The sequence below is a fragment of the Nannobrachium achirus genome (genome assembly GCF_963921795.1).
Source record: "Nannobrachium achirus genome assembly, chromosome: 8".
Classification (NCBI taxonomy): domain Eukaryota; kingdom Metazoa; phylum Chordata; class Actinopteri; order Myctophiformes; family Myctophidae; genus Nannobrachium; species Nannobrachium achirus.
In genome coordinates this window covers 5,397,195-5,466,673 of record NC_137817.1, presented here as the reverse complement: position 1 = coordinate 5,466,673, position 69,479 = coordinate 5,397,195, and the positions used below count along the sequence as shown (strand labels likewise).

General features: G+C 42.8%; 2 protein-coding genes across 2 annotated transcripts; both read right to left on the bottom strand.

Annotated features, from left to right (window-relative positions):
• Positions 1–21,106: 21,106 nt before the first annotated feature.
• On the bottom strand, positions 21,107–56,147 carry alkbh8 (alkB homolog 8, tRNA methyltransferase; the record flags this gene model as incomplete). The annotated part of the gene is made up of 13 exons (XM_080731353.1): positions 21,107–21,526; positions 23,624–23,869; positions 24,761–24,910; positions 26,716–26,981; positions 30,243–30,403; positions 31,886–31,992; positions 36,808–36,878; positions 38,792–38,896; positions 39,968–40,063; positions 40,578–40,709; positions 42,009–42,109; positions 45,626–45,759; positions 56,010–56,147. The coding sequence occupies 13 exons, from the start codon at positions 56,145–56,147 to the stop codon at positions 21,107–21,109; spliced, it is 2,127 nt and encodes a 708-aa protein (XP_080587479.1).
• A 7,673-nt stretch (positions 56,148–63,820) lies between these two features.
• On the bottom strand, positions 63,821–68,885 carry p2ry6 (pyrimidinergic receptor P2Y6; the record flags this gene model as incomplete). The annotated part of the gene is made up of 3 exons (XM_080731156.1): positions 63,821–64,496; positions 65,221–65,508; positions 68,758–68,885. 3 exons carry the CDS (start codon positions 68,883–68,885, stop codon positions 63,821–63,823), a joined length of 1,092 nt encoding a protein of 363 aa, XP_080587282.1.
• Positions 68,886–69,479: the final 594 nt, after the last annotated feature.

Below are 69,479 nucleotides of genomic sequence, written 5' to 3'. Positions count from 1 at the left end.
CTCTTTGAAAGGAACGGATCCCAGAGATCCGGTTCACTTCAAAGAACCATAAATCACATCTCTAGGAGTCAAAGAAGTACACGCCCATCCTGATCTACAAGCTTACAACGTGGCACGGGACAGACACAGTTTGGTCTTAGGAGATCTTGTTCTGGGTGCGCTACACAGTCATACGACTAATCATAAATCAGGCACCATGAGAAGGACTGAGCGGCACTTTAGCGCAGGAGAGTTAATGTCAGAGCTGGATGTAGGCCTACATGAAACGTGTCAAAGTGAACTCATATCGTCAAAATAGGACACAACTTCCATATTGAAGCTTTTTTTTTTTCGTTGCGTGAGGCGGTGTTGTGTGTTGAGTCAGTGGATAATAACGTCATGTGTTTGTATGTGCGTGTGCGTGCGTGTTGCAAAGCACAGCTCTCAGAACAGCCCGTGGCATCTTGTATTCATTATATTATGTAGGCCTATTATTGCTGTGTTCGAGCCCGACTCAATCGGGATAGAATCCTGTAGCGTGCGGCGCGCCCGACTGTTCAAAACGGCTAGTCTGAGCCCGTTTAGATTATCTGGTAAAATAATCTGAAAAATTATCCTGTAGTGTTTAATTCTACCCGATTCAGTCGGGCCCGATTATCTTGTAGTGTATTGCCAGTTTAAGAGAATATAATGTATTCAGCCCCTAACTTGTATTCCTTATAATGAATAATACATCCTTATCTGATGTACTCACCTGTCTTTAGGTTCTCAGTATTTCAGTATAAGTCCTGTTGACTGAAGGTTTTGTCAAGACAAGACCGTGTAGGCCTGTGCTGCTACCAAACAACTAGTTATTGACTTTCACTTTCGATTTACAGAGAAACTTCTCCAAGCAAGCCGTTAACCCTTCACAGCCTCCACTCTTCGATGTCCATCTCTTTCTCATTCCTTTCCTCTCTATGAGGATGCAGGAGCAGGACGAAGCACACAATGGGCTTACAGTGTACTTCTCTTAAGGCCTCTCCACACCAAAAAGTCTGCAAAGAACTTGCAAAGGACTGCAAAGAACTGCAAAGAACTTGCAAAGGACTGCAAAGAACTGCACAGAACTTTGTCTGCCGACTGTATGCCGACTGTACTTACTGTACGCAATTGTGCGCATGCGCGGGGAGATCGCATGAAATACCATTCCAAACCAGGAGGTGGCAGTAGTCTGAAAGGCTATTTTCACTCCATAGTTGATCGTCCCTGCATGCCGTCGCTGTCGGAAAATGCTGTTATTAAGCCTATTATTTATATTATTATTTGGATAAAGTAGTACAACCTTTAAAACCAATCATAATCCTTTAAAATTGTATCATGATCTGACACTTTCACAACAGCTTGTTGCTGCTTCAGCGTTCTGCCTCCGCTGCTGTGTGCAGTTGTATTATTTTGTCATACGATACGATGGTGTGACGTCGCGCATTGAAAATATCAGAGCTACAAGCTCACAACATGTCGGAACTTGAAGCGTTGTGAGCTTGTATGTCTGCTATGCTCGACACGCACCGTCATACGCTGAAGCACACATCCAGCCTTTCACAGCTGAAAGAGGAGGTAATCTAACCACTAGTAGGCACGGAGGCACTCTGTACGTGACTGTTCTCCGTGCAGAGGAGAAGAAAAAAAACAACAACACGGGCAGCTGCTGCACTATTACTAGCCCACTTTATTCTGCTGTGTTTAGTGTGTTGTCTCGGTGTCCTCTGTGACTGTGTGGAAACAGTATGTATGCCAACTGTAACCAAACTGGACCCAGTTGAAACGTGGACGTGGATATTATACAATCAAGCACCTTTCTCGCAGTTCACTCGCGCCCACTTTATTCAGTTCAGTTGTGTGTAGTGTGTTGTCTCGGTGTCCTCTGTGACTGTGTGGAAACAGTATGTATGCCAAACAGATAGCTACCAGCGGATTGTGTGTTGTCTTTTATCCGCTCTCGTTGGCTCATTTCACTGCCGACGGCCAAGGGACCGACTCAACAAAACCGAGCAAGTCCAGTTTCCCAGTTCTCGGTCGATAACGCTCCCGACCCGCTGCCGAAAACCTGACGATGAGCTCCCGTTCGGCAACCGACGCTATCCGCAGCCTTCCGCCGCCAAATCGTCGACGAATCTGTGCGGTTAAGAGTGGCCTTTACTCTGCCTCTGAATTTAACTGCTGTGCTGCCTCTGGTGACTGAATTTACTGGCAGTTTGGTCTCTCAGCTAATTTCAATTTCAATATGAACTGCAGAAAAAAAACAGGACATTGAATGCATACTATGTATTAAACCATGACAGCATTATAAGGAATGGTAAGATTCAGAGCCTTTATGTAATGTTTTTGTTTTGTTTGTTTCTTCTATGTAAAGTAAAGGCGCAAAAGTTATTGTAATGGCACAACATTAAACAGGGTATCATAATCCGTCTTTTAACAAAATAACTTGAGAACCGATGCCCAGACGTTCATAAAACCTAACACACAGAATAGGGACGCTAGGTTATATCATATTCTCTCCCCCTGTATGGATACCCCCACCCCTAGACAAATGCAAACAGTAAATGAAATATTTACAACCCCCAAGCTTTAGGATCGACATTTGGCAGCACAATTCATCAGGGTATATAGCGATACATTACGGAAATGGTTCCAATAACATGTGTTGACACTTGCGGGCTGAACATTTGAATTGCATCGGCAGTCAACCTGATCAGACAATAGCATTTGCCTGGAAGGAGCAACATCTTGAACCCTTTAATTATTAGTCGGGGACCCACATGGCCAAAAGCTCAAAGAAAAGAGGGGTACCTGTGATTTTCTGCCGTACTTTTTATTTCTGTTTTATCTATTAGTTTGGTCATTAAGGTCCACAGAATGAGAGGCCTGCTCTGCCGGAAAGTTCGCGAAAAAAAGTTAGAGGCATTTTTGTGTAATAAAGCCTTCATTTTTTGACCCTGTGATATGAACTAGGTTTCCTTTCTTAAAGTGCTCATTAAGTTGTGTAGAATGTCAATAAATCATTCCTAGATACACAGAACACGTGTGAACAACAAGTCAAGAATCTCCCAAAGCCTTTCCAAATGATTTATAGCCAATTTATGTACAAAAATGTACCCGTTTCTTGCATTTTTCCCAATAATTATATCTTTACTTCAATAGTAGTCTCGCGTAGCCAGACAACTATTCCACAATCTCTGAATGCTATATAGAGTCTGGAACAACAGCTCCCGAACGGCGAGTATCGAAAACGGGCATTAACGTTCAAAAAAATATATTTTAAAATGTCATTTCTGCTAAGCAGCAAGCTAAACATGCTTATATGATTTTTATTTATATAATGATAAATATGTGTGATGTGAGACTGAAACGGAAGTGACGTGGGGGCTTCACTTCCGCTTCATCTCGCACTCACCGTTTCTATTTCCGTCTGCCAGACTGTATGCTGGGAGCATTTGACCAAATCGCGGAGGCAACAGTCTGGCCACGCGAGACTACTTCAATAGTAATCAACTTTGCCATGGCTTATGACATCAGGCAATGTTTCATCCTTTTCAGCAATCTTTATAGTTATTTTTATTACAATATTATTAAAATCAACCCTAAATTAAAGGAACTGTGGTGATTTTATTACCCTTATGCTCCAAATTCATATAGCCTTTTTCTGGCAGAAAAAACCTGTACCCCCTCAAAAAACAAAACAAACATGTAACACAACACATTCAAGTATTGTTTTATCATAAACAGCTGTTATCTTATACAGTATATGAATTGATAAAACAGGAAATTAAACATTTAGCTGAATAAAATCAAGATTATGATATCTAATATCACGAAAATGAAAATACCTAACGATTAACTCATTCACTGTCACTGTTCTCAAGTATGAGTTCAACTTGTGAACATTTGTTGGGGTCCCCAGTGCAGAGACATGCAATTACACAGCTCTTGCACATGAGCATCCTCTGGTACACTTGCTCTTCTTGCAGCGGCAGTATTTGGTGCATTTATATTCTGCAGGTTTGGCATCCTTCAGCATCATGGTTGCCACTAGCTTACCACTGACAAGCTCTCCCAAAGTTGGTTGCAACAGGGTAAGTTGGCTGAGACATGTGTGCTCGTTTACATACAGCCAACTGATGCAGGGCTCTGTAAAGGTGTAATTGGAAGGCATCTTCAGGTGGAAGACAACGCATGTCTCCTTTGATGTTGCCAAAAAGATGAGCTCGCAGTGCATCCAGATTACCACTGAAATCACTCCTCTCATACAGTGAAACCATGTATCGTCTAGCCGCCGTCACAACATCTTCTGTAACTTCCAGACTTTCCCCAGAGTCTCCATATCGGCACAGAGGCAGAAGGACTTTTGGGTGCTCAACAGCAGTTTTGTAGGCACGCCTTTTTCCTCTTCTGTAAAGATAGCTAGCTCACTGTGTCACATCCAGTCAGTATGTAGCTGCTGAGGAGTATGCATGAAAGATCTAAAGCTTCAACATCATACTTCACTGCCAGGGCATCCACAATTGCATGAGCAGGTAGGTAAGTGTCCATCTTCTTTACCCATAACTCATGTAGGCCATCCATGTGTGTGATGTAGTATATGCACATCATGATCACATCTGTGTCAGTAGCCACAACTACAGACCGTTCGTGGTGCAGATGTTGTACTGCGAGCACTGTGAGCTCATCTTTTTGGCAACATCAAAGGAGACATGCGTTGTCTTCCACCTACTGAAGATGCCTTCCAATTACACCTTTACAGAGCCCTGCATCAGTTGGCTGTATGTAAACGAGCACACATGTCTCAGCCAACTTACCCTGTTGCAACCAACTTTGGGAGTGAGCTTGTCAGTGGTAAGCTAGTGGCAACCATGATGCTGAAGGATGCCAAACCTGCAGAATATAAATGCACCAAATACTGCCACTGCAAGAAGAGCAAGTGTACCAGAGGATGCTCATGTGCAAGAGCCGGGGCCAAGTGTGTAATTGCATGTCTCTGCACTGGGGACCCCAACAAATGTTCACGAGTTGAACTCATACTTGAGGACAGTGACAGTGAATGAGTTAATCGTTAGTTATTTTCATTTTTGTGATATTAGATATAATCTTGATTTTATTCAGCTACATTTTTAATTTCCTGTTCTATCAATTCATATACTGTATAAGATAACAGCTGTTTATGATAAAACAATACTTGAATTTGTTGTGTTACATGTTTGTTTTGTTTTTTGAGGAGGTACAGGTTTTTTTCTGCCAGAAAAAGGCTATATGAATTTGGAGCATAAGGGTAATAAAATCACCACAGTTCCTTTAATTTAGGGTTGATTTTAATAATATTTTGTGTGGAATAACTATAAAGATTGCTGAAAAGGATGAAACATTGCCTGATGTCATAAGCCATGGCAAAGTTGATTACTATTGAAGTAAAGATAAAATTATTGGGAAAAATGCAAGAAACGGGTACATTTTTGTACATAAAATGGCTATAAATCATTTGGAAAGGCTTTGGGAGATTATTTCTTGACTTGTGTTGTGTGTTGGTCACACATGTGTTCTGTGTATCTGGGAATGATTTATTGACATTCTACACAACGTAATTAGCACTTTAAGAAAGGAAACCTAGTTCATATCACAGGGTCAAAAAATGAAGGCTTTATTACACAAAAATGCCTCAAACTTTTTTTCGCGAACTTTCCGGCAGAGCAGGCCTCTCATTCTGTGGACCTTAATGACCAAACTAATAGATAAAACAGAAATAAAAAGTACGGCAGAACATCACAGGTCCTCTCCAATTTTGGGGACTGGGTCCCCGACTATATGTTTCCAAATCCAAATGTCAAGCGGTTATACCTGCTGCTGCTGCTCACAACAGCTGCCTGCTATCACACAAACATGCGGGCGTGCAGGCGCACACACACACACACACACACACACACACACACACACACACACACACACACACACACACACACACACCAGGGGCGTCACAATGGGGGGGGGGACTGAGTTACTAAGACAGATAGATAGAACACAATACTTTGCACAGGGAAATGTCAGTAACAAAGAGGACAACATAAAAAAGCAGTCTTAAAAAATAAGGAAAATGGGAGGTATGGGGTTAGTTTATTAAGATACACTGCACTGCACACCTGTCCGATATTAAAAGCTTTTATAATAGTTGATAAAGGAAAAAGGAGAAAATAAGAACAGATTTATTACAGACAAGTGCTATGAGTTCACTTGTCATATTAGTGCAGTGTCAATTTATTCCACAGGATGGCAGTCTAAGCACAAGTTAACACAGCTGAGTGAGTCTACTGCTGATAATTACACTAGCAGGTGTGTCTTATTAGCTCTCATTAACCAGATCTGCGCATCCCTGCTGACAAGACAGCCATGAGCCTGGTATAGTTTGGATTTTCCAACAGTTTGTCTACCTCGAAGGTGTTGTTCAAGGTGCAGCAGAGCAGAGTAGACTAGCAATAATTTATCAAGACATTACCTTGCTGTACTCGATAAAATGTTAAGCAGATTCAGAGCCCAGCTGGTAACACCATGCTTCAAATATAAACTATCCAAATGGACGGAAGAGGAACTGTTTGTACTTTTTCAAAGAAAGGCGAAGGCCTCCAAAACTCTTTCATCATTGTCAGAGGAGGGACAGATCGACCATGGACACAGACTGTTTGAAACAATTCTGAAGCCCGAATTGAAGTTACAGAGAACAGGTAGGCTATGTGATGTTTGTTTTGTAGGTCCATTTAGGTCCTGTTCCAACAGGAGAGAGAAACGGAATGAACAATAAAGGGAGTTGGCCTATTAGTATTATTAGCATAGGCGATTTTAGCCTGGACAGATTTAGTCACATTACTACACTATGGAAATAATAATAGCAGTCAGAGAATCCTTTATACCAGAGAGTTGCATATTAAAGGAACAGTCCAGCATACAGTAGACCAGTGTTTCTCAATCTTTTTTGGCTTGAGCACCCCCTTTCCCAGATCTTTGAATCCAAGTACCCCCTTTTCCCGCCCCCCAAAAAAAAAAGTTTCCTTATAACTGCATAAAATCATCACAAAATAAGAAAGGGAGTGAGAGTTTCAAACAGTGCCTCGTGACTCCTGAACAGATGTTCATGTCAATAACTTACGGTCATTCAAACATCATTCAAACACATCCCAGTTGCCTGGTACCATAATTTGGGTTAGCAACTATCAAGCTCACAACAGTTTCTCCAAGTGTCATCATTAAACATAACAGTGCTTTAGGCCTACTTCTATTTTCCTCTTTTTGGGGCATTTTCTCTGAGTACCCCCTGCAGTACCTCCGCGTACCCCTAGGGGTACACGTACCCCCATTTGAGAAACACTGCAGTAGACTACAGGCCATGTAGCAGTTGTATAGGCCTGTGTAAATAGCAGGTGGGCTACAGAACAACACATTGACAACAGACAACACTATTGCCATACTGGTAATTGTAGATTTTATACAGTGCAAATACACCATCCTATATGAACATATGATTAAATAAAAACGGTACTCAATCTTTAAAGTAGCCTACCATAAGCCAATAAAACAATTAAACTAGGAGACAGTTGCAAAGTAAGCAAAACAACTGCTTGCTTATCTGTTCTCTCATTCACACACGTCAGGGTGATGGATAGACAGTTTTTTTTTTTTTTTTTTTTTTTTTTTTTTCAATTTGGTCAATTTTCAGGGTTTCAATTATCTACTTATAGCTATTATTATGAATATTTAGAGCTCACATAAAAACCTAAGCTGAGCTATAGATCTGTCCTATCCACACACGGTTAGCAGACTGAACTCCACAGCAATACATGCTCTGCACTATGTGTGTAGGCCTATAGGCCTATACTCACCCAATAATGAATTCCTCAGATATTGTCCTCTATAGACTATAGTTTCATATCCATTTGAAAGTAGAAAACCTGTGTTTAGTCAAATATCTCCACCATCTCCTCTCTGGATCACTGTAATGTCATGGGAACCCCTCTAACAGAATGGGTTTGCCGCTCTGACATCACGCTCTGGCTTCACTGTGATGTCACACTAACAGAATCCCTTTTATGCCCATATATGGAGTTCCCTGATGCAATCAATATTAAGCCCATATTTAACAGGACTTAATATGGGAATGCCCATATATGGAGGCCACATCGGCACCATACAGTATACCACACTAACAGAATCCATATATGGCCAAGACAGATAGCCAATTGACAGCCCATATCTGTGTGGCTGGTTCTACAGACAGGGATCTCCATGTTTGGGCATAAAAGGGTATGATGTCAGATGTCATAGCCATCATAGGACTTTCACATAACGAATAACTGAGTGAGCATGTTTGGGGTCTCACAACATATCGCCATATACAGTACATGGATCTCCATATTTGGGTACCAGGGTCTCCATATACAGTATGGGTAACTGGTCCGATATACATCACTAGCCAGATGGCCAAGACATGGGGCGAGGTCGCTTGTCGCCCTGAGGTGTCTTACTAATTTAGAAACGAGTGGTACGTAGGACCATTGAGTGATTTCCAATGAGCGCTTCCAAACTCCACCTGCACAGAACTTATTGAAGCAAGTAGCTCATAACATGTCAACGGTGGATTTTTATGAAACAAACAATTTGCAGTTGTACTGAAAGCTTGAATTATCCTCTTTCTATCTGTAATGTGGTTGAGTTTCACGTCGTTTAAAGGGGTTATGTCACAACCCAAAAATTAACATTATGATACAGTAGGTCACGTGGTTTTCCTAGAAATGTTTTGAAAACAGGGCGGGACCGTATCACAGATTGATTGACATTTGCTCTGGTAACGCATGTCACACTGGCATCAAACCGACCAGGAAAACCAGGAAGTGACATTTACAGGAAAATGTATTTTATTTCTAAATCTGTGCATATAAAATATATTCGTATCGTATCGAGGCTACCAACGTTCTCCTCCCAACCTCTGGGACACCTTAAGCGGCCATGTCCTGCTGTCTCTTCCCTAGAAGCAGAGTGTGTGTGTGTGTGTGTGTGTGTGTGTGTGTGTGTGTGTGTTGTGGCAGAAAATAGCCCAGTTTTGGACATACAAGGTTTCCATCCACCCACCAACAGACTCCTGGCCTACAGTCTTAAGAAAGACGTAGTGAGAGATGCTTTGAAAATTAGAACGTTATCACTTGTTAACACAACACATGTTATTTCTAATCATTTTGTGGTTTCTTTTTCTCCCCTCATTCTCCATCCCAGATGTCCTGCCTTCCCAAGTGAAGAAACATATTTGTGACCAGTGTGGCAAAACGTTCAGCCATGGAAGTCATCTCAAACGTCACCAGAGAATTCATACAGGAGAAAAGCCCTACAACTGTGAGCATTGTGGGAGAAGGTTCAGCCTAAAACATAATCTCAAACGTCACCAGAGAATTCATACGGGAGAGAAGCCCTACAACTGTGACCAGTGTGGGGAAACATTCAGCCTTGGAAGTAGTCTCAAACAACACCAGAGAATTCATACAGGAGAGAAGCCCTACAACTGTGACCAGTGTGGGGAAACATTCAGCCAAGGAAGTAGTCTCAAACAACACCAGAGAATTCATACAGGAGCAAAGCCCTACAACTGTCAGCAGTGTGGGGAGAAGTTCAGACAGATGACTGATCTCAACCGTCACCAGAGAATTTATCATACAGTAGAAAAACCCTACCACTGTGACCTGTGTGAGAAATGGTTCAGCACTGACGCAGGCCTCAGAGATCACGAGATAATGCATGCAGAGAACTACTACTTCTGTGACAAGTGTGAGAAATGGTTCAAACGTCACAGCTCCTTAAAGAGACACATTAAAGCCATTCACACTTGAACAAAGCACTCCAAGAAGGGCTTTAACCGATATGTTGCTTTTAAAGAAGTGAACAAGAATTCACACTGGAGGGAAGCTCTTCTGTTGGGAGTTGTGTGAGAAAAGTTTTTAATGGAGACAAATGTTAGTCTCTCCATGTGCACTTGAGTTATGCCCACTGGCTGATATTATTTCACTTTTTCGACAACATTGGTCTCAACAATTATTATTCAGCCAATGAGTCACAATTTGAGCCACTTTCAATGTGTCATCCCTGATTTAAAAAATAGTTCTCAAATAGAAGATTTTATTTTTATTTTTAGAAAATGTTACATATTTTGTTAAGTTATGGGCCATCAGTAATCAGTGCAGAATCAGCATCAGAATAAAAATTGTGACATCACCCAGAACTTGTCTTGTGCCTGTTTCCCCCGAAAATAGCTGATCTACAAGCTCACCAAAGTGAGTAAAGTGTGTTTTTTCTCTTATTTCTTTTTTGTTATTAAATATGTCAGTTATTTCTTAGTATATTTTGAGTTATTTGTAATTTATCTGTTGTTTACAAAGCCTAAAAGCTGATCTGAAATGTAATATTTATTTTTATGTTCCTGTGTTCAATGCCAAAAACAAATCGTTAAAGGATGACTTCATCCACATTCAACCTATCTTTATAATTGCTCATTATACTATTGTACCATTTGTTTGAACAGAAACCCGTCTACCAGTGACATCATCGATGAGGAATTCAAGATAATAGAAACTTCAGGCTAAAAAGTCACTGGTAGGTGGGTTTCTGAAATGTCCACAAAACATTGGACCAGATTATCCTCATCATTAAGGAACAATTATATGAAGTTGGCTGAAAGTCTAACTGTCATCTGTCAACTATATCTTCCATTTCAATTCAGATATTGACATTTGGTCTTTTCTAGGATGTAGAGGGATGTCCTGGCTTCACGTATGGCAAGTTTTAAACCTCTCAGAGCTTCCATTGTGAATCTACAGGAGTTTATATGCCTCAACCCCCAGACGGACAGGCCTTATTTTTAGTTTGGGGTGTATAACTTTATATATCAATTTCACCACTTTTGCAAAAAGATATTTTTATACAAGAATCCATTTCATGTATGGGAGGCCTTAGAGATGAGGAAAAACTATCTTGTGTTTGGTTCTACCTCCGGTAGGGGTATCTCGAAAACTAAAGCACTTTTTGACAATTTGTCACAGGCCTATTAGGGCAAAATCTGTAGGAGCAGTGGCCAAAAATGTGTTTAAAAAAATCGGCTTGAAGGTGGCGCTATATGGGACAGATCCATATTGATGAGATGAGTGTATACATACTGTGTACCGATTTGCGTGATTTTAGGGCAAAATCTGTAGGAGCAGTGGCCAAAAATGTGTTTTAAAAAATCGGCCTGAAGGTGGCGCTATATGGGACAGATCCATGTTGATGACATGAGTGTAGACATTCTGTGTACCGATTTGTGTGATTTTAGGGCAAAAATTGTAGGAGCTGTGTCCAAAAATGTGTTTAGCAAGAATGGGCCTCATGGTGGCGCTCGAAGAGGGCCATGTGAGAATTGATGGGTTAGGATTGTGGTTTGGCAGGCAAGGAGTGTGTGTGCAAAATGTGGCAAGGATCGGGGCAACGGTTGCGGAGATATGAGCAGGGAAAAAGTGTGACGTGTGACTGACTGACAGACGGACAGCCGGTGGAGGTTTTGGTAGTAAATGCGACCTGACGGTCGCAACAAAGGCTGTGCAGGTAGACCACATGAAATGCCCCTAAAAGGTTATTATAAAAATTAAAAAGAATAATATTCACAAACAGAAATCACAAAACCTCTATTTTGGCATCTGTCACTTGAATTAAAGTGACTTTATTGACATCAAGAAGTCAGCTCCCTTCGTGGCATCTAAATCAGGCAAACCCACAATGCAATGCTCATTGTTGAGCGGTGGAGCCGCTCCTCTGTTTCGAAACGTCCATGTGTGTGGGTGACTTTGTCTGTCTGTAGCCTGCAATACCTTGTATGACCACACATGTTAAGGGAGGACAAACCTTCAGCAGTGCTGGCATTTATTGATGTTTGGCTGCTGATAAAGCAGGGCTCTGTGGGCCCTCGGACCAGAGTGGCTGGGGAGGAGGTGCAGGGCACAACATCTGTGTTAGCCTTTATATTAAAAAAAATGATTTCAACTCCCAGCTTGCACAGCTGGTCCATGCTCACTGCTCAGTAATTGGTATAGCCAGCAGGGGCGTCACACCAAACTCTGGGCCCTGGGTACAAGGATTCACTGCGGGGCCCCCCAGGAATGTTAACTATTGAAAAATAGCAGATATACAAGCTCACAGAGTGGCACCGAGTGCCGCGCTGCAAGCTTGTAGATCTGCTATTTTTGAAAAATCATGAAAAATGTGTGCAAGAAACTTATGTTTCTATGTCAGTAGTGCTCAAACGTTTTCATGTCAAGGACCCCGAAGATATGTATTTGGCCACGGACCCCCATCTCAAAATATTTCGTTCCAGGGACCCCCCCAGAAGCAAAATTTGAGTTACAAATGTTCGCTTAAAAAATACATATTCAAAGATTTGCACACATTTTCACGACTTTTCAAAAAATAGGAGATCTTGTATATCTGCTATTTTTCAATAGCTAAAGTTACTAGGGCCCCTCCACCTTGGGCCCTGGTAACTCAGTCCCACTTTCCTACCCCTTGTGACGCCCCTGATAGCCAGAAAAAACATGTTTCTGAAACGGAGGGAGAGAGAGAGAAGAGCCTCGTCTCTTCACACATAGCGGGGAAAAAGTTCACGAATGGGTGAAATGAGTACATGTTGGTGTACTTTATTTGAGGGTTTGTTTATTTGTGGGCGATAATTACATTATTTGTTTGTGTTGTGCTGTTGTATCCTACGGACTCACCTGCCAGTGAGGAGCCCCCACCGGGAGAACGTAAGGCATTCGTCCTACTCCTCCCACCAAAAACACTCCCAGCCTATGGGGCTTTTGAGCCATGGCCCGTGACATCATTATGTAGTCAGACCTCCAAGCAGATTTATTGTCAATATCTGTCAGTATCATCCTCCCAGCCTATAGGAGTACATGCAATGACCAGTATCATCCTCCCAGCCTATAGGAGTACATGCAATGACCAGTATCATCCTCCCAGCCTATAGGAGTACATGTAATGACCAGTATCATCCTCCCAGTCTATAGGAGTACATGCAATGACCAGTATCATCCTCCCAGCCTATAGGAGTACATGTAATGACTAGTATCATCCTCCCAGCCTATGGGAGTACATGTAATGACCAGTATCATCCTCCCAGCCTTTGGGAGTACATGTAATGACCAGTATCACCCTCCTCCTCGCTCGGCTCCCCCTGAACAGCGGCCAATGGACCAATCCCCAATCACATACACACCCATTGTAACAGTTACAATGGGTGTGTATGTGATTGGGGATTGGTCCATTGTGTTCACATACCGTAGAAGCCCGACAAATCTGGACGCACCACAGTGGATTTGAACCCACAACCTCCGTGGTGGTGGTGGGCAAGGACGTTTACCTCTGCGCCTTTCAACTACAAACTGTACCCATCTATTAAGGCAGGGGTCTTCAACTTTTTCAGGCCAGGGACCCCTTAGTTGAGAGAGAGAGATGAAGCAGGGACCCCCACAACCATATAGTTTCATCGTTTGACAGCACAATCATCAGTGTATTTTGGATTCATGTCAATTTGTGTTTTCAGATTAACCTGACTTGCGTCAGATGGTGGCAGTAGTGCGCTACCGCCCTACTTTACCATCTGAGCTCTCTCGGTGGGAGTTGATAACACTCGTAAAGCCCCGGGCCGGACCAATCAGCGGCAGCTACGGGCGGGCTCTGAGCGGCTCTGAGCCAATAGAGTCTGATTGCAGACCACGTGGAAACCCAGGAGGCGGATTCTGGGTGGAACGTCACGCAGACAGGCCAATATGAGTGGTTGGAGTTGGCACTCCCAGACTGTGATAGACAGACGGCCCCATCCAATCACCTGCTAAATTATTTCAAAAAATGGCCCGCCCCTTACATCGAGTCTGCCGGAGCAATCCCAGATGGATAGTAAGCAGAGCGGTATACGCACTGCTGCTATCATCTGGCGCAAGTCAGGTTATTTTCAGATATTTAACCACTTGAACCGTCAATACTTAATAAACTTGACCTTTCACTCTGTACTTAGTCTGCTCTTTTTCAACGCGAGGCGTTGTGAGCTTGTAGATCGGCTATTTTTGGCTAAAGTTCTCAGAATATGGACACTAGGGTTCAAGTGGTTAATATAAAAAAGGAGGAAAAAGGTTTCTATCACACAAAGATTTGGAGGACCCCCTGTAGTAACTCTGAGGACCCCCTAGGGGTCCCGGACCCCCTATTGAAGACACCTTCTCTTACTTAGGATGTATCCTTGAAGCTAATCTTTCCAGCGAAAAGATGACTTCAAAAGTAATACAAAAAATCAACCAACGAACTCGTTTCCTACAGAGGATCGCCCCAATGGTCAACTTCAACACACTGAAGACCATAGCTGGTGCAATAATCCAGCCCCTCTTTGACTATGGAGTCCACGTATGGTATCGTGACGCCCCACAAGCCCTAAAAACTAAACTCCAAACAGCCCAAAATAAACTAATTAGGGTCCTGCTTAACCTTCCCAATCAGACTCACCTCACCGCTACTCACCAGTTAAGAGTGGGGTGGCTCAGAGTAGATGACAGAGTACAGCAACTTGCAATGGGCCTGGTGTACAAGATACACTACACCACTATGATACCCAAGTACCTGTCAAAATACTTTATAAACGTTAAGGATGTCCATAATTACAACACCAGAGGCAGTGCCACAGATCACGTTCAACCCAGAGTCAACTCAAAGAAAGGGTCGAACTCGTTCTTCTGCTACACCACAAAAATGTGGAATGCCTTACCGAAGGCCATAAAGGAGTGTGGATCACTAGCATCCTTTAAAATTGCCCTAAAAAACCACTTACAGGCAGCAGCCGTTCACAACTGGTAAAAACCTAGCCCAACCCTACCCTCCCTGCCCCTTCCTTGTATATACTGTACATACTGATTGTTTAGACTTACTGTTACCTGCCCCTTCCTTGTATATATTGTATATACTGTACTTACTGATTGTATAGACCTACTGTTTTCTTTTTTTTCTTTACATATCTACTGCATAGTACTGTGTTCTATTTGTCTGTCATTCAATGTTATATGAGATACTTTAATGGTTTCCTGTTGAAATAAGCTTAGTCTTTTCATGGATCTCCTTTTAGTAGACCTTGTACCAGTGAACTGTACCGTCATGAATCTGTACATTTTCCTATGCAAACTTCTAATAAAGCCTTCAATCAATCAATCAAAACCTGTATTAAGGGATTACTTTGTTTTTATTTTATTGTTTAAATTAAGGGTAAACATTTCAACATTTCAATACAGCAATGTATTGATATAAAAATAAAATGCACTCTTCTACCATCTGTACTTTTTGATTACTTGAGTATCCTTAAAAGCAAGTAGGCTTGCTTTAACTCAAGTACAAATTTGACTGAGCAACTGAGCAAATTTTCCCCTGCATAATATTTGAGCAGGAGTATCTGGATATTATCTGAAGTGGTGGACACAGTAGTACTCAAGTGCAGTACAAATAGATACACAGAAAGCCGTGCACAATACGTCCAGTATTCATGGGGTTAATTTGTAGTCCTAAACGGCCACGTTGAGGACCAACAAAGGTGTTTCAATGTGTTTGATTGGCATGGAACTGATGTTCTACGCCAATCAGAACACCTGTGTTGGTCCTCAACATGGCAATCCATGGCAATCCAAATGCAATCCATGAATATGTGTAACTGTGGACATGACGTCTCATCACCTCCCTCCATGACACAGCTCTCCATCTGTCCGTCCGTCCATCCATCCATCCTTCCGTCCACTACAATGTAGTTATTCAGTCACCAGCTCTCTCAAAACTATAGTCACTAATAGTCCACTACTGTTGCTGTTCTTAGTCATGGCTGCCAGTTCCCACCTGATGTCATGTGTGAGTCCTGACTGCTCCACACTGTACTGAATAACTGCTAGCTTGCATAATGACTTCAGACTAGGACTCAAGTCTAAGATGTACAGGTCTGTTGTGGGCTCTCCTCCAAAGAGGATGATACGATCTCCCACCATGCAACAGCACATCCCTCTCATCCCACCCGGGCCTTTTCCCTTGGGCTTAATCTTCTTCCAGGTGGAGGACTCTGGATTGAATTTCCACAAATCATTGAAGGTCTGTTTCCTGTTGTTGCCACCAAATATGTACAGCTCTCCATTGTAGGTAAAGGCTGAATGATCACAGCGTTGTTCTGGAAGGAGCTGTGAAGAAGGTGTACTCAGCCAGCAGTTTGTCTCAGTGTCAAACACTCTGATGCTGTAGTATTCATTCTGGCCCCCGTAGCCTCCAAATACAAACATCTTTGTCCCGATGATGGTGGCAGAGTGACAATATGAAACAGGTGGTGTAGTGCCTCTGGTGTTAATTAAAGACCAGACCATTATGGTGGTGTCCAACTTGTAGATGTCATTAGACATCTGGTAGCTGTATCCTCCATGGACATACATGAGCTTCCCAAAGACACAAGCTGAGTGACCCTCCCTCCCCTCTGGAACAGTCCCTGACACCCTGGGCTTCAACCACCTGTGGGTGTCGACATCAAATGCGTAAAGAATGTTGCATTGTGGGTAGCCTCCCCAGATGTAAATGATATCTTGTATCAGTACAGCTGTATGTCCCCAGCACCAGGAGGGAACCTCAACAGGACGTTCTCGTCTTCCAGTCGTCACTGGAGGCAACTTCCTCCAACGCAGAGACACTACATTGAAGATATGGACTTCAATCTGATCACTCTCATTGACACTACTGTACCATCCAAAGTAGTAAACCTTGGGGTCCACAGGAACAGCAGCATTATAACAATGTGTTGGTCCTTCCTTCAGACATACGGTCCACCTCAACATTTCTCAAACAGACAACGATGAATAGAAGCAGTGTTGTTGAATACAGTGATATTACGGTATGTGTTCTGACACTTATATTGGTACCTTCCAATTACTGATGTCATGTTGATGACATCAGTCTTGTCCAATTATGGTGTCCCACCCGACCTGGCGGAGATGTGCACTCGACTGAGCACACATTTCTAGTTAGTTAATTCAACATTTTACTTGAGTAAAAGACAAATACTGTTGTCAAAACATACATTACCAAACAAAAAAGTCATTTTATGCTATCATTTATCACTTAATGCACTGTCTGTGTTAAATATTTTCAAAATCTACAAAGTAACTTGTAACGGAGTTTAATCAAATAATTGTAGTGGAGTAAAAAGAGAGAGAGAGAGAGAGATTATGCAGATATGCAAAGCAATATTTATGTGTATGTTAATTAGGGATGGAACGATAATCGATATTATCGTTTATCACAATAATCGTATCATGGAGATTAAAAATTATCGTGAAATTATCCTGTCATGCACTGGGATCAATTCACATTTTATTGGCCGCGGATCTACAAGCTCACAGATCAGAGCTTGTAGATCGGCTTTTTTTTTTTTTTGGCAAATGTTCCGCCTGTAGTGTTCTATATCCAGAATAATAATATAAAGACTCTCGGAGACCGGACTGCCGTGTACTCTCTTTACTGGTCATGTTCTGAATAATCAAGGTAACACCTGTGTCGCATTTTAATCACAAACATCACATGCACCTGTGTCATACATTCTGGTACATGCATCTCAATACATATATATACAAACAGTATATACTTACTGTTTGTTTAGACTTACTGTTTTCTTCTTTTTTCATTTTATTTTATTTACATATCTACTGCATATAGTACTGTGTTCTATTCCTCTGTCATTCAATGTTATATGAGATACTTAAACGGTTTCCTGTGGAAATAAGCTTAGTCTTTTCATGGATCTCCTTTTAGTAGACCTTGTACCAGTGAACTGTACCATCATGAAACTGTACCTTTTCCTATGCAAACTTCTAATAAAGTCTTCAATCAATCAATCAATCAATACAACCAGTGGCCCTGGACACTACACCGCCCCAATATAATGGATGCCGGGGATATTTTGATTATCGTGATAATATCTTAAATCGCAATCACAATAATCTTGACAAGACATTTATCGTCCCATCCCTATACCCAATGTTAAGAATGCTTGATTCTGATTGGTCAATGGCTTAATTCATCTGGGTGTTATTTCTGTATATTGACCGATCAGCTCTAGAACAGACGCTGTCCAATCAAAGGCTCAGAGCACCTGCTGCTGTTATATTAGTTCAGTGGTACAGAATGTTGGCGCTCACACACTGGGCTCAGGTTGGAATCCCTGGTATAACATGAAAGTTATGGATTACAGCTTTAATGTGCTTTTCTTTATTTCATCATGCTGACACTGTTGCAATTTGTATTTCAAATACTTTTCTATGTATTTTCGCCCATCTCTGACTACCTACAGCAACAGAAAAGAATGACATAGCCTACCGTACACACACATAAACTCAAGCTTTTTTATTTTTTACCCTTTTTGACAGAAAATGTACAAATATCCATGTGTACGCATTTTTGTCAATCAGTGTCTTGCTCAAGGACACTTCAACACGCTGCCAAGAAGAGACTTGAAGGAAGAGAACAAAAACTATACTTGGCAAAAGTTCCATCACGTTTATTCCGAGGGTGCCTGCAGTTTCTCCATTTTCTTTTCCTTTCTACTAATCATTAAGTCACATTAATGGATTGGTCTTAATGTGGGGAAAGTGAGACAAAATATCTAACTTTCAGACTCAAAGGCAACATTCTTTCACACCAGATGGTTGGAGTACAGCATGCTTAGTTAAAATATGTGTGTCTGTGGATGTGTGTGGTGATGGACTCTGTCCCACCCAGCAATCTGGTGGCATATCAGGTCAAGTATAAAGGGTGCTGTAAGTCAGTGGGGGGGTCCTCAAGTATAAAGGGTGCTGTAAGTCAGTGGGGGGGTCCCCAAATTATTTTTGGGGGGTCCCCCAGATGATTAACTTAATGTGCAACATTGAATTCTCTCTCAACAGTAAACAAACCAACATAAAGTTTAAGTGTATAGCACATTTCTAAAGTGACAATTTAAGGACCTTTTAATACCTCTAAAATGACAAATTAAACATTGGCCAAATTGTCAAATATTAGAGGCAGAAATTGTGAAAAAAGCCGATCTACATGCTCACAACGCGGTGAAGAAAAACATTCCATTTCCCGAAATGAAAGCGCGAGATCATGTGACCAGGAAGTCCTGTCTCCCTCATCCACAGCAGTGTTACGCAAGCCTGGCGGGGCCCGACGTCATCTGCGTTCACTCACTCATTCCTTCCACAGTATAACGTCTGGCCTTCGGCCTATTGGCAGCTTGAAAAGTGGGCGGGAGTACTTGCCTTGACAGACAGACTCCTCTAACCAATCAGCGTAGCAAAACATCTATCAGCCAGCCGGGAGAACGGCAAACAAACAAGTTTTTTCGGCCGATGAACTCCGCTAGCGCATCCCCCGTGTTACTTTTTAATTGTTGTAATTGATTCCAACTCTGGAATAACTGCACTTATTGCTTGTTTTATTGTTAGAGAGTTAACTGTTACACTTGTTGCATCGCGAGGGCAGCCATTGTTGTTTTGAAAATGCTGCAGCATGCATCTATGTCACCGTCTACACATGGACCAATCAGGGAAAGCTTTTCACTTGTCAGGAAAGACTACGTTTGTTGTGCGGAAGCAGTCACTGATTGGCCCCGATCAGAGAATAATCTGTATACTCGCTGCCAATCCCCGGAAGTCCAGACGTTATATTGTGGAAGGAATGAGTGAGTGAACGCAGATGACGTCGGGCCCCGCCAGGCTAGTGTTACGCTGCAGCACAAAAGTGCATTTTTCTCCTAATCTAGCTTCTAAATCACCTTCATGTTTAAAACGCGGCCTTCTCTACCGGCCGTTACAAAAGCAATGAGGCCCGCGATTGTCAATATTCTGTCCTGAGTGAAAGAAAATACTATCGTGAAAATAAACAGGACATACTCGGATTACATTTACTCAGATTCCTTTTTTGTCAGCCCTTCAAAACAAGCTGAAATGGTGGGTTTCCATGGCAACTGCCGATTAAATGTTGAATAATCCTGGGCACCCGGTGTGTTAATGTCCTACTTCCTCATACGGAATCACACAAAAGTAGCAAAAATAGCAGATCTACAAGCACACCACGTGTCGCCAAGTAACATATGTGAGGTTGTAGATGTTATTGTGGCTACTTTTGAGGCATTTTTTAAATGAAAGTGGTTATGTGACCATATTTCTAAAGAGCACAGGCACATGCACAAATAGACATCAGAGGGGGCATGAGCCCCTGTCCTTTTATCCCTGTGCCCTCTCCAGACCATGAATGCAGTTTTTACTATGGTGAAAGAAATGCAAATGCGCCAGATGCTCTTTCCATCCCATACCTGAAGGCAGCATTCAAGAGAATTGACTTGTCCAAACTCTCCTGAACTTGAATGCAGCATCTCATGTTGAAAGAATTGCCCTTTCTGTGTTGAAATTATGCTTATTATTATGTTTAGTTTAGTGTGGTATCAAGCACCGAAAATAGCCGACCTCCAGGCTCACAACGCGTCTCGCTGCGACGCGTTGAGAGCCTGGAGGTCGGCTATTTTGGATATTTTCACCAAAATGCCCTTTTAGAAATGTCAGACCCTGCCTCTCTAACATTCTCTGTCTGGTTCAGTGTAGGGCTGTCACAATTATTACATAATCGTCTAATCGTAATTATTTGACAAAATCGCAAATATTTGTTCATAATTGTCATAATCGTGAATGTTGAACATTTTTCATACATTGATAAAAAATTTCAGAAATAGTGGAAATAGCAGATCTACAAGCTCACAACGCGTCGCGATGCGACGCGTTGTGAGCTTGTAGATCTGCTATTTCCACTACCATTGTTATTTTTTAAGTAGAAAGTTGTCAAATATGTCAGTCATTTCTTTGTATATTTAGGTTATGTGTCATATCTGCCATGTGCAACTTCAAAGCTGAACAGAAATGTGATTATCAACGACAAAAACACAATTAAATTGTTATTCGCAATTATTTGAGTGACAATTAATCGTCATGTAAAATGTCGATTGTCAGTGTTTCTCCAGAACGACGCACCAGTTGCCCTGGTCATGGTAGCTGCTGTGGACCTGAACCCCAGCCACTCTGCCACACATGTCCTCCAGCTCCCCCTGCTGGAACACATGATAATAGCGGTGGAACACTCCGGAACACTCTGGACCAGAGTGCTCCTCCGCACCTCCTGGACCGGACTCGTTATTACAGTTAGAATCCACCACCACTGAGCTGGAAGTCGAGTTAATGTCCGGACCGGAATCCCCCGGACTGGGTTCTTCAGAGTCCAGGCCAGAAGAAGCCCTGTGGTCTTCTTCGGTAGAATCGTTTTGAGATTTATTAGTCCTTTCGGACGCGGCTTTTCGTGTACACTTCTCTCCGTTCTGTCCCGGTCCTCCTTTTTTCCCGTCTTTCAGGTGCCAGGGAACGAGGAGATCCTGGGAATAGGCGTGCGACAGTTAACCCAAGGCATTGATATAATTGGTTATCAAAAGAACAACAATCCAACAAATCGATGATTTCATAAAACTCAAGGCGTTGTTGTGGCCCACTATATTTGGTCACGAATATCAACCCAAAGTCCATATATGGTATTGATTGTTCTAGAGTTCCACCTGACTGATACTGATTGATTGTGCCTGATGCCAGGACGACACTTTGAGGTTACTCCATATTTGGGCGTAGCTGCATTGGGAACTCCTTATATGGTTATTGCGGAGTCATAGTGACATGAGGATAATAATCGATTATTAACACATAGATTGCCAGAAAATCCTTAAGACATCTGGGAACGTCTTACCTGGTTGCCATGGTACCAGGTAAACAGGAAATAGGGCTGTTTTGGTGCCAGGTGAGCAAAAAACACTACATTTCCCATCATGCTTAGCGGCCAAATCGCCCGCGTGCATTTCCTGATTCAGATCCCGTGCACAGTGCTCCAATCTCCTGCATGTTAGAGACTGCATGTAAACATGGAGCCACGTTATTGACTGAATGCAGCGTCGGATTCTCTCGCGGTTTGGATTAAACTTAAACACACTAAAGATCACATGTGCGCCCATCACACACGCCGATGTTCGCAAGCACAATGCACACGCCTGTACGTTGAATGCATTTAATAATGGCTTGTGTTAATAAATCTCTATTTCGGTTGTGTAATTATACTGTATATCGGTAAGTGAAGCGTTACAAAGAATAGCCGATCTACACGCTGCTTGCGGATCACAAATTTTCACTATTTTTGCACGACATCGTTGTGTGCCAAAATATCAAATAAAGCCTAAGTGGTTTCTTGATTCGTTGATGTATGACAAAATGTTGAAATAAATCTTGTTTAAACTGCGGCTCTCGATCATTCCAAAAAGTAATCAGCTGAATAGCCGGTATAGTCGGAGGCCTTAGGGTTTTTTTTTCTCGCACTAATCAGTCTAAAAGCGCCATATTTTGCACAGATGTAGCCCAGGGCATGCTCTAATGATTTAGCTAGGGTGCCCGAGCCGTCGACCTTCGGGTTCGCCACAGCGGCCAAATCAATTTGGGCTCCCATCGACTCTCTATACAGGAGGAAAATAAATAGGATGTGAGGGGGTCTAACTAGGGGTTTGTCATGATGCTGAAACCAATGCAAAAATTTGTTTTGCACAAAAAACTTTCCTTGGGCTAGAAATGGCCCCAGAAAACACCCACAAAACTGTGAAAAGTGATGACTCATCACTTTTAATCACTAAACCATCGTTTTTTGTGGCCATTTTTAGCCCAAGGAATGTTTTTTGTGCAAAACAAATGTTTGCAATGGGGTTAGGGTAAAATGTTTTTCTGGGTATTTTCCTCTTGTATAGAAAGGCGATGGGAGCCCAACTTGATTTGGCCGCTGTGGCGACCCCGAAGGTCGTCGGCTCGGGCACCCTAGCTAAATCATTATAGCATGCCCTGGGCTACATCTGTGAAAAATGTGGCGCTTTTCAGAGATGGGGACTCGAGTTAAAGACTCGCGACTCGAGTCAACTCGAGTCGCGTTTTTGGAGACTCGTCACTCGACTCGGACTCGCCCCTCAAAGACTCGAGACTCGACTCGACTCGACTCGAGCTCATAAGACTTGTGAACAATCTTTATTTTAAGCACTATAATGCATGACAAGCCCGACAAATATTGGCCTTTACTTCTCCTTTCTTCTTTCCTCTCTGGTGCCACAGACACAGCTGTCTGCATGGACCTTTCATCGTAAGATTTAAATATTAAAACAGCAAAATAAAACACACATGTTTAGCTCATCATCAGCTATTTTACTTCAGCTAACTTGGTATTTATGTGACTCGTGAGTCGTGACTCGACTCGTGATGAAAGACTCGTGACTCGACTCGGGCTGACCCACTAAAGACTCGACTCGACTCGTGACTCGAGATCAAAGACTCGTGACTCGGACTTGACTCGAGATCAAAGACTCTTTTACATCTCTGGCGCTTTTAGACTGATTAGCGCGAAATCACTCTAAGGCCCCCGACTAGTAAGATAATCATAATAGTTACAGCCCTACCTGGGAGTTGAAGGCCGTGCGGTTCTTGTGAACGCTCAGCTTTCCGTCGGAGACCTGACCGCCACGATGGGACCCATCTGCCGTGGTGGGACTACAGTTCCCAGCATGCTCCTTGTTGTGGGGCTCTTTGAGGTACTTGGACCTCTGCTTGTTGTGCTCCTGCTCCAGGGCCCAGACGTAGATGAGAGCCCGGCCCCCAGGTCTGAGGAGTCTGACCAGCTCCCTCACCGCTGCTAAACGACGCTCCTGCAACACACGCACACATTTTATCAATGCATTTTTACACATTTGGGGGCTTTCGTTTTTGCTATTAAGTATAAAGCCCGTCACAACCAAGGTAGAATGTTGAAGCAGCCTTCACCTGGTGGCAAAACCTTGGATAGCAGTTAAAACGCTAATGCGTATGCTAATGCTAATGTTACTGCGTACCCTGCTCGGTGCTCAACACTTCCGCAAAATTCACCCTTTGTCAGCCTTCTGATTGGTCCATGACTGACCAACCAGCAGGCTCTATCAGCCTTGTCCCGCCCTGGTTCCGGCTTTTTTATGTTGAATTTGCTAAAACATTTAAAAACATGCCTTTTTTTTTTTACTGAAACAGGCTCCTTTTTTTACTGAAACCAAGTTTGAAATGAGAACTGAATACATAGAATAACAATACGAAGCAACTGAATTTCAATGGTAGTGGATGGAGAGAAAGGACTTTTTTTTGTCCCACCAAGACACAACAACCAATGGGTGCAAAGAGGGGCGGGACAATGGGCGGGACTTAGCAAAGGGTGAATTTTCACTAGTTTTGTGCGACAGTCTTGTATGATAAAGCAGGGCTTTGCTTTACCAAAAGACTTACACATTTGAAAATTGGAGATACAAGGTTTCTGCCCGACAGTGCCCAAACTGTGGTGTGTGTGTGTGTGTGTGTGTGTGTGTGTGTGTGTGTGTGTGTGTGTGTGTGTGTGTGTGTGTGTGTGTGTGTGTGTGTGTGTGTGTGTGTACCTGAGTAGAAAGGTGGTGTATAACAGCTATAGATATGCAGTGTGTACCTTGGTAGAGAAGTGGTGTATAACAGCTATAGATATGCAGTGTGTACCTTGGTAGAGAAGTGGTGTATAACAGCTATAGATATGCAGTGTGTACCTTGGTAGAGAAGTGGTGTATAACAGCTATAGATATGCAGGCGTCACAGGAGGCAGTCCTCAGTGGGACACTGAGTGCATCAGAGACCAGAGCCTGGTAGCCTCTCTGTGCACAGATCTGCACCAACGCACTGCTACGGTCACAGCCCACCTGGAACACACACACACACACACACACACACACACACACACACACACACACACACACACACACACACACACACACACACACACACACACACACACACACACACACACACACACACACACACACACACACACACAAACAAAATCAAACACACACGCTCTATCTCAAAGGTCAGGCATTTTCATTGTTATTAAAAGCTTTGAGGGTTAACAGTGTTAATCTGTATGCGATGTGCAAAGCACACACACACACACACACAGAGAGAGAGAGAGAGAGAGAAACAAAGAAAGGTCTAGAGATAAAGTGGGACTGGCTTAAAGACCCAGTGAAATAAAAAATATGTTTTTCACACTTATAGAGCTTATCCGTGGTAACCAAAAAATACATTTGTGTGAACAGAAATTCAAAAAGTGATGACATAGACAGGTCCGCTTGCATTTAATAAAAAAATAATAATAATCAAAAAAAAAAAAAAATTTTTTTTCAAACATTTTTTTTTGTCCTCTGTTTACAGAGGACGATATTTGCCGATATTTGCTGATATTTACCATCCACTCCAATGCAATCCAGGATCTTTAGAGCTCATTTTCTCTGTTTCTTCTCCCATGCATTAGGTGTGCAAGGTTTAATCATGGCTAAGTTGACGAAAATCTCAATCTAAAATGCTTGGTAGCCAATAGCTAACTTCAAGCTAACTTCATCCTCTTCCTGTACATGCACAGAGGAAAGTGTTCTGGCAAGTCATGGCTCCAGGGCTTGGGCATGCATTACCAGCATATCTCCATTATTCTCTGGTCACTGGGCGCCCTCTAGTGGTGATAGGCTGGCATTAAATGAGTTAAATGAACCTTTGATTACATTCACCTGTTTGTTTCCCATTGCTGGCAGAAATACCGCCCCAAAAGCAAATGCTTTCGGTTGCTAGCGCAGAGGATATATTGGACCGCAACAACAATGACGTATTAACTTTAGAATCCATGAATTAAAACATTTCCGGTTTATTTTCAATGCCTTCAGCAGAAAATACGTTTAGAGATGTAAAAAAAGATGTAATTTAAAAAAATATATATTTGGTCTGATTTATTAGGTCATAATAATACTAGCTATTACATTGAGCAAATGTATTCTTTTTCACTACATGTTGAGCTTCTGATCCAGCACCCAGCCTAGCCGGTTAGGGATGTGTGTGTCTTTTGTCCTATTTTTTCTCATTAATGGTGAAAGATATTCGAATATAAAAAATATTACCGTTGTTTAATTGGAAAAGGGTAAACAGTATAACTGTGCCTGGGGACCTTTGCTGTGCCCCTGAGAAGGGTCAAGTGTGCCCCTTGAAACTGCTTGAAAGCCAGTATTGTATTTATCATTTTAAAAATGATTTAAACTAGTGAAAACAGCAGATCTACAAGCACACAACTGCTTGTAGATCTGCTGTTTTCACTACTGTTGTGCGACAGCCTTGTATGATGAAGCATGGCTTTACTTTGAGAAGAAACGTAGACATTTGAAACTTGGAGGTTTCTTCCCGACAGTGACGATATTTACACCCCCGTATTATGTCGGTGTGCCCATGGATTCTTGGGACATGAAAAGTGTGCCCATGCAGAAAAAAGGTTGAGAAACACTGACTTAAAGATTCATTTTAGCCGCAACAGCGACAACATAGTATAAACCTTTATTTATATAGCACCTTTTTAAAACAAAGTTACAAAGTGCTTTACAGGAGACACAGAACAAAACAGCAAAGCGCTACGTTCCACCTACGTTCCACCTTGTTTACACGGCAGGGTGCCGCCGTTTTAACTCACCGCCACCACGTCCGGGTTGACGCCCAGGTACTTCCCGTTGCCGCAGCCCACGTCGGCCAGGACGGCGCCGGGCGCCAGCGAGAGCAGGAAGTGGCAGACGCGGGGCCAGGGGGAGTGGCGGGTGCCGCTGAAGTGCGAGGCGATGGCGTCGTAGACGCGGTGCACGTAGCGCGCCTCCAGGCGCTCCGCGTCGCCGCCGCAGCGGGGGAGCGAGGGGGGCGAGGGGGGAGGGGCGGCTCCCTGGCTGTCGCAGGCCGAGGGGAAGGCTGGCGAGGGAGAGAGAGAGAGAGAGAGAGAGAGAGAGAGAGAGAGAGAGATATGATTTAGTATTTTATTGTCAGCTCACACTGAAATGTGTATTATGACACAGCAGCCATGTATGCAAAAACATATATACAAACATTTGACATAAACAACAAATGAACGAGACAGGATTACATACATAAGGATAATACAAACCTTTTTGATGTAGTAAGTGAGAGAGAGAGAGAGAGAGAGTGAATTATGTGAGGAACGGGGGGCCAAGTGACACTGATTCACTATGGTTGTTGTTGGGGCTGTTGTGATTACACATTTACGTTGACGATTCATTATCACACAAACTGCGATTAACAATGTAATTGTATTTTCGGCATTGAACATTGGAACATATGAATACAATTTTCATTTCTGTTTGGTTTTTAGGCTTCATAATCTGATAAATAACTGAAATATACAATAAGACATTACTGACACATTTAAAAAAATACCTGAAAGAGCTGATCTACAAGCTTGCAACATGTCACTTTGTGTAAGCTTGTAGATCAGCTATCGGGTTTGCCCTTTTTTTTAATAACATGGGTATCTGCAATTATGCAGTCAATAGGTCTACATTTCTTTGCCACTTTTGACCTGGAATCCCAGAATTTTCCAAAAGTGTTAAATTATGAGATCTACAAGCTCAAACGTGTTGCATCATGCATGCTTGTCAATCGACTATTTCCGGGTTCATATTTTAGATTGATTAAAGAATATAAAAGATGAGGGTTACATTTATTCAATTTACTTCTTTCTATTGTTTTAGAGATTCTTATTTCAGTGGTTTCAGTGGCTAAATATGTCATTTTACACAGAATAAGCCCATTCCCAAGATACAACGCAACCTTTCATGGTTGGATGTGACTTATGGGTGCTAGTAGTTTTACTGCAAATAGCAATAAAGAAACTGCTGGCTTATTATGTCTAAAAATACATATTTAGCCACTTGTACGCATGCCCCCATGCGTAAGCATGCCCCACATTTTAGCACGGTAAACGCGATAAAACAATAGAACGAAGCAAATGAAAACATTTTAACACTCACTTTTTCTTTTCTCTAATTACAATCTAAAATATGAACCCTTGTTGTAAAAAAAACAAAGTTGTCCTTTAAAACCTCTAAATGCCAAATCCTAACCTGAATATTCTCCTCATTGTAATCCGCAACCATTTATTTCACGGGGACCTGGAAAATGGTGCTCACAACGTCTATTTCTAAAATTCTACTATACTTGTGGGGACATTTGGCCTTGAAAGAGAGAAAGAGGAGCACAGCGAGTCGTCCACAATACTTGTGTATCTGACGCACGGTTCTGGCAGCGATGAACTTTTAACAGAGGTAACCAGCGCTCACTTGGGATGCCATTATTTTGGTAATTATTTGGCTATAGTGTGCCGCCATTCACTTGCGCTTTATTTTGAAGAGCCCCGGAAGCCACAATCCGGGGCTGTTGTGGAAATTCACGGTCTGTAATGGCCGGCCGAGTATGTTTATTTTGACACGGAAATGAGAAATCCTAACCGCGGCCGATCCTCGCGGCCCAGTGTTGCCGGGGTTCTCTGCGTTTGTGGAAGTAGATTCCGAGATTAAAGACCCAATGAAATGACTATTTTGCGTATTTTATTTTGAAGTTTCAGTTTGAAAAGGAAACCTTTGTGTTTCTTAACCAATCCGAGGGGACCAGCCCTTCAGGCGATGGGATTTAAAATCTGAGTAATGGGAGCCAGCAATGGGAAACAAACAGGTGAATGTAACCAAAGGTTCATTTATATGCAAGCAGACCTGTCTGTCATCACTTCTTGAATTTCTGCTCACAGGAAGTAGTTAAGAATGGCCTATTTAGGGACCTTTGATATAAATATACAAAAAAAATATTTATTTTCAATTTTTTTGGCATCTAGTGTTAGGTATGGCCATATTATCACTACAGATATGCTCTAAAAGTGTGAAAAACATGTTTTTGATTTCACCCTGTCTTTAAGCCGTTTCTTTGCCTCATCAATGACTAGGAGCCTACTGAGATTAGGCGATTCCTGCTGGCGGCCGATTTGCATCATGGGATATGTAGTGTTTTCGCTCACCAGCGGCCGCAGGCAGCGCCTGTTTTCCTGGTAACCATGGTAACCAGGTAACACGTCCCTGGACGTGATAACAGGGCCGTGGTGCCGCTGTCCCACAATTCTTATGTTCCTGGACGTAGCAGCGGAAGCGTTAAAGGAGTAGTCCACCCCCAAAATGACTTTTTTTCTATTGATTACTCACGCCATGGCGACTAGAGTTCAATAATATTTTTTGTTTTTTGTCACATTCCTATCCTAAGACAAAAATTTGATTCGAGTAAATTTACCCCCATTGATTCCGGATGGGGACCCGTTTCGAAACGGGTCCCCATCCGGAACGAATGGGGGTAAATTTATTGTTATCACATTTTTGTCTTAGGAATGCGACAAAAAACTAAAAATATTATTGAACTCTAGTCTCCATGGCGTGAGTAATCAATAGAAAAAAAAACATTTTGGGGGTGAACTACTCCTTTAACACCCAAGGAGCCAAACTCGTTCAGTAACGAGTTAAGGCCACTAGGTGTCACCACGCCAAACTCGTCCCTGAACGAGTCAACGAAGGGTTAACTGTACGTGCACCTGCCTGCCCTCTGAATGACCCGAGTCCATACGTCACCCCGTAGCAGAGAGAGAGAGAGGGAGAGAGAGAAAATGGCGGAGGCTGGTTACATTGATTTCCATTCTACCCTGAAACATAAAAAGGGCTTTATCTCTGAATGAGGTGAAAAGAACGCCAGGGAAGCAGAGATCTGATTGTTTTCACGGCGACACTATAACGCAATGGTCGGCTCCCGTTTGGATTTAGTTTCGCGAGCGTTTGTAAACAAAGGGATTATCTTCCTCAATCGTCAGTGGACACCCACGTGCACACGCACAAAGCATCCGAGGCTCTTCATAATAAAGCGTGAGTGAACTGTGGCAGCAGCAACAGCTAGAAATGTTAGAAACCTGAGCAGCCCATGTGTTAAGGGTTCACCCCCAGCAGCAGATCAAGCCAGACATTTCTCACTTCCTCAGCGTGAATTAACATTTGGCCTTCACAACTATAATAACAAGTACACACTACACACACACACAGAGTACACCGTACGTGGGAGGCATGGCAAAACGTACCGCATGGACACGGTGTGTGTCTGATCGTACGTGGGAGGCATGGCCAAACGTACCGCATGGACACGGTGTGTGTCTGATCGCTCGAAAGGTGAATGACGTCCGGACGCCTCTCTTGCTCAGTGTCAAGTTGCCATGGTTACCGAGGTCAGAGGGCGCGGCAGCCATGGATTGGGGGTCGGAGGTCGGCACCATGTCAAACTTCCTGGGAGTGATCCTGGAGGAGGAGACGTAAACACATCTACTGAATCAATTGTAACTAGCCCTTACCCGTTCAAAGATATGAGCTCCGAAATGATGTGCAGTGTGTGGGTTATGGGGTGTGCACTGTGCACACAGTATATGAGGGATGGAAAGTAACTTTCTGGTGCTTGCATGATAATATGTAGGAGCATCAATGTAAGAAATACCCGTTTCGTTTAAGGCTACAGAGATACTGTGTACCGATCTACATGACAACACACACACACACGCACACACACAGAGCTGGTTAAACATGTTGCCCCATGCTAGATGCAGAATAGATATGCCTCATGCTAGATGCAGAATAGATAGTAGTTACACCATAAAAATGCTAATATACAGCATATGATTTGTGAAAGTGACAAACGGGCTTCACAGTTATGTCAGGTGTGTTCATATGCTAATGGTGATGCGATTTCAGATCAATTGCTCCAGCCACTGAGGAGAAACGCTGTGACAGACAGACAGACAGACAGACACTCACTCAGACATTCGCAAAATTATAGTATAGATTAAAGATGAAAACAACCGGTACACAGTAAAGATCCTTAGTGTTGTCGGGCAGAAACCTTGTATCTCCATTCTCCATTTAAAGGGGAAGACCACCCATTTTCAATATTGAACTATGTCATTAATATACCTTAGACGAGTTGTGTGGTAATAGAAAAAATGTTTCCCCCCTTCTGTGTTGCCTAGAACTGGAAGATTGATTTTGGGGTTTGTATTGTAAAGTACAATGTGTGATGTCATCAAGTTGTACTTTACCATACAAACACCAAATTCAATCCTCCAGTTCTAGGCAACACAGAAGGGGGAGAACTTTTTTTCTATTTCCACACAACTCGTCTAAGGTATATTAATGACATAGTTCAGTATTGAAAATGGGTGGTCTTCCCCTTTAAGTTTTTTCCAGTGAATTAATTCCCACTTCATCCTACAAGAGTGTCATGAGCTTGTAGATCGGCTATTTTCACTACATATAAATGTTTTATAAAATAATCATGAAAAAGGAACGGTTTTGGAGTTTAGTCTCACGGTCACCCAGTCTGAATTAGGGATGGGATGGGACGATAAGCAACATTATCGTTTATCGTGATAAAAAACACTCGCATCGATAATCGCATCGTGGAGATTTAATTTATCGTGATATCGTCCTCCGTCATGCACTGGGATCAATTCACCTTTTATTTGCAGAGCTGCATATCCGGTACATTTAAACCCTCTATAATTGGTAAATGGTACTTAATATATATGTACTTGATACAGTATTTTTTTCACTCTCTATCAAAAGTAGCCTATCTACAAGCTCAAGCTCAATCTTGTAGATCTGCACATTTTTGGCAAATGTTCCGCCCCAGGATAATGGATTTTGATTATCGGGATAATATCGTAAATCGAGATTTCACATTAATGGTGATATGAAATGTTCATATGGTCCCATCTCTCCCGGTCTCACCCGTGGGTCCAGAGGTATCTGCTCTCTCCCTTCATCACCAGGAGGCTGCGCTCCGGCATCACCACGGCAACCACGCGGCCGTCTGGGTGACGGAACTCCATCACCGCCTGTGAGCACAACAAGACAGAAGCATGTGACTCTCTCTGTGTGTGTGTGTGTGTGTGTGTGTGTGTGTGTGTGTGTGTGTGTGTGTGTGTGTGTGTGTGTGTGTGTGGGTATGCATAATATGGCTCTCCACTCAGCCTCACTTGCATATCACCGCTTTAGAGCAGAAAGACAGAAACCTCCTATCTCCATATTTGAACTTTTCGTGAATTAACTCTTTTACCGCCTTAACGAGCACTCGTCATTTTCCCCATGTCGCCATGGCGAGCTGGGGGGGGGGGGGGGGCATATGGTAATAAATATCGTTGAGACGATACAATGTCTCCACGATATGCCTTTTCAGAGATATCGTATATATCGTGATACAATGAGGGAGCCTTGTAAAAAAATCCTGTTGTATTTTTAATACAGAGAATTGTTAATGCAGAATTCATTTAAACCTGCATTTTGTCTTTTACCGTACTGGGTCATTAAAAACGAAATAAATGATTTTTATCCGAAAATCGGCGATCGTCTAACCTTCCCTAGTCACCACTCGTCCATCGATAGCGCATGGCTCGTCTGACATGAAGCAGAAGTGACGTCAGGTCCATTCCTTCCAGAGGCTTCCCAGCAGCCGTCCATTTTCTGTTTATACGTTAGTGCTAGTATAGCAGGAGTGCTGGGGGCTAAGCTAGCGAAAATGCTCATATCTACTCTTGAGTCACACATGGATTATTTGAGCCGACATTTACGTGAACGGATCGCGCACGCGAAACGCACGGGGAGAAGATGCCTCGGCCAAAATTGCCACTCTATCCCAATGGAGATCCAGATAATCACGGTGAGCTAACGACCTGGGGATTGAAAAAAAAGAAAAAACAACGGCGCCGTCCAAGAAGGAGGGGTGGCGGGCTCATGTTTATAAACATAATATTATGTCTCAGATCATAATACAATAATAGAAATTTCACGGCTAATCTATCAACAGCCATTCTATTTCGGCTAGCAAAGTGTTAAGTAACTTGAAAAATAAACCAACATGAAATTGTGATAAGATTGTGTATCGTGATACAGCTTGGAAAAATATTGTGATAGCATATTTTTCCATTTCGCCCACCCCTAAAGGCCCTCTTACATCTAACAACTTGGTAAAGATTTCTCAGTCGTAATAAAATCGAGGCTATTTGCGGCGCGCTCCCGTGACTCAGTCGTTACTCAATCGTTAAATGTGAGGTAGTGGTCCGACTCGATTTTTACCCCGATTTGAGACCCAGATTATGTTACGAGAATATCAAACTGGTTTAATATTTTCACAAATCGGGGCTGAGTCTGAATGAATACAATGACGTAGCCAAGCCTACAACCAAAACAGAACAAGCCAAAAGCCAAGCATTCCCCAAAAGACGCTTTCTGAGCTGCCAGCCTGGTCGTTGTTGGTGCGGCTACTAGGACAGCCCTTTATTAGTTATTTCTCCGCGTTTCCATTATTCCAAACATTCAACGTTGATAATAGTTGATAGGATCGATCTGCGCCGGCTGAGAGGAGAAAACTAGAGAGGAGAGGGGAGGGCTGAGGGAGGAAGGCGGAGCTCGGTGTGTGTGTGTGCACTGCTGTGATGGGAAAAGTAATCAAGTAAAAGTATCAATACTGCAATACTGTGATGCGATGCGCTGTGACTGAGCTTGTAGATCGGCTATTTTCATATAATTTATTTAGGAACACAAGGCTATATAGGCATATTTCAGCAAATAAAAGGGAATCTTGAACCAGTCTTTACAAAATCTTTAGAGGCATACACATCTAACAACTTAAATCTTTGAAAAATCATCCTACAGTCTTTGGGGAGTCTTTTTCAAATCTTATAGTGTGAGGGGTAGTCTTTAAGAAATCTTTCCCAAATCTGTCCACAATCTTACCAAAGTTGTTAGGTGTAAGGCTAGCTTAAGGCGAGCGTTCATCAATTCCCCATCAGAGCCTGACTGGGCACATGGGGGGAGGAGCGGGTGAAATGTTGGGCAGACGTAAACAACAATGGCGGACGGAGAGATCCCCTTTCTGTTAGTTTTTTCAGCCCTGGATCAACTTGCTCTATTTCTATGTCTACAACGGGCGCAAACGAGGCTCACTCTTCTACAGCCTCTCGCCTTGTAATGGCGGCGGCCGTTCGGCTGATTATTTCTTCTTCGTGACTCTATGAGAGATACGCCCGTCTTTTACACAAGATCGCGATTGGAAAAAATGGATGGATATTTTTCTATAAAATCGCAAAGGTAAGGTACTTTGATGGCAGGGAACAGACTATAAAAATCCATACTTAGGCAGTAAAAGAGTTAAAATATTACTACTGAACAAACTAGTAAGACAACATAGATTCAGTTTATTTACTTTACTAGCTCATATTAAACCTACTATTCTAAATTGATCTGATTGGCTGGTTTCCCTTTAATTGCTGTGGTATGTGAGACTATAACCCACACCTTTAATCAGTTTATATCAAACCCAGGTAGGTTATTTCGTTCCACAGTGTTGTGAAGCTAGACTAGAGAACTTGATTGCAAGTAACAGGTGTGTTGTTTCTGCAGCCTGGCCGGGAACTACTTTCTTGTAGCTGGGGACTACTTTCTTGCAGAGCAGACCTTATAGTGAATTATTAGTGACATTGAACAGTTTTCATTGGTACATGTCTATGATTTTTTTCATGTTGCCATATTGTAACCGTTTTAGAAAAGCAATAAGCCACGCGAGGCTTGTGGTTACCTGTATTTTACACCGGCTGAGAGGGTTGGAGACACTCGGCTGTGCCTCGTGTCTCCCTACGCCTCTCAGCCGGTAAAATACCAGGTAACCACAAGCCTCGTGTGTCTTATTGCTTCATTGTCTCAACTGTATAAAGGGGACAACCAGGGGTCCTTGTGGAACTTCCAGTGGGTCCCCAGTAAAATGAGCTAATATAGAGTCAAAATCAGTTTAACCACTTTAGCCCTGTATATAGTACATACAATCTCACAACCTGTCGTGATGATGCATGCAACAAATGGTGAACCTGTACATAACAAATTGTGAAAGATTTATATTTTCAGATGGGGGTCTGAGGCCAAAGAAATTGGCCAATTGGGGGCTTCTTGACATGCAGAGAAACTATATTCAAATACAACCTCTACTTTGACTCAAACATCGACAGCAGTCTCACTGGAGACCAGAGGAGCCCAGGCAATTGCTTCTTTGATCCAAATGATTCCTGGGATTCCTCGCATCACAGAACAACATGAGACCTGCTGGGAAATGATGTCTAGCGACTTCAAACCTCTCCTAACAGCAGCCAGATTGGATAGTGTGTGTGTGTGCGTGCGTGCGTGCGTGCAGGGGCGTCACACCAAATTCTGGGCCCTGGGTACAAGGATTCACTACGGGCCCCCCATGAATGTTAACTATTGAAAAATAGCATATATACAAGCTCACAGCGCTGCGAGCTTGTAGATCTGCTATTTTTGAAAAATCGTGAAAATGTGTGCAAGAAACCTATGTCAAGGACCCCCAAGATGATATGTATTTGGCCACGGACCCCCATCTCAAAATATTTAGTTCCAGGAACCCCCCAGAGGCTAGATTTTAGTTAGAAATGTTCGCTTAAAAAATACATATATTCAAAGATTTTCACACATTTTCACAACTTTTCAAAAATAGCAGATCTACAAGCTCGCAGCGCGGCACTCGGTGCCGCGCTGTGAGCTTGTATATCTGCTATTTTTCAATAGATAAAGTTATTAGGGCCCCTCCTCCACCTTGGGCCCCAGGAACTCAGTCCCACTTTCCTACCCCTTGTGACGCCCCTGCGTGCGTGCGTGCGTGCGTGCGTGCGTGCGTGCGTGCGTGCGTGCGTGCGTGCGTGTGAGAGAGAGAGATAGAGAGAGACTGGGGGATTGATGCTTTGACAGTGCAGACAATTGCCATTAGAAATTCGAGCCTCGTGTTTCAGAACAGCAGGAACGGATGGGTGTCGCATCTAAATCTGTCCCACATCGGTGCGTTGCATCTAAATCGGTCGGCCCTGTAGTAGTGTTGCATCTAAATGGGCACCGAAAACAGAGCACCCACTCCCCACCACTGCAGAGGCATGGTATATAAAACACGTACACACGCAGCACACACACACGTTCTCATTTCAGTGTTTGTCTCTCTACAGGGAGACCGGGCCATGTCTAAAAGCATCATCAATTCAGTCTATGAGCTGGAAAGCTTCCGAGGGAGACCAATTTTCATCCAATCAGGAGAGAGAGAACACATGCAACATAAATAAGTGAAATTGGAGGTGAGCTGGAACGCCATAGAACATGGGTCTTCAATAGGGGGTCCGGGACCCCTGGGGGTCCTCAGAGTTACTACAGGGGGTCCTCCAAATCTTTTGAGTGATAGATATATTAACCACTTGAACCCTAGTGTCCATATTCTGAGAACCTTAGCCAAAAATAGCAGATCTACAAGCTCACATTGTAGATCGGCTATTTTTGGCAAAGAGCTTTGGTGTAGAGGGGAAAAAGAGCAGACTAAGTACAGAGTGAAAGGTCAAGTTTATTGAGTATTGACGGTTCAAGTGGTTAAATATATGAAAACTCAAATTGACATGAATCCAAAATACACTGCCAATTGTGCTGTCAAACAATGAAACTATGGATGATAAGGTTGTGGGGGTCCCTGCTTCATCTCTGTCTCTCAACTAAGGGGTCCTTGCTTCATCTCTCTCTCTCTCTCAACTAAGGGGTCCCTGGGCTGAAAACGTTGAAGACCCCTGCCATAGACATTGCAGACGTTGGATGACCTTCAACGGGTTCCTTACCTTGGCCCCCAGACTGAGTGACATAATGCAGTCCTCAAAGGCAGAGTGGGTGTCCACATGTGGAGGAATACCTGGACACAAACACACACACACACACACACACACACACACACACACACACACACACACACACACACACACACACACACACACACACACACACACACACACACACACACACACACACACACACACACACACACACACCTAGAATGAAACATCTGAAACGGATGAAGCAACTGCCATAGATACCGTATGTCATTATTATTATTTCAAGGATCCACCGTTTTATATGCATTAGGCCAGTGGTTCTCTTTTTTGTTTCTTTTTATGAAGATATTTCTTTGACTTTTTCTGCCTTTTTTGATCCCAGCAAGCACGTCAGGAACTGGATCAATCAGTGACGTCTCCATTGGGGCCAGATCACAGCCCATATGGGGATGATCTTGACGTCATTACCAGGACGTCATATGGACTTTTTTGTTTGACAGGATTGTTGTTATTGTTTGTAATGTTAGTTGAAATATGATATAAGGTTATATTCTGGGACATATCTAACTAGTTATGATATTTATCTGGCCTAGAATATTACCTGATTTCAACCAACATAAATCCTGTCAAACAAAAAATTTAGTCTATATGACGTCCTGGTAATGACGTCAAGATCATCCCCATATGGGCTGTGATCTGGCCCCAATTGAGACATCACTGATTGGTCCAGATCCTGACCGTGCTTGCTGGGATAGCAGTGTTGTATTGGTGAATTTATCTTTGGTGAATTTATTACATTCCTCGCCATTGAGGAGTATGTTCAGATTTCCAAGAAATTGCGGTTCCCTGCCATTGAGGAGTATGTTCCGAAATTCGTGCCAATTCTTGACCATCTGGCCAATGATATACGTACAGTATATCGGACCAGTTACCCATATATGGAGATTCTTGCATGATAGTCAACAATGTGATGTCAGAACATGCCCATATATGGGCATTCTCAGATGTGCCCTTGATATTGATGACATCGGGACAGGGATCTCCATATATGGGCATAAAACGGACAAGGACTTATTAATTTGCAAGTGTGATCTGGGAATACCCATATATGGGCATGTTCTGACATAACATTGTCGACAGTATATGGGCATAAAATATATGGGCATAAAAGGGACATCAAGCCAGAGTGTGATGTCAGAGCGACAAACCGTACACTGTAAAAATGTGTACTGACTGACTGACTGACTGACTGACTGACTGACAGACACAGATGGAGACAAGCTGTGACATTTCTCATGGTATACTGCGACCTTCGGTCGCAACAATGACGTGAGAAAGTGTGTGAACTTGCACAACATGGACACAAGCAAAGAGCCCTGGGGGGGCCCCGGTCAAAAGGGTTTAGGTCATACATGGGCAACTGGCGGCCCGGGGGCCACATGCAGCCCCCACCTTCACTTAATGCGGCCCGCAGGTTAATACCAGAATACTGATATATTACTGATTTCAGCTGTTACAATTCCAAACATGACCTGCTATAATTCCTTCAGTCTATATTAGTTATTATGACTAGTATAGTAGTATTAAAATGTATTTTTTTATGTCCAATGTATTTGTATTTAGGTTCATAAAGTTAACATGAGTATATAACTAAATGCATTTGAAATTAGATACAAATGTTACATTTCAGGATTCCAATTCAAAAACAACAAAAACGTATTCAGGATCCCAATTCAAAAGAACCAAAAATAGCCGATCTACAAGCTCAAAACGCATCGCAGCGCGATGCGTTTTGAGCTTGTAGATCGGCTATTTTTGCTTCTTTTGTATGAGATACTAGAATGACAAAGTAGGACGTAGCAATTATGCAATGTGGCCCTCTGGAGTGAAGGTGGAAATATAGTGGCCCTCTGGAGTGAAGGTGGAAATATAGTGGCCCTCGCCATCATCAAAGTTGCCCACCCCTGGTTTAGGTGGTTGATAAATGACTCACCCTGTCCAGACTGGTACTGGTTGACAGTCAACTGGTCCGGCAGGCCGTTGACATGTCCGTCTCTCACACAGCGCTGCAAGATAGGAACACACTCCACAGGAATACCTGGACACGACACACACACACACACACACACACACACACACACACACACACACACACACACACACACACACACACACACACACACACACACACACACACACACACACACACACACACACACACAGTCACACACACAGTCACACACACACACACACACACACACACACACACACACAGTCACACACACACACACACACACACACACACACACACACACACACACACACACACACACACACACACACACACACACACACACACACACACACACACAAACACACACACAATTGCATTGGCAAATAATACATACAATCTATGGAGAAATGAACTGGAACAGGAAACGGGTATGCCACCTTCTGGAAACCCTACAGTTAATGGACAAAGCCTAATTTAACCTCGCGTCTCGGGGGAAAGCCTGGTGTTCGTTTGCAACGGGCCGTTGATCCGTTCTAGGCGGAAACCACAAGCAGAATAAGCAGCGTCACTTTGTTTTGTTTCCCCCCGGTTTGTTTCCCCAATCCCTATTAAAATGCTCGAGTAGCCTAGTGTAGTCTTGCCAGTCGCTACGAGTTGGACTCTGGAGCACACACTGGACGCGGGCGGCTGCGCTGCGCTGCGTCGCGTCGCGGGATCGACACACGTGGGGTGCCGCGCGGTAACCCCAACTGGATGCGGCGCTCTCACACAGCACATCCATTTCCCCCGGTGGGGAGAACCATGGGAGAACATGTTCACCGCACGGCAACGCTGGAACAAAAATAGAACAGCGGCGTATCGGCGCAGCAGGCGAGGCGGCAGACCCGTGGCTGTGCGCGTCTGACGCGTTCATGAATTGGCACTGTCCAGTCTGAATAAACATATAAAGTAAAGTAAATCAAGGCACGCCATATGATATTTAGTTGATTAAGACAGGACTAATACTAAAACTTTTCAGATGACTAAAATATGACTAAAACTAAATGAAAATGTATTCAATAGACACTGCCTAAACTAAATTTAAGAAATCAAGTTACTGTAACAGATAATAATCTCATATGTGATAAAACAGACATAAAGCATAAAAACACCTACCAGCAGATAAGGGTTTGTCCTTGTCAACGTTGTTGTTGTCATAGCGGAATTCATAACCAAAGTGTTTGACTCTCCTGTGCTTGAGAAGCTTTTGAGCTGAAATATACAGATGGCAGACTGAAACATTAGAGAGAACAGCAACCTTCCTCTCATCTCTGAGGCTTTTCATTCCAAATGAGCTTGTAGATGTGCTATTTTGTGATGCATGCCACTTGTCTTAAGACAAGTATAAATTAACCATGACCTGAAGCATTACTTAAATTGATGTTGAAAAGGTAACATTTGTTTTTAAAATGTATTGAAAAAAAAAAAAGATAATCATAATTTGGATGGCATTTGTCAAACTAAATCGTGAGAAAATCATATCTTGAACCCAATATCATGAATTGCATGGGAATCGTGAGTTCAGGGAACAGTTGCATCCCTGCAGAATGCCGTTCCACGTTGAATTTATATGTCACCGGATGTATGCAAAATGCTCAGGGTCAATGTAACCAAATGGCCCCTTACAGATAGCAAAAGATACCAAAAGGACACGATTTGGTATCATTTCGTAAACTTTCCATTTCTACACATCACATTTTCTCTCTCAGTAGAACCAGATCCTCACTATCATGGTCTTCATCAGTGGACGTCCAGTCGACGGCTGCCAACAGCGAAGACTCTTCCTCGTGTGACACAAAGTCCTCGACCAGAACAAGTCCCTCTGGTAGGGACACGCACACCTCCACTTCACTGGGTACTACATGACACGCACGCACGCACGCACGCACACACACACACGCACACAGATCATTTTCACCAGCTGTATGGACACACCCAAACACATTCTAGTTCACTACCTATAAGACAGTGGTTCTCAACCTGTGGGTCGGGTCCCCAAATTATTTTGGGGGGTCCCCAGATGATTAACTTAATGTGCAACATTGTTTTCTCACTCAACAGTAAACAAACTAACATAAAGTTTAAGTGTATAGAGGGTATCGGCACATTTCTAAAGTGACAATCTAAAGACTTTTTAATACCTCTTAAATGACAAATTGGCCAAATTGTCAAATATTAGAGGCAGAAATTATGAAAATAGCAGATCTACATGCTGGGGGGGGGGGGGGGGGGGTCCCAGTTAATATATGAATATTTTGGGAGGTCGTTTGGGGGTCGTGGCCTGAAAAGGTTGAGAACCACTGCTGTAAGACTGTGATTCTCAATCTTGTTTTCATGTCAAGGACCCCCAGTTTACTATACACTGTAAGCCACGGACCCTCAGAACCATCTGTACCTACCAATCATTTTGCTGTAGACCCCCTGAGGGTTTTTTGGACTTTTTGGACAACATTTAAACAACATTCTCGCACGCATGAACAACACACCATTAGTGGTGACTTCCAGAAGTGTCCCACCTGCAGCTTACACCTGTAGTTAGGGCTGTCACGATTATGACATTATACATTACGATTAATTGTCACTCAAATAATTGCGATTAACGATTTAATTGTGTTTTTGTCATTGACAATTATATTTCTGTGTGGCTTTTAGGCTTTGAAGTTGCACGTGGCAGATATGACACATAACCTAAATATACAAAGAAATTACTGACATATTTGACAACTTTAGACTTAAAAAAGAACATTGATAGCTTTGATAGAAATAGCTGATCTACAAGCTCACAACGCGTCGCGATGCGACGCGTTGTGAGCTTGTAGATCTGCTATTTTGTAGATCTGCTATTATCCACTATTTTTTACTTTAAAAATATATATATGAAAATGTTTCAACATTATGACGATTATGTCAAATAATCACGATTATGTCAAATAATCACAATTAGACGATTATGTAATAATTGTGACAGCCCTACCTGTAGCAGAACAATTCATAGGCACACACACATCGTGAGTTTTGTGTGTGTGTGTGTGTGTGTGTGTGTGTGTGTGTGTGTGTGTGTGTGTGTGTGTGTGTGTGTGTGTGTGTGTGTGTGTGTGTGTGTGTGTGTGTGTGTGTGTGTGTGTTAGGTGTGTGTTTAACAGTAAAGTTAAAGTACCTGAATGGACAAAGCTGAGGTACAAGGTGACACTGTTCTCTCCAGACTGCAGCTGGTGGCCGTTGAGCAAGGCATGGGCTTTCTGGGCACCCTCTACTGACCTGAGGAGAACAACATTATACATGTGAGACCTAGCATCCCTGTTCTGGGGAGGATAACAACATTATACATGTGAGACCTAGCATCCCTGTTCTGGGGAGGATAACAACATTATACATGTGAGACCTAGCATCCCTGTTCTGGGGAGGATAACAACATTATACATGTGAGACCTAGCATCCCTGTTCTGGGGAGGATAACAACATTATACATGTGAGACCTAGCATCCCTGTTCTGGGGAGGATAACAACATTATACATGTGAGACCTAGCATCCCTGTTCTGGGGAGGATAACAACATTATACATGTGAGACCTAGCATCCCTGTTCTGGGGAGGATAACAACATTATACATGTGAAACCTAGCATCCCTGTTCTGGGGAGGATAACAACATTATACATGTGAGACCTAGCATCCCTGTTCTGGGGAGGATAACAACATTATACATGTGAGACCTAGCATCCCTGTTCTGGGGAGAATAATAAACCAGGGGTCTTCAACGTTTTCAGGCCAAGGACCCCTTAGCTGAGAGGGAGATGAACCAGGGACCCCCAGATTCCATATAGTTTCATCGTTTGACAGCACAATCATCAGTGTATTTTGGATTCACGTCAATTTGTGTTATCAGATATGTAACCACTTGAACCGTCAATATTTAATAAACTTGACCTTTCACTCTGTACTTAGTCTGCTCTTTTTTCCGCTGTACACAAAACCTCTTTGCCGAAAATAGATGATCTACAAGTTCAAAACGCCTTGCACCGCTATTTGCTATTTTCAGCTAAAGTTCTCAGAATATGGACGCTAGGGTTCAAGTGGTTAATATAAAAACGGAGAAAAAAAGGTTTCTATCACACAAAGATTTGAAGGACCCCCTGTAGTAACTCTGAGGACCCCTTAGGGGTCCCGGACCCCCTGTTGAAGACCCCTGCTCTAAACCAAATCTCAACCATCTAAAAGCTCACAACAAGCTTGTGAATAGGCTTTTTTCGCCAAAGAGATTTGGTTTAGAGGGGAAAGGAGATGACCAAGTATTTGTTATCATTGGCCATATAGGATATTTGTGGTTAAGGGGAAACATAGGCCTGATTTACACTGGCAGCCAAATCCAGCCTGAATCAGATCTGTGTAACATCAAGAGTGGAATCCCATTAGCTTAAATTAGTCTAAACTAGCCCTTACCCGTTGAAAGATATGAGCTCCGAAATGATGTGCAGTGTGTGGGTTATGGGATGTGCACTGTGCACACAGTATATGAGGGATGGAAAGTAACTTTAACTGGTGCTTGCATGATGTGCTGTAGGAGCATCAATGTAAGAAACCCGTTTCGTTTAATGGCTACAGAGATACTGTCCCCCCCCCAGCCCGCCCGCCCGCCCACCCGCCTGCCTGCCTGCCTGCCTGCCTGCCTGCACACACACACACACACACACACACACACACACACACACACACACACACACACACACACACACACACACACACACACACACACACACACACACACACACACACAGAGCTGGTTAAACATTTTGCCTCATGCTAGATGCAGAATAGATGTGCCTCAAGCTAGATGCAGAATAGATAGTAGATACACCATAAAAATGCTAATATACAGCATATGATTTGTGAAAGTGACAAACGGGCTTCACAGTTATGTCAGGTGTGTTCATATGCTGATGGTGATGCGATTTCAGATCAATTGCTCCAGCCACTGAGGAGAAACGCTGTGACAGACACTCAGACATTCGCAAAATTATAGTATAGATGCAGACAGGTCACATGAAATATGATTTTTACAAACCACATCCAGAGGTGGTTTCAAATCTGATTTCTAAAGATGTGTCTCAGTCTGAACGCACTAACCTGATCTAACGAGCCAAGTCACAAATCAAACTGTCCAAAACGTCACTTGCAGCGCGACCCGAGCGCCACTGATGTCATTACAGAGTGCAAGAATTGCATTTTGAGGGTGTTATGAAAATAAAACAATAGTTCAGCATAGGTTTTACACTACAGAAAAAGGTAATATATGAAGACATTTCTCACGGCATGGCAGAAAATGGGTTCAGAAGGTCCTAACTGCAATGTCAGAGGATAATTGAAAAATGTAAAAACACATAAAGAGAGAAAGGTCATGGCGCCTACGTTGTTACCACGGTCATTGGTGCTTTGGGATTTTCTTTTCAGGGCGGACGGTCATTTATAAGAACGGATCTCAGCAGATTTAATGGTGGAAAAACAAAAACAATGTTTTCTAGTCTTAATTACATTGGCATTGTTACTTAAGATTTTACTTTCTGGTTTCATTTAATTCAATTAGAAAATACAGCGCTACAGTAGAGAAACAAAGTTTGCTTTGAACAAATCCCAAACAGTAGCCTACATACCACAGTAATGGAGCCATGTATGAGGATCACACACATTTACATGCAGTCACCGCTGGAAACCTTGGGTGTTAAAGTAAGTATCCTTATGAATAGAGTAGCCTGGGCTTGAGACTAGATCCCATTCACTGGTAAACCTGGTAAACGTGTTATGCAAATAGCCATTTCATTAGATAGGTTATATGGCGGGTCATCTCAAATCTATGGGGATGCATTCTAGCATGCAAAGCGCAAGCACTGTTCTGTGCCGTCCGTGCGCGTGCATGTGGGAAATTCGACCACACGGCGTCCGGTCACGTCCTGCCTCGAAAGCACTACTGGCCACGGTAACCAATGCAGATATGTCGACGCAGGGCACTTTGGGTTGAAGTTGTTCAAATCAGTCTGAACACACAGAACAGATGTGTGTCACTTGCAAATGCAGTGTGAACAGTCAGGCCAAGAGATCGGATTTGAGAACTAAATCAGATTCACTCTGTGTCTCTGCCTGTGTAGGGTGACCAGACATCCCGTTTTACCCGGGACAGTCCCGTTTTCAAGCTACGTGTCCCGGTGTCCCGACAAATATCTCTAAAACACTAATATGTCCCGGTTTTCAACATTCACTACAAAATTGTCCCGGTTTTCGCCAGAATTAAAATAATAGTAGCTGTTTTCTGTGGTTGCATAGCCATTTATCATGTTCTTTTCATGAAAACATGCTCACCTAACCAATCAGAAAAAAAGGAACAAATTCATTCAATCACTCACTGTCTGTTTGCAACCCTGCGGTGCGTGTGTGCGCGTGCACAAACGTTAGAGAATGGGCACGCGCGTGCGCGGTAACGTGCGCATTGCTTTTAGGGTCCCAGTTTTAGGCAACAGTGTTTTGCGTCCCGGTTTGAGTGGCTGAAAATATGGTCACCCTATGCCTGTGTCCCTTTTATGCACATACTGTGTATGGAGATCTCTACATCTGTCAGTGCTTGTCCCTTTTATTCCCATGTATGGAGATCCCTGATGTTCTCAGTATATAGGGCATAGCAGTGGCCGTGGTTGTACTGGTTTTCATTTTTGCTACTTTTTTGGGTGACACTGTAATATAAAAATAAAAACAAAAACAGATTAAATGTGGGTTGATGTGACACGTACCTGTATGTGACGAAGGCGTAGGGTTTGTGAGGGGGCATGACCAGGGCCTCCACCTCCCCCGAGTCTTTTAGCACCTCCAACAGCTGCTCCCGACTGACACCGTTCCCAAGACCACCGTTGGAGACCACCAGGCTCTAGGGAAGTCACAAAAGAAATTTTGGTAAATCAAAATCCATTATCCTTGGGCGGAACATTTGCCAAAAAATAGCAAATCCACAAGCTCGCAACAACGACGACAATAAAAGGTGAATTGATCTCAGATTCTCAGTGCATGACGTAGGATGATATCACAATAAATTAAATCTCCAGGATACGATTATCGTGAGTGTTTTTTATCACGATAAACGATAATATTGCTTATCGTCTCATCCCTACCAGACTCTACACATCACGAGATACTACAAACAGGGGGAAAATCTGTCCACATGTTTTACAGTCTCTATCGTGCTTTATTAGACTGTATTCAATGAGGAAAAGAAAGATGGAAGAAAAACATTTAAAAGTAGATGCAAGTTGGACGTGAAAAGTAGGTTTTGTAGTTTCCCAAACAGTGTGTCGGGACCCATTTTTGTGGGTTAAAAATAATTTAAAAGAAATCATAAAACATAATAAATAAAAATGGCCTATTCGCCTATTTTCCCCAGTTTGGGTCCCAGCTCTTCTGGGTCATGAGTATTTTACCATTTATTTCCGGCAACAGAACGCACCATGTGGCCAGGATGTTCCTTAGTTAGGGCTGGTTTTGACCAAAAATGCAATCTAATAAAGAAATATAAAAAAATATATAGAAAATGGAAGTGAATGGGGCGATTCGTATCATAAATTATAAAGAAATACGGTAATTGCCATTCAAAGTACTTCTGTCATCACAAAACAGATATGACCAAAGTCCTGCGGCTGAGATTATCTGCAGCAATACAAACACAGAAGTGTGACCTCAGAACTGAAGATGGCAAACCTTACAGCAGGGTTCCCCAATTAGTTTTCCCCAAGGGCCGAATTATGTCTAGGGTACCAAGCCGAGGGCCACAACATTGAATTATGTCTAGGGTACCAAGCCGAGGGCCACAACATTGAATTATGTCTAGGGTACCAAGCCGAGGGCCACAACATTGAATTATGTCTAGGGTACCAAACCGAGGGCCACAACATTGAATTATGTCTAGGGTACCAAGCCGAGGGCCACAACATTGAATTATGTCTAGGGTACCAAGCCGAGGGCCACAACATTGAATTATGTCCTCGGTACCAAGCCGAGGGCCACAACATTGAATTATGTCTAGGGTACCAAGCCGAGGGCCACAACATTGAATTATGTCTAGGGTACCAAGCCGAGGGCCACAACATTGAATTATGTCTAGGGTACCAAGCCGAGGGCCACAACATTGAATTATGTCTAGGGTACCGAGCCGAGGGCCACAACATTGAATTATGTCTAGGGTACCGAGCCGAGGGCTTTTTTTTACAGTCTCTACCGTGCTTTATTAGACAGTATTCATATTCAATAAGGAAAATGGCTAAACTGGAAGAACGAAGAGGATTAAGTAAGCAAGTAATACAAACAAATCTATCTGTAAAACAGATACATGGCCAGTACGGGGATCGAAACCGCGACCTTGGCGTTATTAGCACCACGCTCTAACCAACTGAGCTAACCGGCCTGACAAGTTTCAGAAACTAACTACTACCAACTCTTGGGCGGTGCTAACAGCTCCTACATCTGGCTTTGTGTGTATGTAAGTATGCATGCGCACGGCACTCCATGTATGGAGATAACTAGGCCACAGACAGAACGGCAACACTGCTCAGTATCAGAACTGTCTGTACTAGGATATGTGCTCTTTGTATTATAATTATTTAATAATTTTATGTGTTGTGTTAATGTCATGTATTTTGTTTGTTTGTTGTTTTTTTTGTTTTGTTTGTTGGTATGGTGTTGTATTCTCTTTTCTTTTCTTTTTATTTCCTTGTTTTGTCTGCAAGTTGTCTTTTTATTGTTAAGTAAATGTTGTACTGTATGTCCAAAAAAAGAAAAAAAAAGAAAAACAAAATAAACATATTGTTAAAAAAAAATATATATATATGTACTGTGTTATTACAGACAGGGTAATGAATTGAGTACAAAGGACCCCAACATGTAAACAAGCCAAACAACATAGTGCTTTCTTGGGTTTAAATCCTATTAGTAGACCTTGTGTCTGATCTGTACTATCTTGTGCTTTTCTTATGTGCACTGCTAATATAGTATTCCATTAATCAGTGAAAACATGTAATAACTTAGTAATAACTGTGTTATTACTAAACAGTCACCACAAATGACTAGGTATCCGTCTCCTGTCAGTCTTGCCGCCGAAATAGCTCAGTTGGGATCTGTAAAACAGATACATGGCCAGTACGGGGATCGAACCCGTGACCTTGGCGTTATTAGCACCACGCTCTAACCAACTGAGCTAACCGGCCTGACAAGTTTAAGCAACTAACAACTACCAATTTTTGCGCGGTGTAAACCGCTCCTATGTCTAGGTTTGTGTGTACGTAAGAATGCATGCAACTCCATGTATGGAGATAACTAACGCCACAGACAGAACGGCCCATAAAAGGAGATATACACGTGTGTCGTGTTTGATACCCTGAAAAGTGAGCACCTCGCACAGGTGTGTTTTTTTACAAGCGACTTTACAGAAGTACAAGCCCAAAGTCACTTATAACAAGCAGACATGGCAACTTCACAATAGTCTGCAAATCTGCCCTCAATCCCCTCTGTACCCGCTTATCTGACAAAACATCTCCAAAAAGTTAGCGACACCCACAGCACCAGAGGGAGCGCACACAACAATCTGATAATACATATGGGTAAATTCCAAGCCCCCAGAACCCTGGGGGCGCCCTGAAGCAAAATGGACATGGTGGCCGTTTGAGGTACTGCAGTTGGGGCTTCTAATCATGAACGCGCATCTAGGCTTCTTTGTATTGACGCGCGTTCATACCGGAAGTGCTCGTTCATGAATTAGAGCCCCATCGCGTCCATGAACACAAACTATGACGCAAAATGCGTCACAGAAGCAAAATAGAAGCCCCACTACGTCACGTTTCAGAGGCGTCTCAAACGCGGAAGTACGCTTCATGCGCTGGGTGAGCACCTCAATGCAAGTGGACGGACGGGGATATCCGGTGTCCTCTCTATTCTTATTATAACTCTATGGTAAATTGTCCTTCTACAACACTGCCACCCAGGTGTGGAATTCCTTGACCACCTCCCTTAAAACATGTAGCTCGCTGGCCTCCTTCAAAACTGCCCTGAAAACTCACCTTTCAGGAGGCCAGAGGCGGAGGTAGTTATCACTTCTCCCATAGAGGGGCGAGAAGTGAGCACCCCCCCTTACCTTAGCCCCACCCCCTTGTTTCCCCTAGTCTGTACATAGTGTTTTTATAACTGTGGTGATGAGTTTGTAGGCATGACCAACGCCAAAAAACTCCCATTCCTACTGGGAGAAGTATAACAATGTGCGAACACAGCAGCAAGATTTGTGAACTGTTGCGATAAAAGAAGAACAAAGAGGATTAAGTAAGTAAGTAATACAAACAAATCTATCTGTAAAACAGATACATGGCCAGTACGGGGATCGAACCCGCGACCTTGGCGTTATTAGCACCACGCTCTAACCAACTGAGCTAACCGGCCTGACAAGTTCTGGAAAGTAACTACTACCAATTCTTGGGCGGTGCTAACAGCTCCTACATCTGGCTTTGTATGTATGTAATTATGCATGCGCACGGCACTCCATGTATGGAGATAACTAACGCCACAGACAGAGCGGCCCATAAAAGGAGATATGCACATGTGTCGTGTTTGATACCCTGCAAAGTGAGCGACTTTTACAGAAGAACAAGCCCAAAGTCACTTATAACAAGGAGACAGGGCAACACTGCTCAGTATCAGACAGACAGGGTAATGAATTGAGTACAAAGGACCCCAACTGTAAACAAGCCAAACAACAGTGCTTTCTTGGGTTTAAATCCTATTGGTAGACCTTGTGTCTGAACTGTACCACCTTTTTCTTTTCTTATGCTCACTGCTAATAAAGTATTCAATCAATCCGTGAAAACGTGTAATAACTTAGTAATAACTGTGTTATTACTGAATAGTCACCACAAATGAGTTGGTAACTGTCTCCTATCAGTGCCGCCGCCGAAATAGCTCAGTTGGGAGAGCGTTAGACTGAAGATCTAAAGGTCCCTGGTTCGATCCCGGGTTTCGGCATTTTGACCCCCTCACAAAATGGGTCAGCTACATCTTTTGAGCTTCCCAATTGGATGAGTTGGCTTTCTCCACTTATGTATTTATTCATTTTTTTCCAGTCTCTATCATGCTTTATTAGACCCAGGGGTTGACACTAAGGTCTCAGAGGCACTTGCCCATCGGGCAAGTACAGGTCATGTTCTACTTGCCCAAAGGTCATGCCCACTTGCCCGAAAAGTAAATCGTCCATTATAAAATGATAGGTAGGCTAAAGATTTTAATTACCGCTCAATCTTTCTGGGCCTGTGCGAAAAAAATGTCACAACTCAATACCTCCAAATCGAAATACCTACACACTGTAGCTATGATTGAATATGTCTATGGTTTCACACAGTAGCCACTGTAAAAACAGCACATTATAGGTAAATTGTGCTCTTACTTTACATTCCACAGACCAGAAGACAGATTGCACTGGCCACGTTCAGGTGTTTAGACAGATATCTCGTGTTGTGTTTATAGACGTTTGTGTCCCCTCTCAAATGAGCACTTGTCCGGTCGGGCAACCTGAAAGCAAACTTCACCTGCCCTGATGTTTTATTTACCTGCCGGGGGCAGGTGGGCAAGCCTTAGTGTCAATGCCTGAGACCATATTCATATTCAATAAGGAAAATGCCAAAACTGGAAGAACGAAGAGGATTAAGTAAGTAAGTAATACAAACAAATCTATCTATAAAACAGATACATGGCCAGTACGGGGATCGAACCCGCGACCTTGGCGTTATTAGCACCACGCTCTAACCAACTGAGCTAACCGGCCTGACAAGTTATGAAAACTAACTACTACCAACTCTTTGGCGGTGCTAACCGCTCCTACATCTGGCTTTGTGTATGTAAGTATGCATGCGCACGGCACTCCATGTATGGAGATAACTAAGCCACAGACAGAACAGCAACTGCTCAGTATCAGACCTGTCTGTACTGTGTTATTACAGACAGGGTAATGAATTGAGTACAAAGGACCCCAACATGTAAACAAGCCAAACAACATAGTGCTTTCTTGGGTTTAAATCCTATTAGTAGACCTTGCGTCTGATCTGTACTATCTTGTGCTTTTCTTATGTGCACAGCTAATATAGTATTCCATTAATCAGTGAAAACATGTAATAACTTAAACAGTCACCACAAATGACTTGGTATCCGTCTCCTGTCAGTCTTGCCGCCGAAATAGCTCAGTTGGGATCTGTAAAACAGATACATGGCCAGTACGGGGATCGAACCCGCGACCTTGGCGTTATTAGCACCACGCTCTAACCAACTGAGCTAACCGGCCTGACAAATTAAAGCAACTAACAACTACCAATTCTTGCGCGGTGTAAATCGCTCCTATGTTTAGGTTTGTGTGTACGTAAGAATGCATGCGCAAGGAACTCCATGTATGGAGATAACTAACGCCACAGACAGAACGGCCCATAAAAGGAGATATGCGCGTGTATCGTGTTTGATACCCTGAAAAGTGAGCACCTCGCAGGCTCGCACAGGTGTGTTTTTTTACAAGCGACTTTACAGAAGTATAAGCCTAAAGTCACTTATAACAAGCAGACATGGCAACTTCACAATAGTCAATGCAAATCTGCCCTCAATCCCCTGTACCCGCTTATCTGACCAAACATCTCCAAAAAGTTAGCGACACCCACAGCACCAGAGGGAGCGCACAAAACAATCTGATAAAACAAACCCATAAGACACATATGGGTAAATTCTCCTTCTACAACAGGTGTGGAATTTAGGGTTGCCAACCGTCCCGTATTGGCCGGGACGCCCCGTATTCTGACTGAAAGAGGCGCGTCCCGTAAGGGACGTCGCTTGTCCCGGTAAAGGGACTATGCACATAAAATATCTATTTTTCTGTGCGTGCGCCAGGCATCGTCTGCCTGCCTTTGTATGTGTGTGCTGTATGTGAAGGGCTCTAGGACCCTGGGGGTGCCTCGTCACGTACGTGCGTGCTGCGCCAGTCCTTGTGTAACATGAACTCTGCTGCTGTGCGTTGTTGAATGCGAGCCAGCGCGGGCGACACAAAACTAAAGTTACAACTAACATTTCTCTACCGAAAATTAGTACCTGCATGTGAGATGAGGTTTGTTAGACAAAGCTCGTTTTGCCCCAAAACTGTGGGACTGAGAAGAATGAGTCTCATCTGCAGCAGGTGAGCTGTGTGTGTCTGTGTGTCTGTACCATACTCTGTACTCTGTACTCTGTATGTGGCAAAATGCTATAATACTATGGGTTCTTGAGAATCTGGATGTTGAAGAGCTCCAAGCAGATTACTTGTTCCCCCTTTCTCTGTAGCAGTATATTGTTGACCAGTGGTTCCAAAACATTTTAGCCCAAGACCAAAAGAGAAATGAAACATTTACCCAAACTAGTGAAAATAGCAGATCTACAAGCTCACAACACATCACTATGCACAGCTGTTGTGAGCTTGTAGATCGGCTATTTTCACTACTTCTTATATATGTGTTTTCCAATTTATGGAATGTCTTAGATTTTAATTTTAGTTATTCATAAAATTACTAAATCATGAAAACAAAATGTAGGAAACAAAAAATTAAAGGACCCATAAAAATAATTCTGTGACTCACAAATGGGACCCAGTGTTTGGGGACCAGTGTTAGACTATGTACAGTAGGCCATATGCCTCAGTTGAAGTGTATCTTAGTAAAATGTAGGTCTACATGGCAAGCCATGGGTTTATTATAGGCTATATCTGGTGTATGGTTGAAGCATTTCATTTCCTTATGATTATGATATGTATGCAATGTTACAGTAAGTGTAACCTGATGCAGATGTAGCCTGATGCAGATGTAAGACCTGTTGTGTTTGTAATGTATTGTGTGTTATACTGTAGGTATAACTGTCTGAGTGTCTGTGACTGTACCGTAGGTATAACTCTCTGAGTGTCTGTGACTGTGCCAAAATGCAGTTTTCTATGCATTTCAGGCGTGTTGAGTCTGTTGACCCCCCTCAAAATATATATATTTTTTCGGCCACCCACCTTCGGCGGGCGGCCAGAAGGTGTCCCTTATTTGAGTCTCTGGGAGTTGGCAACCCTAGTGGAATTCCTTGTCTACCTCCCTTTAAGGACAACTTTAATTTTTTACAACAGGGGTTCATATTTTAGATTGTAATTAAAGAATATAAAAGATGAGTGTTAAAATGATTTCATTTAATTCTTTCTATTGTTTTAGAGATTATTATTTCAGTGGTTGGGGGTATGCGTACAAGTGGCTAAATATGTCATTTTACACAGAATAAGCCCATTCCCAAGGTACAAGCAACCTTTCATGGTTGGATGTGACTTATGGGGGCTAGAAGTGTTACTGTAAATAGCAATAAAGAAATTGCTGGCATATTGTGTCTAAAACGTACATATTTAGCCACTTGTACGCATTCCCCCATGCATATGCATGCCCCACATTTTAGCACTGTAAATGCGATAAAACAATAGAACGAAGCAATTGAAAACATTTTAACACACACACTTTTTCTTTTCTCTAATTACAATCTAAAATATGAACCCTTGTTGTAAAAAAACAAAGTTGTCCTTTAAAACATGTACCTCGCTGGCCTCCTTCAAAACTGCCCTGAAAACTCACCTTTCAGGAGGCCAGAGGCGGAGGTAGTCATCACTTCTCCCATAGAGGGGCGAGAAGTGAGCACCCCCCCTTACCTTAGCCCCACCCCCTTGTTTCCCCTACTATGTACACAGTGTTTTTATAACTAAGTGTTTTTATGTTCCTGTTCGCGGATGACTCGGCTCTCCTAGTCTCGGGCAAGGACCACTTGCAGGTTGAAAAGACACTTAACTCTGAACTGAGTAAGATCTGCACATGGCTTAACGACAACAAATTATCAATTCACCTGGGCAAAACCGAGTCCATCCTCTTTGGATCAAATCATAACCTCAAAAAGGTAGAGAACTTCACAATCAAAGTGGGTGACAAGGTCATAACACGAAAAAACGAAATCTCCTACTTAGGATGTATCCTTGAAGCTAATCTTTCCAGCGAAAAGATGACTTCAAAAGTAATACAAAAAATCAACCAACGAACTCGTTTCCTACAGAGGATCGCCCCAATGGTCAACTTCAACACACTGAAGACCATAGCTGGTGCAATAATCCAGCCCCTCTTTGACTATGGAGTCCACGTATGGTATCGTGACGCCCCACAAGCCCTAAAAACTAAACTCCAAACAGCCCAAAATAAACTAATTAGGGTCCTGCTTAACCTTCCCAATCAGACTCACCTCACCGCTACTCACCAGTTAAGAGTGGGGTGGCTCAGAGTAGATGACAGAGTACAGCAACTTGCAATGGGCCTGGTGTACAAGATACACTACACCACTATGATACCCAAGTACCTGTCAAAATACTTTAAAAACGTTAAGGATGTCCATAATTACAACACCAGAGGCAGTGCCACAGATCACGTTCAACCCAGAGTCAACTCAAAGAAAGGGTCGAACTCGTTCTTCTGCTACACCACAAAAATGTGGAATGCCTTACCGAAGGCCATAAAGGAGTGTGGATCACTAGCATCCTTTAAAATTGCCCTAAAAAACCACTTACAGGCAGCAGCCGTTCACAACTGGTAAAAACCTAGCCCAACCCTACCCTCCCTGCCCCTTCCTTGTATATACTGTACATACTGATTGTTTAGACTTACTGTTACCTGCCCCTTCCTTGTATATATTGTATATACTGTACTTACTGATTGTATAGACCTACTGTTTTCTTTTTTTCTTTACATATCTACTGCATAGTACTGTGTTCTATTTGTCTGTCATTCAATGTTATATGAGATACTTTAATGGTTTCCTGTTGAAATAAGCTTAGTCTTTTCATGGATCTCCTTTTAGTAGACCTTGTACCAGTGAACTGTACCGTCATGAATCTGTACATTTTCCTATGCAAACTTCTAATAAAGCCTTCAATCAAAAAAACTGTGGTGATGAGTTTGTAAACATGACCAACATTTTCCTTCAGTTTTATGCTACTGAAATTGTATCGAGAAAACAAAATGCAAAAAGCTTAGTTCAAACCCTGCGTGTATATACATAACGACAAAAAAGACTGTTTGTATTGTGTTTTGAAACTTGCTTTGGCATTTGTAAACGTATGTTTTCTCATGCCAATAAAGCTCCTTTGAATTGAATTGAAATTTTGAATTTTGAATGTTTTTTTAGCTTGCTATTTGTTATGTCCATGAATTCAATACCAAGGACTTCTAACGTAAAATGACGTATTTGTGATGCTCCTTTTAGGTAGGGTGTTTAACTGTAGGCTGCTTGTACTGTACTACATTCTTGTTTAATAAAATGTTAAATCAATCAAAACTGCTCAGTATCAGACTTGTTTGTACTGTGTTATTACAGACAGGGACAGGGTACAAAGGACCCCAACGTGTAAACAAGCCAAACAACAGTGCTTTCTTGGGTTTAAATCCTATTAGTAGACCTTGTGAATGATCTGTACTATCTTGTGCTTTTCTTATGTGCACTGCTAATAGAGTATTCCATCAATCAGTGAAACGTGTAATAACTGTGTTATTACTAAATAGTCACCACAAATGAATTGGTAACTGTCTCCTATCAGTCTTGCCGCCGAAATAGCTCAGTTGGGAGAGCGTTAGACTGAAGATCTAAAGGTCCCTGGTTCGATCCCGGGTTTCGGCATTTTGACCCCCTCTCAAAAATGGGTCTGCTACCTCTTTTGAGCCTCTCACTTGGATGTCCTGTCAAATACCCCGTATATAGGCTTTAAATAGTCACCATTACCATGTCTAACAGTAGGAATATTTGGAATTTGTTGCCTGCAACCTACATTGTTTACATCGTGGGAAAGATACTCTGTTGTAGCACTGCAGTGGTTCTCAAACTTATTATTTTTAATTCCAAGGACCTTCACAACCCTGAGAGTGTACAAATGTACACAAATGTAAGATTATGTTTATAACCATTCATTTATATAAACAGATATAGATCTCAGTCATGCTGAGCTTTGGAAAAGCAGATGGGTTCATTCGCGTTTACTCCAGTCTTGTCCCAGCAGCATGCATTAATGAAATGCCGTATTTTAAGTGTTACCTTGGTGGGTTGAGAAAGTGTACTGATGCCCTCGTGTTTCAGTAGAATGTGACTCGTTTTAATGTGTTTTCGGAGCAGTTTCTTCTCCTCTTTGCTCCTCCTGACAACACTCTGCACGTTCTCCTCCATGGCAGCCATATGGTGCTGCACGGAACTGTGTCCGGGTGAAACATGGCATCCACGGTATGGCAGATTGTTGTGTCCGCCGAGTGAAAAGGGGCCAGGAGGACTTTACTAGCTGTCCTAGCGAATAAAGGCATAAATAAAAGCCAACAAAATAATAATCTTGAAAAGTCCAGATAATCAAAGTCTAACCTCGCATCACCAGGCTTTCCGAATCAAAGTCATAGAAAAAAATCGATTATGTTTATTTGGAATTAAATTCATTCAATTATTTCCAAATTGGAAATAATTTAAAGTATATTTTATGTGATTGTGATTGAATTTGGCCTATTTGTGTGGCAGAAGCAGTCATTGATTTAACTCCATTCTTCAGATTATGATCATTTATACACGTGAGTGAGGTGGTTGGTGGGTATTCTAAAGACTCTCTCCAAGAAAAAAAAACTTTGGAGAATGCGGGCATCGATCCCGCTACCTCTCGCATGCTAAGCGAGCGCTCTACCATTTGAGCTAATTCCCCGGTGAAGCCTAAACGTGACCAGGGCTGAATAATAGAATGGTTGTGCCTGCCCCCCAGCGATGGAGCGGCTTAACGTTTTTATGTCAAAAGTTGGTTGGTTTGATTGTATTTTACTAACCCACCAAACCTGACAATGTTATGTCTTCTTGAGCACTGCCTAAACTAAAGCCACTCTAAGTTAGTTACAATAGACGCAGGTCTATTTCAAAGGAGCTTTATTTTTTTTAAACTTACGATTACATTGCCAAAGCAAGTGTAATATAATAAAAACTGTTGAAATGGGGAACATAATACAGTTGGAGGGGGTACAGCATTGTGTAAACATAGCTATGTCACATTTTGTCGTTATCTACAGTATCAGAGTATGAAGCTTTTTGGAACAAACAGCAGCGTTACTTTTTTCTCAACACGATTTCAATAGTAGGCCAACAAAGAAAAGAAAAGAAAAGAAAAACATTTAAAGTTAGCAGCTCTGTTTATACTGTATGTGCAGCAGGTCTGGGTGGCATTCAATGTTTTGATGCCCTCTAGTGGCTATCCGAGGTTTTGGACAAACGAGGCTTCCACGCGACAGCAACGCTACAAGTCAACAACATTACAGACAGATGCTATAACGTTTAGGGCAGTAGAATTATCAGTTTTGCCCACATACAGCAGCAATATTGGGATTATTATACTTTACAGGGTTTTTATTACATGGTTTTATTATTACATGGTCAAATTAGGTTCATGAATGGGAACCTCGTTTGACAGAGGGAAATCTCACCGCCGAAATAGCTCAGTTGGGAGAGCGTTAGACTGAAGATCTAAAGGTCCCTGGTTCGATCCCGGGTTTCGGCATTTTGACCCTGTGATAGTTATTCTCAGGCCCCCCCCCCCCCCCCCCATGTTATTTTTGTGTTTGTGTGTAAAAAATCCACCTTTTGTCCGAAAATAAAATAATGCACCGGACGAAGAAACTAACCCTTCACTCCAGTGCGCCACCTACAGATCTGGTCATGTCATGTCATGTCATGGGATTTTTACATTGATCAGATGCAGAATCCTCTGTCAGGAGGAGAAAGAGGAGAAGAAAGTAAGAAACCCCTCCGAAAACAAATGAAAGCAAGTCAAATACAGCGACATAGAGTGCCCTACACTACCTCATGCACTACCTCTAGGCCTACTCACCAAGGTAAAACATGGTGGTGCCCTCTCTGGTTGCTGTCCGAGCATCGCAGTGGCCACTCCAATTCATTTCCTCATTGACTTTCACAAATGACAGTGAATCATTGCCTTTTAAATCCCTGTGCTGTTTTTATGTCTGCCCTGTTTTTAAAACGTTTTTATTTAAATTTGATTTAAGTTTTTAATGTTTTTACAATGTTTTTTTTTCTTTGTTACCTACTGTACTTGAATGTTTTTTTTTTAATTATTATTATTATGTTGTTGTTCTTTCTTTTCTTTTCTTCTGTTTTATCGTTGATTATGTGTACAATCTTTGCTCTGGAAAGCACTTTGAGCTGCATATCATGTATGAAAGGTGCTTTACAAATAAAGTTTATTATTATTATTATTATTATATACTTGCACAAGCAGAGCGTGCAAGAACTGCGATCGGCTGGGTATGTATACGTAGGCTATGTGTGTATGTACGTCGGTGTCCTCTCTTGTTTAAGACCGTAGCCCAATCAGGGACCAGCATCTCTGGCAACATCATCATTAACAGGTAATGAGTGACCAGTATTCCTGGTGATGCCAGTGTTGATGTCACTGGCATCGCCAGTGGTGATGCCAGTGTTGATGTCACTGGCATCGCCACTGGCATCGCCAGTGGTGATGCCAGTGTTGATGTCACTGGCATCGCCAGTGGTGATGCCAGTGTTGATGTCACTGGCATCACCACTGGCATCGCCAGTGGTGATGCCAGTGGTGAGCGCACATCATGAGTCATGACGTCTCTACTTCAATCCCAAAGAGGATTTAGACAAGCAGTTGTACCAGGCATTAGTCATAATGTATACGTTTTTATTTTCTTTTTTTTTTATGCCAGTGGTGAGGGCACCTCATGGCATGCTTTGCTTGCACAGAAGTAGGCCATACTACATGTGTGTGTGTGTGTGTGTGTGTGTGTGTGTGTGTGTGTGTGTGTGTGTGTGTGTGTGTGTGTGTGTGTGTGTGTGTGTGTGTGTAGACGTATTACATCACCAATTACATCCTAGACCTATCTGTGGCCACTTTTTCCTCAGCGTTTTGCCATAGCAATGTGTGTGTGTGTGTGTGTGTGTGTGTGTAGCCTGTATTACATCACCATTTACATCCTAGACCTATATCCTAGTCTGAAGATGTTATGCAAGCACCACCACCGCTCACTTCACATTGGGTGTGATTGTTTTGAAGACCTGGAAGAAACACTATTTATGAACGACTGAGACCTTTGTCATATAATCTGTTCAGGAATATAAAAGAAAATATATCAATTTTTTACAATTTCTACAATCACTTGCTTTTCGATGTGCACAGTGCATCATTAAATAATAATAATAACAGTAAATAATAATCGTTTCTGTCTCTGAAGTATCGCGAGATTTGGTTCACAGACAGGAAACGGTGGATAGTCTCGCGATACTGGCACCCATGGTGAGCTTCATGGCTGGACATGGCGTATCCCCGTTGTCACGTGATGTCCCTACTTCCTATTACCTTGGTAATGACTTCATTAACAGCCAATGAGGCCAGCAGGGCACACCTTGTGGCACGCTCTGCTGGCGCACAAGTAGGTCATGTATTCTTTTTACTAAATCAAATTTGTCTTAAATAACTGACAATAACAGCACAGCATGATTTTTTGTCAGTAGCATTTATTAGACAGACATTTTTAGTGACAACACCAGGATAATGAGTTACAGTATACTCATATTACAATTAAAATAACACAATATATACATTTTCAGAACATAAATATCAGTAGAACTATGGTAACAAAAATAGAATTCTATTCTCAACTATAGGCCTATGCTATGGTACAGAATGTTACAAAAAGAAAAAGAAAAGCCAAATAATACTGACAGGAATACATTTGAACTTATAGTAGGGCTGTCCTCAACTGGAATCTAAAAGTCATAGGAATATGTCTGCATGATGTTTTCTGCACACAAACCTTTCAGGATGGTGAGGTTGAGAACTGAACATTCCAAATTCTATTTCACAATAAAAACTACTGTAGCTATTGAACATTTTGGAAATGCAGGATGAAAGTGTTATGTAGAGTTTACAAGAGATGTGAATGGGGGGAAAGCATAAAAAACTACAAAGCCTTTGTCTAGCTAACTAAGACCAAACTGATCGATTAATTGATGAGGGGACAGCCCTAGAATATGTTTACAGTGAGTACACACGCAGCGCATGCACGCATACACTCGGACATCAATGTACTGAGTGCATAGACAATGTTCTATTCATTATTGATACCGATTTTCAGCTACAGTATTTCTGTGAGTTAAGACAGAAATTGTGAAAGCTGGTGGTAAACTCCATCTAAGGCCTCAATGAATAGCTGTCATCTTTAAAATAGCAATCACATATCATATAAAACCTTTAACTTGATTAACATTTTCCCATGTGGTTCACAATCCAAGTCGGGGTAGCTTTTATATTTGGGACACAACAGTAGCCTGTCACAACAAACCATAGTGAAATCTACCGGCATGGAATACAGCTTTTACAATGTAGTGCCAAAGTTGTCATTACAGTCATACATTTGAAGAGCAATGTAGAATATAACTGCTGCAGTGCTGCTGTTATTTTATGTTAACAAGCTGAACATGTGAAATTAATGCATTCAAAGTTCAGACAATTTACAATATCTAGACTATAATTATATTTGACTATGTAGACCATTGGTGTCAGCATAGCATAGTTATTGTCCATCTAGAAATATCTATAAAAACAAAATCCACTGTATCATGACAATGTGAATCAACTTCCAATTTGCATATTTACCAGAATTCTGTCATTTCAATGTGATTGATCAATCACGTGCCTGGATTGCCATGCAGTTGGTGATATGTTACAGTAACATATGCATAACTCCATATAGTTATGAAGAAGAACAAGCTGCTGTCAAAGAGCAGTGTTGCTTCACGTTGACATCAATATCAATTAATAGTTGAGTATTTCATACATAATCGGCCTCCATTTCATGGGAAGGGTTCACACAAAGGATGTATTATTAACCTCAACAATACATGGGTTGCATTTGTAGTCCTACACCAGCCATTTTGAGGACCAACACAGGTGTTTTGATTAATGTAGAACATTGGTTCTATGCCAACCAGACAAATTGAACAACTGTGTTGGTCCTCAATATGGCCAGTTTAGGACTACAAATGCAACCCATGAATTATACATGCCTGCTATTAATGATAGTTTAGGGAGGAAAGTATGTTAGAGTATACTGCAAAACAGCTGATGCAATATCCTACTTTAGCATGGAATGGATGATTGAAGCATGTTATCGGCCTGATATCTGTTGATATCTGATACTGTATATATTAGTGATTGGCCAGTTGGTACTGGTTCACCCTTAGTTGTCTTAGGTGAGTTGTAACTGAAGTATGAGTGCTTTAGATGATTCCAAAGAGGCTGTTGGAATTGCTTTAGCACTGAGGCTGTGCGATTACAGAAGTGGGTAAATGTAACCACCTAGTGGTCAAAACATGTAACAAATGGTGAGTCTAGGTTAAGGACAATAATCTCTGAGTAAATTATTTCAAACCTACAATTATGCTACAATTATCTTATATTCTCAATACCTTTTTTCAGTTTGCATCACAAATCCCAGGCTTCCCTTCCCGATTTTCTGTTTTAATTATGCATCAACATTTCATGCAATTCTAACATACAGTCACAAGCATTTGATACTTACTTATCAGTCACATAGATTACGTTATTTTAACATGGTTTAGTATTACCATGAGGGATTGCATCCTCTGAACTTGTAGTGGTTCTCAAAGTGGAATCCCAGTGACTCTGTGGGTTCCTTTAGGGGGGTCTAAATTGACCCATAAAAGGCTGTAGGCCTAACTCTGACAGTGTACAAATGGAACCAAATAAATAAAGGGGAGAAGATGAAATTTGAAAGTTTGAGAAACAGCGCTCTGAAGTACTCGTGGGGTGTCAGTAGTTCAGGAGGGTCAGTATAGCAACAGTCTTGGAATCAGAAGGTTCCTGGTTCGATCCCGGCTCCTCCTGGCTGCCTGTCCTGCCCTTGAGCAAGACACCGAAACCCTGAGTGCTCCTGATGAGCAGGTTGGTGCCTTGCGTGGTTTCCTCCACCATCGTTGTGTGAAATGAATGCACGTTGCAAAGTGCTTTGGAGAAAGGTGCAATATAAAAGCACCGTTTAACTTAGTTCTTCTCTTTCCTCCATGTGCTTCTATTGCATCAACCCAGAGAACAGAGTCTTACATTCACATATCGTTGGTGCCGGGTGGAAACCTTGTATGTCCAAAACCTTTACTTTTCAGGAAATTAAAAAAATAAAAATAAAAAGTTCCAATGGATCCAGTGTGGTTATTAACCAGTGAAAAATAACAGATATACAAGCTCACAGCGCAGCACCAAGTGCCGCGCTGCGAGCTTGTAGATCTGCTATTTTTGAAAAAGTCGTGAAAATGTGTGCAAATCTTTGAATATAATATGTATTTTCAAAGCGAACGTTTGTAACTCAAATGTTGCTTCTGGGTGGTCCCTGGAACGAAATATTTTGAGATGGGGGTCCGTGGCCAAACAAATATCATTTTGGGGGTCCTTCACATGAAAAGGTTTGAGAACCACTGACATAGTAGTCTCTCCACTGACATAGTAGACTAACTGAGCTCCAGTTAAGTGAAAAGGACCTTTTCTTTAACGATGGCTGGCCAGATTGCTGACATAGAAACACAGGTTTTTCCAAAAATCTTAGAAGGATTTAAAAGACCTATTATAGAATCGGGTCAAAATTCTAATTTTCACGATTTTTCAAAAATAGCAGATCTATAAGCTTGCAGCGCGGCACTCTCGGTGCCGCGCTGTTAGCTTGTATATCTGCTATTTTTCAATAGTTAAAGCATAAAATAATGATACACAAAATGTGTACCCGTTCTAAATGGGTTAATTAATCTCAAACTCTTGTTAATACCTTTTCATTGGTTAAATATTTATAGAACTCACAGGCACACTTTTAACTATAGACTCCCTATTTAGGGCATTTCGGGCAAGATTCTCTGGACAACATTTCAACATTTTTCTAAAGTTGCTAAAATATCTGAATCTGGCCTCCCTATTTTAGGCATATTTCTTTCTTTTCCAAACTGTCCAAAAATAGCAAATTTGTACACCCACAATGTGTCACCCTGCAATTGTGTTGTGAGCGTGGAGATTAGCTAATTTTGCTACTGTTCCATGACACAGTTATATGACACGGTATAAAATAGGACATTCATTTTCTTTTTTTTTTTTAAGAACAAATATGGACATACAAGCTTTCTGCCTGACAGTGATGATATATAATGATATGTTCCCATGCTCCATATGGCAAACATATACTGTACAAGACAAGATACTGACAGAAAACCGCTGCAGCAACTTGCAGCGAAAGTTGCATGTTCTAACGCAACTGTGAGCAAATGAAACAAAAAAACAATACAAAAATATATAGAATTTCTATGAGAACTAAAAATCACACATATCGGGGGATCTACCTCATCTATATATCTGGAGTGTTCAGTGCCATTTTAAGGTTACGTAAGGTCTAGATTAGGCCTATGCATACTAGTGTGACTCAATGTATGGATCTTCCAAATGTCTCAACCTAGGCGCCGTGCAGGCTGGGCTTCTAGTTGACCTGCAACGATCACGGTACATGACAGGTCATACAGGTATTAGGAATATACATCCAGAGTTGTGTATCCAAGGTTTCATTCAACTGTGAACTAGTGCAAATAGAAATAACGTTGGAATTGTTGCAGATATTCCTTCTTTCGCCGCTTCAAGCTAACTTGACAGAATACATCTTAGCAACATTCCGGAGCGCACCGCGCGGGTCCGAAGTAAACGTAAATGAAATACGTTTCCAGTTCATGTGATCTCCGAGTCTGTCTCACACCGTGGTGCCCTTGTCCTTGAGGGTGGACACTTTCAGCCACTCTCACACCGTGGTGCCCTTGTCCTTGAGGGTGGACACTTTCAGCAAAAACCTTCGCGTGCTCCTCCTGTAGCGCGGCTGCATGAAATAGAACAGAATGGGGTCCAGCACGCTGTTCATGCTGGCGAACGGCCGCGTGCTCTTGTAGACGATGGAGAACAGGTTCCGTGTCTCGCAGGGCGCGTTGGGCAGCGTCCGCACCAGCAGGTACATGGTCTTGGTCAGGTGGAAGGGCAGGAAGCTGATGGCGAACACCGCCACGATGATCAGGATCATGCGCACCGCCCGGTCCCGCTTCTCGCTGCCCGCCATGGAGACGCCGTCGCAGGGCGCCACCGGGCGGCAGAGGTGGCGCGCCATCCGGCAGTAGCACACCACGATGCCCGCGAACGGCAGCAGGAAGCCGAGGCATGTCAGGGTCATGCCGTACGGGTAGTACTCGGACGACTGGGCCGGGCGGCTCAGGTCGTAGCACACCGTGCGGTTGCGCTGGGTCCCCGTGGAGGCGAAGTAGAAGGTGGGGGCGCACAGGAGCACGACCACGAGCCAGACGCCGCCGCAGATGAGCCAGGCCAGCCGGCGGCCGCCCTCCTTGGGCCAGGTGGCCAGCGGGTGGCAGATGCCCACGTAGCGCTGCATGCTGATGCAGGTGAGGAAGAGGATGCTGCCATGCAGGTTGCTGCAAGGAGAAACAATAGATCACTGTCACTGCAAATGTACTGGATTGTTTTATGTGCACAGGTCCAAACCATCGCACTATCCCTCCTCTGTACAGGTCCAAACCATCTCAGTCTGGCCTCTCTGGCTTTATCTCCAAAACATCTGACATGCACTGTGCCTCTAATGCAGGGGTTCCCAAACTTCTTTGTCTCAGGGCACCCCATAAATATTTTTTTTAATCCGAGGCACCCGTACATTATAATGAATTCACTCCCAGCGCCTTATATTTATAGCATATCGTCGTTGTCGGGTAGAAACCAGCCGAGAAAACAGCCGATCTACAAGCTGCTTGTAGATCGTCTGTTTTCACTAGTTTTGTGCGACAGAGGTTTCTGCCTGACAGTTACGATATTGTAGTGATTATGTTGCGAGGAAAACGTTGAGATAATATCCATTTTGGTTAGAACTGACTGAAAATAACTTTGTACTTCAAGTTTTAAATGATAATAAATATCTTTTCAAGTGTCCAAATAAATTCCAAATATTATCAAATGATCTCGCGGCACCCCTGGACTGCCGTCGCGTCACCCACTTTGAAAACCCCTGCTCTAATGTACTCGTTCCTGATCCTATCCATCCCAGAGACTTCCCAGAGAGAACCTCAACACTTTAGTCTCGGCCTGATTTAAATGAACCATTTCTAAAGACACATACGACCGGTGATAACAAGTCCGATCCCTCACCCGTAGAACTGAAAGCGCACCAGCTTGCAGGCCAGCTCGCCGAAGGGCCAGTAGTCGTGGCTGGCGTAGTTGTAGATGAGCAGGGGAAGTGACATCACGTAGAGGAAGTCTGCGATGGACAGGTTGAGCATGTAGATGTTGCTCCTGGACAGGTTGGGCCGCGACCTCCATATCTTCAGGATGACGGCGGCGTTGAGCGGAAGGCCCAGCAGGAAGACGAAGCTGTAGACGGCCGGGAGAAGGACGCGCTTGAAGTCCTCCTTGTAGGTGCAGCGCGGGCCGCCCGGCCTGGAGGGGTCAAGGCACACTTTAGCACACTTCAACAACAAGGCAATTAAGGTAAGGTAAGGTCAACTTTATTGTCCACAAGGGAAATGTTGCTTGGGCTTTCACCCCTGCTGCAGCCACACATAAAACTAGAAGCAGTGCTCTTCCGAGCACAGGTCTCCACCAGGCCGTGCGTCCTGGTGGTGCAATCCTGCAAACTTTGGAAGCTAATATTAGCCAATCAGGATGGCATATGAAATATCAGATGGATCGGACTTGATCACATGACTATAGAGATACTGTGTACCGATTTGCGTGATTTTTGGATAAAATCTCAAGGAGTAATATCCAAAAATGTGTTTTACATAAGTCGGCCCAAAGGTGGCGCTATAAAAGGCTTATGTGAAAAATGTAGGGCAAAGGTTTATCCTTAGCTTCTAGGGAGTGCGCTTGCAAAGTTTGAAACTGATCGGTGGAGTTATAGGTAAAACCACAAATCGGCCTGTTATAGCGCCACCATGAGGCTGATTTAAAAAAAATTAAGTGGCATTTCTTCCTCGGCCTAGTGGGAACGTGTGTGTGCGATTTCATGATAATCGCACTTTGCGTTTGTGATTTGAGGCATTTTGTTCAAAACGGCTCGATCCTACAAACTTTGGAAGCCAATCTTAGCCAATCAGGATGGAATATGCAAAATCGGACAGATCCGTGTCGATCACATGACTGTCGAGATACTGCCTACCGATTTGTATGATTTTTGGACAAAATCTGTAAGAGTAGTGCACCGAAATGTGTTTTGCGAACATCGGCCACTAGGTGGCGCTAGAAAAGGCCCATTTGAAATATTTAGGGCAGAGGTTTTAGATTGACATCCAGGGAGTGTGTGTGCTCACTTTGGCAGCGTCCGGGCCAACGGCGACTGAGATTAGGTGCTCACAACGATGGAGTTATAGGTAAAACCACAAATTGCCCTGTTATAGCGCCACCATGAGGCTGATTTCAAAACATTTAAGTGGCATTTCTTCTTCGACCTAGTGGGAACGTGTGTGCGCGATTTCATGATAATTGCACTTTGCGTTTGGGACAAAATCTGTAAGAGTAGTGCACCGAAATGTGTTTTGCGAACATCGGCCACTAGGTGGCGCTAGAAAAGCCCCATTTGAAAAATTTAGGGCAGAGGTTCTAGAATAGATTGACATCCAGGGAGTGTGTGTGCTCACTTTGGCAGCGTCCGGGCCAACGGCGACTGAGATTAGGCGCTCACAAACTGCGAGGACGCACGGACGGACGGACGCACGCACGGACGGACGGACGGACGGACGGACGGAGGGGAAAACATACTCTCCCTCAGCCTTCGGCTGGTGGAGACAACAAAAATGACAAAAGACATAATAGGACATAATAAGACATACAGGGGGGACACAACATTACACAATACACAAAAAGGTAGTTGATCTAATCTCACAATCAATGCTGTTTCAGAGCCTCGTTTAAACATTTTAGTTGACGCTGGTACAAAGTATTTTTTAAACCTAACATAGTTCCATGTAGGTTCACTATACCTTCTGTTTTAAACCTAACATAGTTCCATGTAGGTTCACTATACCTTCTGTTTTAAACCTAACATAGTTCCATGTAGGTTCACTATACCTTCTGCCAGATAGGAGTACAAATTCTCCATGTAAAACATGGGTAGCATCGCTAACTATTTGAGCCTGTCTTAGTGTGGTCTGCTCATAAATGGACTGCAGAGAGGGGAGCTGTCTTTCTCCTATGATCTTCCCTTCAATTCAATGTGCTTTACTGCAGTGGTTCTCAACCTGTGGGTCGGGACCCACAGGGGGGTCGTCAAATTATTTTGGGGGGTCCCCAATGAAATAATGCACAAACAATAAAATAATCAACTGTTATATGGTAGTAGCAGAACACCAATTCTGACAGTAGAGGGCAGTGTGATTCTATGTAGAACTTGTTAGCTCACTCTCTACAGAAAGTGACATTAAACAAATTGTTTGCTTAATTTATACACACTTCCTTTCTCCCATTTAGTGTTGATACAGTACCCAAAAGCTCCTAAATGAATGCAGCCTAAACTGCTGGTATCGGTATTGGCGAGTATGCCAGTTTATGCCAAACCAATACCATATTTTATTTTTGAATGCTCCAGTTGATGTTGTGCTGCTGTACTTTTTTACACTTTTCATTTTCTCATAAATGAATGCCCTACCTACCTTGTCATACTCATAAGTGTCATACTTTCCATTCTCAATTTTCCTGAAAAGTAATGGTTTTGGACAAGGTTTCCATCTGACAGCGACGATATGCTATTCTGCTATTCGTATATTGATTATGTGACCTGTTCTATCCTGCGTTTTTCTCCTTGCTCTTCCTGTATTTCTATCCTCACTCCTTCTCATGAAAAACTACAACATGATGGAGCGTGCACGGCGGTAAACAAGAATTTCGCCCACTTTTACACTGTAAGCTTGTGATGAAACAATACAATTAATTCTGATCAGGTGCGTACAGGTCCTGAGGTTAGCAACCTGTGTCAAATGGGAGGGCCGTTTGGATTTTCAGAGCATGGCCCCCAAGGTGAAATCTCGATATTTCATTATATCCCATTCGTCCGACTGAGGGTTAGGGTTAGGTTTAGGCATAGTTTTACTGAGGTTATGGAAGGGGTTTTGTTAGGTTTAGGCATAGTAGCAATCACCAGAATAACATTCACCAGATTAACATTCACCAGCGTCGGCAGGTTAGCATTTCACCAGGTTAGCATTCACCAGGGTCGGACGAATGTGACGTCGAACGTCGTAATAACGCTACGCTCCCGGCCCCCAAAGCATTTTGGCAATAGGCTATTTAAGCTTTAAGGCTTTAAGGCTATTTAAACGGCAGATGACAACGGCAACCGGAAATGATCAGCGCTCGATAGATCAACCTGCCGCCGTCGCGGCCGTCTCTACTACGGTAGAGGCTACCTTTCCAGGTAGCGGCTACAACGCCTGCTGCGTGGTCGCATCGCCATGGGAACCAAAGCGTTCAGCGAAAGGGGTGGGACCACGTCGCCGACGGCTGGTTGCTTAACACTTTTGACCGCTACGGCGATTACGTCATAACAGCTGTAGTCCAGCCTCACATCGCCGTAGTAAAAAACGCGGCCCTTACATTTCCTACTTATTTGGAGGCCAACTTGCAAATATATCCTCACAACCACAAGTTGAGAATCACTGATGTAACGTAAATATATTGAGCACGTAAAGTGACCTGAATTGGCTGATGTTGTGGTAGAGATCTTCTATCAGGGCGAGGTCGGAGGGGTGAGGCTCTGGCGAGGAGAAGGTCCCGGTGAGGAACATCTCCGCGGAGAAGGATTCCACAGATGGCACCGACATGGCAGCTACAGTAGCTTCACATTCTGTGGGACACACAGAGACATGGCAGCTACAGTAGCTTCAACACAGAGAGACATGGCAGCTACAGTAGCTTCAACACAGAGAGACATAGCAGCTACAGTAGCTTCACATTCTGTGGAACACAGAGACATAGCAGCTACAGTAGCTTCACATTCTATGGGTCACAGAGAGACATGGCAGCTACAGTAGCTTCACATTCTGTGGAACACAGAGAGACATGGCAGCTACAGTAGCTTCACATTCTGTGGAACACAGAGAGACATGGCAGCTACAGTAGCTTCAACACAGAGAGACATGGCAGCTACAGTAGCTTCACATTCTGTGGAACACAGAGACATGGCAGCTACAGTAGCTTCACATTCTGGGGGACACAGAGACATGGCAGGTACAGTAGCTTCACATTCTGCGGGACACAGGGAGACATGGCAGCTACAGTAGCTTCACATTCTGCGGGACACAGGGAGACATAGCAGCTACAGTAGCTTCAACACAGAGAGACATGGCAGCTACAGTAGCTTCACATTCTGTGGGACACAGAGAGACATAGCAGCTACAGTAGCTTCACATTCTGCG